We start from the raw sequence: 72,089 nt of genomic DNA, 5'->3' as shown, positions 1-72,089 counted from the left end.
TATGGGGACAGGGAAGATCAAAGAAGAAATTCAGAAGAGGACAACATTGTCAATATACCCACATCTGAAAGTTCAAAAGGAAGTATGATCTGGTCTGAAGCCCAAAAAGCCCCCTTGGAAGAGCTCAAGAATGATTTTAAAAGTCAAATAAGAGAGGTAGAAAAAAAATTGGGAAAAGAAATAGGATGTATGCAAGAGAGAGTCAATAGCTTGGAAAAAGGACAAAAATTAACTGTAGAAAACAAATCTTTAAAAATTAAATTTGGTTAAGTTCGAGGGAAAAGTACACTGAAGGAAACAAGTCCCTAAAAAATACAATTGGCCAACTAGGAAAAAGTTCACTGAAGAAAACAACTCCTTAGAAAGCAGAATTGGCCAAATGGAAAAGGAGGCACAAAAATTCACTGAGGAAGAACTCCTTAAAAAGTAAAATGAGCCAAATGGAAAAGGAGATACAAAATCTAATGAAAGAAAACAATTTGTTAAAAAATTAAAATTAGGCAAATGGAAGCTAATGACTCTATGAGAGAGTGAGAATCAGTAAAACAGAAACAAAAGAATGGAAAAAAAAAGATGAAAATGTAAAATGCCTCACTGGTAAAACAACTGACCTGGAAAATAGATCCGGGAGAGACAGTTCAAAAGTTATTGGTCTATCTGAAAAACATGATGAAAAAAAATCTAGACAATATCTTCCAGGAAATCATCAAGGAAAACTGCCCTGAGGTCCTAGAACCAGACAGTAAAATAGTACATGGAAAGAATCCACCAATCACCTCATGAAAGAGATTGCAAACTGAAAATGCCCAGCAACATAGTAGCCAAATTCCAAAAATTATCAGGTCAAAGAGAAAATACTGTAAGCAGACAGAAAAAAAAAATTTAAATATCATGGAACCACAGTCAGGATTACACAGGATCTTGTAGCTTCTACATTAAAAGACCATAGGGCATGAAATATGGTATTCCATAAAGCAAAGGAGCTTGGATTATAATCAAGGATCAACTACCCAGCAAAACTGAGCATAATCTTTCAGGGGGGGGGGAGATGGACATTCAACAATATAGGGGACTTCCAAACTTCCTGATGAGAAGACCAGAGCTCAATGAAAAATTTGATCTTCAATACAATACTCAAGACAGGCATAAAAAGGAAAACAGGACAGAAAAAAAGTTATTAATAAAGTCAAACTGTTTATATCCTTACAAGGGAATATGACACTTGTAACTCTTAAGAACTGTATCTTTATTACAACATTTTTTGTTTTGTTTTGATGAGGCAATTAGAGTTAAGTGACTTTCACAGAGTCACACAGCTAGTAAGTGTTATGTGTCTGAGGACAGATTTGAACTCAGGTCCTCCTGACTCCAGGGCCAGTTCCTAGCTGCCCCTATTATGGCATTTAGAAGGGGTATACATGAACAGGGGGCTAATAGAAGAGAGGGACCAAGGGAGGTTGTGGTCAAACAAAAACACTACTGAGGGAAAAGGAGAAAGGAGGAAGAAAATCATAAATGAGGTGGGGGAAGACAGGATGAAGAAAAAGACACAGATAGTAATCATAACTGTGAATGTGAATGGGATGAACTCTCCCATAAAATGGAAACTGATATCAGAATGAATTAAAAACCATAATCCTACAATATGTTGTTTACAAAAAACCCATTTGAAACAGAGGGATACACACAGGTTAAAAGTAAAAGGAGTCTTTTTTTTGATACAAATAAGGTACTGATACCTATACTGGGAAGAGTCAAAACAGAGAAGGACAATTATAGACCAATTTCTCTAATGAATATAGGTGCAAAAATTTTAAATAAAATATTGGCAAATAGATTCCAGTAACTTATCATGAAAATAATACACTATGACCAAGCAGGATTTATACCAGAAATGCAGGGATGGTTCAATATTAGGAAAGCTATCAACATAGTTGATCATATCCACAACAAAACTAACAAAAACCACATGATTCTCTCAATAGATGCAGAAAAAGCTTTTCACAAAATAAAACCCTCATTCCTATTTAAAAAGATCAGAGAGCATAGGAATAAATGGAGCCTTCCTTAAAATGATAAGTAGCATCTACCTGAAAAATTCAACAAGCTTTGGATGTAAGGGGAAAAGCTAGAAGCATTTCCAATAAGATCAGGGGTGAAACAGAGATGTCCATTATCATCACTGTTGTTCAATACCATATTGGAAAAGTTAGCTTCAGCAATAAGAAAAGAAAAAGAGATTGAAAGTGTTAGAATAGGCAAAGAAGAAACAAAGCTATCACTCTTTGCAAATGATATGATGGTATACTTAGAGAATCAAGTAAAAAACTTGAAATAATAATTTTTAAAAAGTTGCAAGTTATAAAATAAACCCACATACATCATCAGCATTTCTTTATATTACCAACAAAGCCCAATCGCATGAGACAGAAAGAGAAATTCCATTTAAATTTACCGTAGACATTATAAAATATTTAGGAGTCTGCCTGTTGAAAAAAAAACCCAGGAACTATATGAACACAATTACAAAACACTTTTCCCACAAATAAAGTCAGACCTAAATAATTGGAAAACACCAGTTGCTCTTGGGTAGGTCAAGCTTATATAATAAAAATGACAACTCTACCTAAGTTAAGTTACTTATTCTGCACCATACCAATCAAACTACCAAAAATTATTTTATATAGCTAGAAAAAATAGTAACAAGATTCATCTGGAAGAGCAAAAAGTGCACAATATTCAGGGGAACTAACAAAAAGAAATGCAGGGAAAAGTGTCCTAGCTATTTCAAGTCTTAAATTGTATTATAAAGCAGCAATCATCAAAACTACTTGGTACTGGCTAAGAAATAGAGTAGAGGATCAGCGGAATAGGTTAGGTACGCAGCACATAGTAGTTAATGACTATAGTAATCTGTTATTTGTTAACCTGGAAGACCCCAGCTTCTGGGATAAGAATTCAGTATTAGAGAAAAACTTCATGGAAAACTGGAAAATAGAATGTCAGAAAGAAGCATGGAGTAAAATCTTACACCATATACCAAAATAAAGTAAAAATGGTACATGATATGTATATAAAGGCTGATACTATAAGCAAACTGGGAGAGCAAGAAATAGTTTACCTGTCAGATTTATGGAGAACAGAAGAATTTATGACCAAATAAGAGATATAGAACGTGATAAAATGCAAAATGGATAGTTTTGACTAAATTAAATTGAAAAGTTCTAGCACAAACAAAACCAATGCAACTGAGATTAGTAGGGAAGCAGAAAAAAATGGGAAAGAATTTTTTACAACCAGTGTTTCTGGTAAGGCCTCGTTTCTAAAATACATGGAAAACTTTGTTGAATTTATAAGAATGCAAGTTATTCCCCAATTGATAGATGGTCAAAGAATATGAAAAGGCAGTTTTCAGATGAAGAAATTAAAACTATCTATAGTCTTATGAAAAAAATGCTCTAAATCACTATTGATCAGAGAAATGCAAATCAAAACAACCCTGAGATACCACATCACACCTATCAGATTGGCCAACATAACAAAACAGGAAAATTATAAATGTTGGAGAAGTCATGGGAAAATTGGAACACTAGTGGTTTGTTGATGGAGTTGTGAACTGATCCAACCATTCTGGAGAGCACTTTGGAACTATGCCCAAAGGACTGTAAAACTGTGCATAGCCTTTGATCCAACTATACCACTTCTAGGGCTGTATCCCAAAGAGATCATAAACATATGAAAAAGACCAATGTGTACAAAAATATTTATAGCACCTCTTTTTGTGGTGGCAAATAATTAGAAATTGAGAGGATGCCCATCAATTGGTGAGTGGCTGAAGAAGTTGTGGTATATGAAGGCAATGGAATACTATTGTGCTATAAGAAATGATGAGCAAGAAGACTTCAGAAAAACCTGGAAAGACTTGTATGGACTAATACTCAGTGAAGTGAGCAGAACCAGGAGAACATCGTACACAGTAACAGCCACATTGTGTGATGACTAACTTTGAAAGACAGCTCTTCTCAGCAATGCAAGGATCTAAGACATCTCCAAAAGTCTCATCATGGAAAATGCTATCCACATCCAGAGGAAGAACTATGGAGTTTGAATGCAGATCAAAGCATACTATTTGCTCTTTTTTTTTTTTTTTGGTTTCTTCTGTTTTATTTTGTTTCTTCTTTCTTCTAGTTCCTCCTGTTGGTTCTAATTCTTCTTTACAGCATGACTAATATGAAAATGTGCTTAATAGGAATGTATATGTAGAGTCTATATCATATTGTATGCCATCTTGGGGAAAGAGGCAGAGAGGGAGCGGGAGAAAATTTAAAACTCAAAAGGTTAGGGAAGTGATTGTTGGAAACTAATAATAAATTAATTAATAAAAAAAAGAATTATACTCAGCTTTACTGGGCAGTTACTCTTGGCTGTAATACCAGCTCTTTTATCTTCCAGAATATCAGATTACAAGAGCTCTGGAATTTATCTATGATATTCCTGGGAGATTTTTTTTTTTTTGGTATTTGTTGAAGGTGGGGTGTCAATAGATTCTTTCAAATTTTTTTCTTTTTTTTTTCATTTTTTCACTTTGTTTTATTATTTCTTGATGTCTCAAGAAGTCATTAACTTTTATTTAATGAATTCTAGAACTCTTTATCTCTTTTTTATTTGGTTAATTCTGCTTTCTTTAAAAAAAAAAGACTTATTTCTATCAGTGAAGTTTTGTATATTTTTTGCCATTTGGCCAATTCTGTTTTTTAAGGTGTTATTTTTTCATTACTTTTATGTCTATTCTAAAAAGCTGTTGATTGTTTTTTTCACATTTTTTCCTTTGTTTTCACCTACTAGCCTAATTTTTTTTTTATTCTACCCTTCTTATTTAATTTTGAAAATCAGATTAAGCTCTTCCAGGGATTCTTGTTGGGCTTTTATCAGATTCATTTTTTTTCCCTTTCAGGCTTTGCTTGTAGCCATTTCTTTTTTTCATTATTTTCTTTTGAGTTTGTGTCTTGATCTTCCCTGTCACTGTAGTAGATTTTTTAAATAGACAAGTTCCTTTTGTTGTTGCTGTTTGCTCATTTTTCATCACATTTCTTGATTTTCAATTTTAATTTAAAGTTGTACTCTGTTCCCCTCATTGGGGAGAAGGGATGTTGTCCAAATTTTAATGCTTTTTTTTTGTATTGCTGTTTTCTGAGCTTATTCTAAGAGTGTGGTAATTTTTGGTAACTTCAAGGTAGTGTGAGCTGTGGAGAGACGTGGTCACTGCTCTCCTGTTCTGCACTGCGATCCTTACCCAGGAAGGATCCCCAATCCCTTGGAATTGCAATGGATACTTCTCAGGTTTCCTGATCTGCTAGGATTAGAAGTAATACTGCTCTTCAGGTCCCCTCCTCCCTCTTGATTCAAAAGTGCTCCTCTCTCTCCTTAAAATGTGGCCCAAAATTGTTTATAAGCAATAGAGTTGCCAAACAATGTCCAGTCCTACAACCACTGCTAGCACAGAGATGCTCTATAATTTCTTCCTGAACAGGAGCCAGATGCCTTTATCTTCTGTGAATTGAGAGCTCCCAAAGCTGCTGCTTCTTTTGCCACCACCTAGTGCCACCACTGAAGTTTCATCAATTTAGGCTCTAAACCAGCTTCCACCCCCAACATTACAGATTCTTTTTTTGAGCTTCCTAAAGTGTTGTGGGATAAAAGAATGTCTCATCCACACCTGTTGTTTGCTCTGTCACTCTAGAATTCAAGTTGAGGTGTTCTCTTGAAGTCACATGCAGGGGAGAGTTAGGAAAACTCAGATGACTGTTGCCTCTACCACATAATTTTGGCTCTGTCACAGAGGTCAAAAGTTTTTAATCCTGTGGGACTCTACTTGGGACAGTGTTTCAGGTAATTAGACCATGGCCTCAGGAGTCATTGCTCCAGTGGCTCATTAGATTGCTATGTAATCTAAACCATTCTGTGTTGGTGTAAGTTTGCCCAACACCTTCTTTAATTTGGACTGTTTTTTTTTATTATTCTTATTATTTGTGTGTTGTTGTTGTTGCTGTTGTTTTCACTATTGAGACCTCAAGATTCTTTTCTTATATTTTTGTTCTCCATCTTTTGTTTCATAGCTTGGATTTTATTTGGATGAAGTGAATCATTTTTTATATTGATCACAGTTCTATGGAAATATAGGCCATAGTTCTATGATCAACCATAAAAGTTCCTGGCTGTGGCTTTTTAGTCCACATCCCATTAGGAGAGCTGTCTTCACTTTTGAGGAAAATAATATATGTAATAGAGAAAGAATAGAGACATTTTCAATATATCAGTGGTAAATCATTTGTCCACTATCACCCTTAATATACCTATATACACACAATGCACATACACACATATATATGTGTGTGTGATATGTGTATGTATAGTATGTGTGTGTAGACATAATATCCATATATATATATACACACATATATATATGAAATAAGGAAAGGGAAAAAGGGAAAAAAGCATTTTGTAGAGAATAATATGATCTATTACCAAACCTTAATAATTCAACAAAAATAACTAAACTATCCTCATAAAATTAACAAGACATAAAATAAACCTGTACAATCATCTTTTCTGTATGCTTCCATAACAACCCAACAAGAAGAGATAGAAAGAGAACATAAGTTTTAAAAAATCTACAGAGTATATGAAATTTGTGGAAGTCTACCTACCAAGACGTAGAGAGGAATTATTTGAATATAATTGGGGGGGGGGAACTCTTCATCTAAAAATGGTAGACCCAAAAAATTGAAGAAATATTAATAACATTTGGCTATTCATTGACAATATAAGAAAATGATATTACCTAAAATAATTCACTTAATACACATCAGTGAAAGTACCAAAGCATTACCTTATATAGCTAGTAAAAATAATTTAATTAATCAGGAGGAGTAAAACCCAGACATGTCAAGGGGAATAATACTGAAAACGTAAGGAGGAAAAAGGGATCCCACCATGACATGATTCCAATCTACAAAATAAGGCAGTTATCTTCAAAATGATTCGACACATTCAAAAATTGAAGGATTGATCACTGGAACAGATTAGGTGCATACAATGTAGAAGAAAACAAAGATGACAGAATAGCATGATTTGATAAGCCCAAAGACTGCTGAGATAATGATTTGCTGTCTGACATAAGCTATTGAGAAAACTCAAATGTTTTGTAGAAAATAGATTTAGTATAAAATCATCCATGTTATTTCACAATAAACTCGAAATGAATACATAACTTCAATTTTAAAGTACAAATGGTAAACAAATCAGAGAAGCTAGGAAGGATACACCTTTCATAACTCAATTTGGTGAAGAATCATTAACAACATAATTGAGAGAATTACATGAGATAAAATATAGAATTTTAATTACAGAAACTATTTACAGATAGAGAGGCAGAGATAGACAGACAGACAACAGACAGATAGATAGATAGATAGATAGATAGATAGATAGATAGATAGATAGAAAGAAAGATAAATAAAATCAATTCAGGTAAAATTAAAAAGAAAATAGTTAATTTAAAAATTTTTGAAGCAGTTATTTTTCATAAGTTTATTATCCAAGACATAATTTTAAGTGATTTAATGTATAAGAACAAGTATCAATTGCCTAAGAGATAAATGGTATAAAAATGCAATTCTCACATGAAATACAAGTTACAACAACCATATAAAAATGATCAAAATGCCTAATAATAAGAGAAATGAAAATTAAAATAATTCTGAGTTTGTATTTCATATGCATCATATTGGCAAAAGTAATAAAAATTAAAAAAAGAAATAGTCATTGTTAGAGGGGGTGAGAGATTACAAGTATGCTAATGTACTTTTGGTGTAGCTATGAAATTGTTCTTTCTGGTGAACTGTACCCTAAAATTCATGTAAGTATGAATACTCTTTGACCTAGGAATGCAAATATTTTAGGTTTATACCACAATGTGATTAAGGGAAAAAGATAAATAATTTTATCTACAGAATATTAATAAAAGCTCCCCTTCTGGTTGGAGCAAAGAGGACAAGCTTCAAGCAAAGGTTGGAGTGTCACAAATTAGAGATGATATATGCAAGGTGATTCTTCTTCAGTTAAAGTTTGGACTAGTTGGCCTGTACTTTCTAGTTAAGCTTAAGTAATTCAGTCTTTGACTCTATGATACACAACTTTTAAGGATATCAAAAGGGAAACAAAGGGATCATAGGTGAATTAGGAATCCATTAATTTATATTTAAATTAAGGCAAATTTTCAAAAATACTGAATTAAAATAGAAATGTGTTTCCTCGTATATTGTTTGTGATTCCAACTGAACAAGCAAGTAAATACATTTTTACTAGAAAATCCTGAGAACACTTTGACACTCCTAAGGATTTTGTCCTGATGACAAAATCAAAACAGATCTCAAAAATGATAAATGCCTTCTATATGCAAGAAAATTGTTCTCTTTTAATTTTAGCCACCCAGGCTTAAGTGGAGCCCTCATGGCACATTAATTAACAGATTTAGCTAATGATTCATTAATCAGTCATCCAACCTGTTAACTAATTAAGGGCTATGCATAGTGACAACACTTCTGACAGCTGACAAGGAAAATATAATTAGGTTTCTTAATCAGCTTTTTGTCGCATTAATTGTTATGTAACATGCCAAGAATTCCTTTAATTGGACTTTTGATATGGTAAGGTGATAAATGGGTGTGTTGCCAGTGTATTTTTTCTAAAGAGGGAAAAAAAATTCCAAGGTCATGCTGCACTTTATAAAATCATATTTTGCTTTGATTTCTATCCATTTCTTATTAATCTTTTTTGAATTCTATTGTAGCTTTAATTAATTTATAAAAAGAATGGTAATACCCCACAATGATCATCCTTCTTGTAGTAGAATAGTACTGTTCAGAGTCTGAATTATAATAAAGGAGATTTTTTTCTTTTTTCTATCCACATTCGGAGAAAGAATTGTAGAGTCTGAATGCAAATCAAAGCATACTATTTTCCTTTTCCCTTTTTCCTTTTTTTTAATTTTCTTTCTCATGGTTTTTTTCCTCTTTTGTTCTGACTGTTCTTTCACAACATGACTAAGGTGGATATATGCTTAACATGATTGTACATGTATAACCTATATCAGATTACTTGCTGTCTTGGGGAGAAGGGAGGGAGGAGAGAGAGGGAGAAAAATTTGGAACTCAAAATCTTACAAAAATAAACATTCAAAACTGTCTTTGCATTAAATTGGAAGAAATAAAATACTATTAAGAGAAAAATGAGGGAAAAAAAGATTTGATTGAACTTGGAGGCCTAGCAGGTGTGGCATGATCAGATCTGAGCTTCAAGAAATATTAATGTAGCAGCAATGAGTCCAATGGTTGTGGAGAGGGATACTTTGGAATTAGAAAGAACAACTAATAACCTTTCTTGAAGGCTAGAATAGAAGTGATAATTTGACTTGTCATGGTGGCAGTGGGAATGGGAAGGAAAAGAAGGAAGTGGGAGCTATCATACAGAGTCAACATATCAAAAATGGGGTGATATATGTAAAGGGTGAGAAAGTAGAAGTACTATTTAAATGTGTCTGGCCCCAAATTAAGTGAATGAGACTGTGGTATTCTTCAAGTATTCTGATTAATCTACATGAAGTCAGGATTATTACATACGTAGCTTCCAACAATATATTGTTAAAAGCATGTGTGTGTTCAATTAAATATTTATTAATGACTTAATCTTATCTTTAAGAAACAGAAACAAAACATTTTCCTCTGTAGTAGGTTTGCATACTGAAAGATTGTTATTAGTGTGGAAATTACATATGTAATAATCCCAATTTCATTTAATTATTTCATTTTAATTCAGTTACAATTAGGAAATGTTCAGGCTTGGTTTATCTTATATGTTGGAATACTATGGTACTATAAGAAAGCATGAGCAGGACGGCTTTCAAAAAAGCTGAGAAGACACATAAACTGATGCAAAATGAAGTATACAGAAGCAAGGGAACTTTGTATACAATGACAGCAATATTGTATGATGATCAACTGTGCATGAGAACTAATTTCATCAATACAGTGATCCAAGACAACTCCAAAGGGCTTCTGATGAAAAATATTATCCACCTCCACAAAGAACTGATTGAATCTGAATGCAGATCAAAGTATACTTTTAAAAAAACACTTTTTTCCTTTTATTATTTTTTTTAATTTTTCACAATATGACTAATATGGAGGTATGTTTTGCAGAATGTCACATATATAACTTATATCAAATTGCTTGCCCTCTCAAGGAGAAAATATGGTAAGGAGTGTATGTGAAGGAACTTGGAATTAAAAAATGAGTTTTACATTTTTCACATGTAATTGGGAAAAATAAAATATTGTGAGAGAAAAATTAATTAAATAAAAATTTCCAGTTGGGGGAAAATATGCTTTTTTTCTTTCTTTTCTTCTTTTATTGTTAAAACCAGCATTTCTATTATATCAAATAGAACTGGTGACAATGGTCACCCTTATAGAGCCATAATTTTATTGGAAATGATTCTAGTTTATTTGTGTTCAGCATAATTGTACCTCTTTTTTTATTATTTTTTTTAGCCACTAGCACTTGCCATTTTAAGGAAAGATTCGTGTATTCTTATGTCTTTTTTTTTTTAAGAGAAATTAGTGTTGGCTTAGATTCTTAAAATCTAGCCACCGTTCAGATTCTTATAATCTAGCCAATAGCTCAATAACATTCAGACTCCTTAAGAGTCTGCCCAATATGACAGATTTGGCTGAAAGAAGGCTTGGATAAAATTCTTTCAGGCAGGATCTGTGAGTTGTGATTTTGAGGCCCCAGAATGCCTAAACCTCTAAACCTCATTATTTTGGTGGCCTGAACAAGGAAACTACCTAACCCCAAGTTCTTCTCCAGCCAAGAATGGAAGGTATGTAAGACTCCCCCTTCCACTCCTTTCTTGCTCTGCAGTTGAGGTCACTCTACAAGCACCAAGGTTTGGAGGTGCTTTTTGGGTAGACAGTTACCAGGCTGTCTCACACTCAGACTGACGCTCTCAGGTTCTTGGTCCACTGGATTGGTTCGAGGCCATGGACCTGGTTACACCTTCTGCAGCATAGAGGACAAGGATGGACACCCTCTCTGGAAGCATATGCCCAATTCTGTTAATTCTCTAAGAGCTAGAGAATTGGGGAAAACTGCAGTTGCTTTTTGGTTCCCTGAGGCTTACTTACTCCCTTCCTTCTACACCCCTGAATCTCCCTTCATGGGAAGAACACCTAAAAATATCTTGGCAGATTTTGGAGGTTTTATGATTGATCATTAAGGAGTTTTGAAACTCCTCCTTACAACCCTGGTCACTCCTTTCTCCTACTCCCTTCCTTTGAGTCAAGAGGGTATGTTAACCCCTCTCAGAGGAGAAGAGAGTTTTACTCTTTACCCCTTACTTTGATTTCATCCTCCCACCTAGAAGAGGAAGGAGTGGGGAGGGGAAGCAGATACAGCCTGGGTCCCACTGACAATGGCCTTGGGTTCTGGGATAACCTTTGCCTGAAAACATCACCCAAGTGCAGCACGTCCTGCTGAAGGTAAAGAAGCTATCTTCTGAACTTGGGTAAGTATGCTCTTTTAAAGTTGTAGTTTTAACTGTTAATGAGATATTGATTCTCCATGTAAAGTAATCTGGAAATGCATTTAACAAAATTGAAGTCACTTATTGGTAATGGATTTGTTTCAACTTTTTGTATCAGTTGTGCCAAGCAACTTTTCATAATTTGGTTACCACTAAAATAATTTGGCTATCGTTGGCAGTTTTAATGTGTAATCTAGCCAAAAAAAGCTTGTTTGGGTTATGTATGGCTTGCTAAGAATTTGCTAGTGTATAGAGATCTCTAATGATTGGCTTTTTACAGCAGGAAAAATTTAAGTTTGAAATATAAATCCTGGAAAAGTTTTTTCCTAAGCTGTGATTAATGAAATTTACTGTTTGAGGTAAAATCTCCTAGGATCATGATCCTTCAATAATCAATAATCCACCATCTGAGAGAAATGCCACAAGCTACTCAGAGAATGTGATACTGGTGGGAAGTCAGCATTGGGAAAAGCTGAGAGGACAATTTTAGCTTCAGTCTAAGATGGGACCCTCCTGGTTCAGTTTCTCCATTACATTCCTTTGAAAAGGAATGATACCTACCTAGGCTATTCCTGAGTCTGGCTATGAGGTGGATTTGATACTGCATGATTGGAAAACTGAATATATGAATCCAAACTGAGATAAAGATGTTTTATCCTGCCATATCCTGGCCCTGAAGTTTTTTTCTGTCAGATTTATGTCTTCCAGACTACAAGCCTATAGTTAGTAGCAAACAGCGGGTACCAGCCAATGTCCCCCATTGTTCCCTGGATGCAGCCTGTGCTTTATTCCAATCAATCACTTTGGGACCCCCTCGAGGCAGGGACAGCTTTAAGCCCCTTCCTAGCAGAAAGTAGTTTTAGAAGCCAAGACGTTCACCCCTTACTCCAAAAGAATTTGGGACCTATTTGTTTGAGGGGGGAATGATGAGGTTGTAATCTAGACCCCAGAAAGGAAAACCCTGGACTTTCCCACATGGCCAAATCTCTGTCATTTGCCTGAGGCTATGATCCCATCAACTGGCCCTTCATTGTGGCTAAGCCAATCTCCTTTCCATAGTCTTGCCTCCCTATGGTACCCAGCCCTTTCAACCCTTAATCCTAAATCCCTTAAATTCCATTCTTCCTTGGCCATATGGTCCAGGTTCCAGGAGTTTTTTTTTTTGCTCCAGTTTACTGGCTACTCCCATCCAGATCCTCCATAGACCCCTCCTCCCATCACCCCAAACTACTTGGCCACTCCTAGATCTCTCCCACAATCTTTCTGTATATAAGGTCCATCTTGTCACCCTTAAGGTGTTTAGATTCTTAAAATCTAGCCAATAGCTCACTAACATTCAGATTCCTTAAGAATCTGCCCAATGTGATGGATGTTCTAATAAAACTTGTCTTTGGTTGAAATAAAAAAGAAATTAATGTTGTAAAGAAAAAAAATAATTTTCTGCACCTGCTAATATAATTTTGAGTTTTAATTTTTATTAATATGATTAAGTTAATAGATTTCCAAAAAGTTGAATCAACCTCAAATTCCTCATATAAATATAATGAGGTCATAGTTTATATTACCTAAAATATGTTCCTTTAACCTCTTCAGTAATTTTTATTTAAAAATTTTCATCAATGTTCATTGAGTGTATTGTTTTCTTTGTTGATATCAATTCTTGGTTTATATAGCAAGACCATATCTATGCTAAAAAAGAAATTGGTAAGATCCCTTCTTTCAGTAATCTTTCACTTTATCTAATGCTGTAATTAGTTGTACTTCATTTTATTTTGGCTAGGCAATGGGGTTAAGTGACTTGCCCAGGGTCACAAAACTAGTAAGTGTCAAGCGTCTGAGGCCAAAGTTGAACTCAGGTCCTCCTGACTCCAGTGCTGGTTCTTTATCCACTGTGCCACCTAACTTCCCCAACTGTTTATACTTTAAATACTTAGTAGAATTCAGTTGTGAATCCATCTGTTCCAGGATTTTTTCTGTTTTTTTTTTTTTGTTTTGTTTTGTTTTGTTTTAATCCTTGGGAAGTTTATTTATGACTTAATTTCTTCTTCTGAAAGTGGGTTGTTTAAATTCTCTGTTTCTTGTTCTCTTAATTAGAATACTTTATAATTTTGTAAATATTTATTCATTTCATTTAAGTCATTAGTTTTGTTGTTATACAGATACAATATTTTCTAATAATGTTTAATTTCCTCTTTTGTGAATAGTATTTTTTTCAATTTTTGAACCTAGTAAATAGGTTTTCCTTTTCTTCTTTTCAATTACATTAGCTGTCCCTGCCTCGAGGGGTTCCCAAAGTGATTGATTGGAATAAAGCACAGGCTGCATCCAGGGAACAATGGGGGACATTGGCTGGTACCCGCTGTTTGCTACTAACTATAGGCTTGTAGTCTGGAAGACATAAATCTGACAGAAAAAAACTTCAGGGCCAGGATATGGCAGGATAAAACATCTTTATCTCAGTTTGGATTCATATATTCAGTCTTCCAACCATGTAGTATCAAATCCACCTCATAGCCAGACTCATATTGTATCTCAATTGTTTTTAAACATAATGCCATTCAGCCCATGTAGATTAAACACTGCAATCAATTAATTGCAAACTTTTATCTCTTAAATTTATTTTTCTAGTTTTTGTTTTATATAAAATCCAATGCTGACCCTGCTTTCCTGTTTTCAACTAGGGCATAAAATATTTTGTTCAAGCCCTTATTTTAACTCTATATGATTTTTTAAAATTTATCATGTGTGTTTCTTTAAAAAACATACACATTATTTAATTTTACTTTCTAATCCATTCTACTATCTTCTTCCATGTTAATGTTTCAGCTAATCTCATGGGTTTTATAATTACGGTAATTAATTGTTTATTTCCTCCAGCATATTCTCTTATACATTTTTCTTCTCTATACTAATCACTCCCTCTTAATTCCTAGATATTCTCTCATGCTTTTTTTCCTTTATATTCCTCACTTCCTCTGTACATCCAGTCATTACCTTTCTTTTTCTTTTTTTTTTTGACACTTTCTTCACTAACCCTTCTGTTGACTGAAGGTTTTCTTTGCTTATCACTTATCTCTTCTATTAATATTGAGTTGAATGTGTTCCTACACAAAACTTGTTTTTATGCTTGTGTGTAGTTTCTGCCCTCATTTGATAAGTTTAGATGAAAGTGTAGTTCAAATGACAATCAGTTCTCACTCTGTTTCATTGTATATAGGGTTTTTTTGCTTGTTCATTTGTTTTTTGCTTTTGGTGAGACATTTGGGGTTGAGTGACTTGCCCAGAGTCACGCAGCTATTAAGTGTTAAGTGTCTGAGGCTGGATTTGAACTCAGGTTCTCCTGACTCCAAGGCCAGAGCTCTATTCACTGCACCCCCTAGCTGTTCCCATTATACATAGTTTTACTTGAGAAACCTGATTCTGTGTATTAACATATGCCCTCCAGTTGAATCCCTCCCCCCCTTTTTTCATCTAGTATCTTCAAAGCATAAAACAATTTATAGGTCATCTATGCCAATTGACTAACTTTTTGATCCCTCATGATATGACCATTCTAAAAGTACTGTTTTTAATAACCCCTTCCATTTGAATGCAAGAAGTTGATTCTTACTAAGTCCTTCCTGATTTTTTCATGTGTTTATTTTTCTCTTGACCACCATATTTTTATTTCACAGTTCTTTAAAGTAGCAGAATATAAAGTAACTCTACATAAATCATTAGCATTCCTACATATCACAAACAAAACTCTGCAAGAAACCACAGTGAAAAGTAACCCATTTGAAATAACTCTAGATAGTATAAAATACCTGGGAGAACACCTGTCAAAACAAAGCCAGGGACTATATAAACAAAATTATAAAAAAAATACAAATAAAATAATGTTTAAATAATTGGAGAGATAGTAATTGTTCATGGGTAAGCAGGGCCAATATAATAAAAATGACAATTTTATCCAAACCAACTTATGTATTTGAATTCATCCAAATTAAATAACCAAAAATAATTTTACTAAATAAGAAAAAATAATAACAAATTCATTTGGAAGAACAAATTTTAAAAATATCAAAAGAAATAATGAAAAAAAAAGTGTAAAGGAAGGAGATTTAGAAGTACCAGATCTTAAAATGTAACATATAATAGTAATTATCAAAACTATCTGGTACTAGCTAAGAAATAGAAAAGTAGATCAGTAGAATAGAGTAGATATACAATTACAGCAGGAAATAAACATAATAACTTTGTATTTGATAAGTATAAAGACTTAAGATTTTGGGATAAAATTGACTATTTGGTAAACATGTTTGGGAAAACTGGAAAGTGTATGGCAGAAACTGGGCATGGACCAGTATCTTACATCATTGACCAAGATACAGTCAAAATGGAAATATTACCTAGATACAGAGAGATAGTAAAAGAAAATTAGAAGAATATGGAATATATTACTTGTCAGACTTATGGATAGATGAATAATTTAAGAATAAATAAGTGATAGAAAATGATGTAAGGTGTAAAACGGATAATTTTGATTACATTAAATTTTTAAAAGTGTTTGTACAAATAAACAAATATAACCAAGATAAGAAGGAAAGCAGAAAATCAGGGAAGGGGGTGCTATATACAGTTTTATCAGGTAAAGGTTTCATATCTAAAATAAATAAAGAATTTTACCAAATCTATGATAATATGAGTCATTCCCCAATTGATAAATCATTATGAACAGGTAGTTTTCCAGTTGAGAAATTAAAATAATTAATAATCATATGAAAATGCTCTAAAGTATTATTGGCTAGAGAAATGGAGATTAAAACAAATTTGAGATATTATTTTATATCTACCAGTTTGACTAAAATGATAGAAGAGGAAAGTGACAAATGTTGGAAAGGATGTGGAAAAATTTGGACACATTTATTGTTGGTAGAATTGTGAATTGATTTGACCATTTTGGTGAATAATGTGGAATTATGCCCAAAGAGTTATTAAACTAACTCTACCCTTTGATCCAGCACTATCACTACTTGGTCTATTTCCAAAGATGATTAGGGAAAAAGAAAAAGAAACTATATGTTCTAAAATGTTTATAGCAGTTCTTTTCATGGCGGCAATGAATTGGCAATTGTAGGGATGCCTACCAATTGGGGAATGGCTGAACAAGTTGTGGCATATTATTGTGATGAAATACTAATGTGCTATAAGAAATGATGAGGTTGGGGGCAGCTAGGTGGTGCAATGGATAGAGCACTGGCCCTGGATTCAGGAGGATGTGAGTTCAAATATAGCCTCAGGCATATAACACTTACTAGCTGTGTGACCCTGCAAGTCACTTAACCCCATTGCCTAACCAAAAAGAAAAAAGAAAAAAAAAAAGAAATAATGAGCTCAATTATAGAAACACTTGCACAAAACAATTAAGAGTAAAATGAGCAGAACCAAGAGAACATTCTATAATAACATCAATATTGTTTTAAGACTTATTAAGTGAATAAGTTATTTTGACTATTACAAATACCCAAATTAACTATAAAGGACATATGAATAAAGACACTATCTGCATCCCGAGAAAGAACTGCTAAATAGAAATATGTATAAAATAATTTTACATATATGCCTATTTGTGTTTAAGGGTAATTATCTCTAAAGAAGAGGGGAGGGGAAGAAAAAAACTAAAAAAATAAATTTACATGATAATTCTGTTGCATATTTTAAAGGAATAGTGCTGTACATAGTAGATTTTCATTTACATGTACAATCATCTTTTTATTGTACTAAGTTATGGAAATGCTTGTTTTATTCCATAAAATTAAAATTAAATTTGAAAAAAGTACTTTTTTACCTTCTACAAAATTATTCAGTTTTGGGGAGGTAAGTTACTTTTTTGTTTATAGACCTCTAACTTTTGCCTTTTAGAAAATATTATTCCATGTTCTCCATGTCTTTGTATCATAGCTACTAAATCTATCCTAATCATGGTTTGATAAAAATTTAATCCTAAATCTTAATGGATATATATATATATATATATATATATATATATATATATATATATATATATATATATATATATATATATATATATAAAATATTATTCCTTTTGTCTTGAAATTGTGGATTTTGGTAATAGCATTCCTAAGACTTTTCATTTTGGGCTTTCTTTCATAAGATGATCACTGGATTCCTTCTATTTTCACATCACCTCTTTGCTTTTGAGATACCTGAGCGATTTTATTTGATGATTCCTTGAAATAATATGCCTAAAATCTTTTCACAGTAATTAATTTCTGGTAATTCTGTGATTCATAAGTTATATATTTTTTTTGTTTCCCAGGTCAAATGTGATATCTTTTCTTCTTGTTTTTCTCCTTTTGACTTTAGGAATTCTTCTTGTCTTTTGGAATAATTAATTTGTATTTGATCCACTTTGGGTTTTAGGGACTTTCTTCCAATAGAGTGAGGCTTCGTCACTCCTGAAAATAACATGAAACAAAGGCATATATAAACCAGTATCATAAATCTGCATTGGTAGATGAAGTTTCCTCCCCTGGTAGTTCTTTATGCCAGTGAATTCATAGTTAGAGTCCTTATCCCTATTCTCAAATCACCAAACACTGAGACTTCCACTTCCAGGAACCAAGATATCTGGGTAATAAGTAAGTTGCTCTTACCTTCCCTTATTAACTTCTGAAAACCCAGAAAATATAGCCCTAGGAAAAACCCTGGAACAGCTGAACCAAAAGAAAGATGTATTGCAGCACTCCAGTAGCCCAAGTAGCTTGAGGGATTAAAGAGAAAAGCCCTTCTTGCCCTGGGGGAAGAGGAGCAGTACAAAAAGGGAGGCATTTCAGCAAGCTAGCAGAAAGCCACACCTCAGCATACCAGGAGAGGATACTGAACCACAGGTGGTGGAGCACACAAACACCAACACCAGGACCCCCAGTGCTGCAGTTAAGGTAGGAAAACCAGTGGAAACCAGCTTGGAAAGCCACCAGGTGCCTTGGCATTCTACAGCAACCAGATATATCAGTGCCTCAGCAAAACTAAGGGAAGCAGAACTCCAAGGGGCCCCACTCAGATGAACATCCTGCAACATCCATCTGAAAGGAGCTGAAGAAAGTGAAAGGAAGGAAAGGCCCAGGTGAGCAGGAAATCTCCAGGGCCAGACTACCCAATCCTACCCCTAGAGTTATAGTATTTCTGATTCCAATCCAAAAGCACTTAAGCCACCAGAACCCTACAACCTCCAACTGCCAGCTTCTGAGGTCCTGGCATACAAAGCCAGTGACTAGGCCCGAGGCTCTCAACAAAAGAAGCTTGGGTCAGTGCCCTCTACTCCCCAGCAGGAAAACTCAATCTCTTTAAAGGCAAGGGAATAAGCAAACACAACGAGCAAAAAGAAACATACAATAGATTTTTATTATGGGAACAGTTAAGATCAAGGAAGAAATTTTGAAGACGACAACATTGTCAACAAACCCACATCTGGAACCTCAAAAGGAAATATGAACTGGTCTGAAGCCCAAAAAGCCTTCTTGAAAGAGCACAAGAAGGATTTTGAAAGTCAAATGAGAGAGGTAGAAAAAAATAGGAAAAGTAATGAGAGGCATGCAAGAGAGAGTAAATAACTTGGAAAAGGAAGGAAAAAAATTAACTGTAGAAAACAAGTATTTAAAAAATACAATTGGCCAACTGGAAAAAAAATATGCTGAAGAAAATATGTCCCTAAAAAATACAATTGGCCAAATGGGGAAGGAAGTACAAAATATAATACAAAAAAAAATTTGTTAAAACTTAAAATTGGTCAAATGGAGCCTAATGACTCTATAAGAGAGGAAGAATCAGTCAAACAGAAACAAAAGAATGAAAAAAAAGATCAAAATGAAAATATCTCATTGGTAAAACAACTGACCTGGAAAATTGATCAAGGAGATGCAATTTAAAAATTATTGGTCTACCTGAAAATCATGATAAAAAAAAAAAGCCTGGACAATATCTTTTAGGAAATCATCAACGAAAACTGCCCTAAGGTCCTAGAACCAGAGGGGAAAATAGTCATAGAAAGAATCCACTGATCACCTCCTTAAAGAGATCCAAAATTGAAAATGCCCAGCAATATAGTAGCCAAATTCCAAAATTATCAGGTCAAAGAGAAAATACTGGAAGCAGACAGAAAGAAACAATTTAAATATCATGGAACCACAGTCATGACAGGACCTTGCAGCTTCTACATTAAAAGACTATAGGACATGCAACAGGATATTCTGTAAGGCAAAGGAGCTTGGATTACAACCAAGATCAACTACCCAGGGAAAATGAGCATGATCTTTCAGGGGAGGAGATGCATATTCAACAAAATAGGGGACTTCAAAACTTTCCTGATAAAAACATGAGAGCTCAACAGAAAATTTGATCTTAAAATGCAAGACTCAAGAGAGACATAAAAAGAAACAACATGTTATTATTAAAGGCAAACTGTTCACATCCCTACAAGGGCAGATGACACTTGTAACTCTTGAGTACTGTGTTGTTATTACACCATGTTAAAGGGGTATACTTAAAGGGAGTGGATATAAGTTGACTTTGATGTAATGATAAAAAAAAATCTAATCAAGTAGGTTAAATGGATCCAAATAAGTGGACTAATCTGTTCTAACTAAGAAAATGTACTGAGAGAAAAGGAAAGGAGCAGGCAGACAAGGGTAAATTACATTACAGGAAAAGGCACAAAAACTTATTATAGCAAAGGGAAAGAAGGGAGTGAGATCAGCATTGTTTGAACCTTACTCTCATCAGATTTGGCTCAAGAAGGGAATAACAATCAGTTAGGTATAGAAATCTAATTTGCCCTGTAGGCAGTAGGAGGGAAAAGGGGAAAGAAAAGGAAGGGAGCATAAAAGGGAGGGAAGGAGTAGTAAAGGTAAAAGGGAAGAAAAGGAAGGGGGCTAATAGAAGGGAGGCAGGACTGAGGGAGTTGTGGCCAAAAGCAAAACACTAGTGAGGAGGGAAAAGGAGAAAGGAGAAAGAAAAGCATAAGCAGGAGGGAAAAAGGAGGGAAAAAAAGACACAGATAGTAATCATAACTGTGAATGTGAATGGGATGAACTCTCCCATAAAATGGAAGTGGATAGCAGAACGGATTAAAAATGACAATCCTTCAATATGTTGTTTACAGGAAACACATTTGAAACAGAGGGTCACACACAGGGTAAAGGTAAAAGGTTGGAGCAGAATATGTACTTCAGCTGAAGTAAAAAAAAAAAAGCAGGAGTAACAATCCCGATCTCAGACAAAGCAAAAGCAAAAATAGATCTATCAAAAGAGATGAAAAAGGAAACTACATCCTGCTAAAAGGTACCATAGAAAATGAAGTAATATTATTATGAATGTAATGAAATACTATTGTGCTATAAGATGTGATGGAGGGGCAGACTTCAGAAACACCTGGAAAAGACTTGTATGGTCTGAAGCTGAGTGAAGTGAGCAGGAGCAGGAGAATGTTTTACACAGTAACAGCCACGTTGTGTGATGATTAGCATTGATAGACTTAACCCTTCTTAGCAATTGAAGGATCTAAGACATCTTCAAAAGCCTCATGTTCAAAAATGCTATCCACATCCAAAGAAAGAATTATGGAGTTTAAATGCAGATTGAAACATACTATTTGCTATTTCTTTTCTTCTGTTGTGTTTTGTTTCCTCTTTCTGGTTGTTCCTCCTATTGGTTCTAATTGTTACAACATCACTAATGTGGAAATAGGTTTAACAGGAGTTTATATGTATAACCTATATCATATTGCATGCTTTCCTGGGGAGGGAGGTGGGAAAGGAGGAGGAGAAATATTTAAAACTCAAAAGCTTATGGAAGTGATTATTGATAAATCAAAATAAATTAATTTTTAAAAATAAAATAAAATCACCAAACATTGAGAAAGAGAATGATTATTCCTTAAAATGTTTGAATCTTGGATAAAAATATGGTGAATAATGGAATTAGCTCCACATATAAAATCATGTTATGCTAAACTCCAAAAGGATCAAATCATTTCATAAACCTTTATTAAACACATTGTACAAACATTTAAGCCCAGTTACAAACACTGGGGATGAAATGACTGAAAACAATCTGTAGATTCTAGGAACTCTTTTTGGTAAAACTTATATTTAGAGTAGTAAAAAAGACAATAATTTTAGGGGAGAGAAAACATTAGTAACTAGCAGACTGAGGTGGCATCCAAAGGGATATTTGAAGGAAACCAGAGAGGGAAGAATACTGAGGTGGGGATTAAGTATATTCTAGATATAGGGCACAGTGTGAGGGAGAGTAGAGAGATGCAATGTCAAGTTCAGGGAACATCTAAAGCATTATCTGCTAGAAAATTGAGTGGATGTTAGGGAGCAGGAAATAGAAAGGTAAGTGGGTAGAATCTAGGCTGGAGGGATTTAAATGCTAAGCTTAGGGAAGCTGTGATTTTTCTAAAGATTTTTGAGCAGGGTAGTGATATGACAACATTTGTGTCTTTACAAATCAGTTTAGTAAAAAACTGAATTAGAAAAAGGGACAAAATAGAAAGAGGGGTTTAATCTGAGGCTATTACAATAGTCTAGATAGCAGGGGAGTGAGGATTTAAATAAGGTTATTTGAACAGAAAGAAGGGGGAATATGTTTTGAAGTAGAATCCACAGGACTTGGCAAGTAATTGAATAATAGGAATGAAGTAGAAGGAAGAATCAGGAGTAACTTTTTAAATTATGAATCTGGGTGAATAGAATACTGATGTCCTTGATTAAAAAAAATGGAAATATGAGAGAGTGTATTAAGGAGTAACAATAATGAAGTCATCTTTGGAAATGGTGGGTTTGAGATGCTGATGGATCATCCAAATACAAATATCCTGCCAAAAATGGTGACATAGGATTGTTATTCTGAAGCATAGGTTCCCAAAGTGGATGATACTGCCCCCTAGGAGGCACTGAAATGATCCAGGGGGAAGCAGTAGTAGCCTTAGGTGCAATTAGAGGGTGTTGAATGAAAATAAGGGGGTGGTGGAAGCATAAGGAAAGAAAAGAAGAAAATTTTGAAAAAACGTTCATACATGTTTCATGTGTTTTGTATCAGAGTTAAAGTCATAGTGATTACATTATTTTCCAAATAAACATACAAAATGCAACTTATAATTGATCAGTGGTGAAATCCACCAACAGGTCTTAACAAGCAAGTGTTGGCAGGTGAGCATGTTGCACATTGTAGGGAAGTCCAGCATGCATCTGCAGGAATATGTACATGTAATGACTTGTTTACCATATAATACTATATAGTTACATGATGCAACAATGAGTCATCAACATTTAAATGCAGGAAAAACACACAAATTTGCAATAAATTATTAAATTTAAGATGTTTCATTAAATATATATATGTATATATATATATATATATTTTTAAAATATATATAGGCCACTAGCCTAACCATAGAGCTGGGAACAGGAGTGGAGAGAGCAGAGTTATGCGCATCTAAATCTGCTATTCCTCATTATCATGTCTTCTCCTCCCATGGCTATCATTCCTGCATGTTAGTGTCTATCTTCTTGAGTAACTCCCTCTCCTTTTGGCCTCAAATGAATTATCTAAGGAAAGTGAGAAGACAATAATCAACCAAGTGGGAGGTAAACTATCAGGGGACTGAAATGTCTTCTGAGTGATAACGTCACCCTCACATCATCTTGAACATTCAGCATAGAAAGAACAGAACACAAAAACTTTGTTGTTGTCTAAGGTTACTTGATTCTGAAGAAATCACCAACACAGAACTTAGAGACTTTCAAAATTTGAAGAAGATAAAAGGAAAAAAGAGAATGACAGAGAAAGAGACAAACACAAGTTACAGAGGGTCTGGGGCCTGAAATGCAGACTATAACTGAACACTTTTGTTATCTAAAAGGAGATAGGTATTAAACATGGCAAATCCCTCCAGCTCTGTGATCCTATAACTCTATGCTAATAAGAAAGTAAAAGGAGGTAAGGGAGATTCAGCATTTAGTGAGAGTGAAGCAGCTAGGGAAAGAGCTGGAGCTCAGTAGGAAAGGAGGAACAAGGTACCTAATTGGATCTAATTAGATTTACCTTGCTGATAAATGGATTTATGTTTGGGTGAAGCAGGAATTTGTTAATTGCCAATGAAAGGCAGAGGAGTAGATAGTGTGGCCTTATCCTGAAAAAAGGGAGGAAGTCACCATAAATGAATTAAGCCTTTCTTAGGAGTTATCATGAACTTAGTCTTAAGCACAGGGAATAGGAAGTAAGAAGTTTGGGACAATGGTAAGTCACAAAGGTTAGTCAAAAAGCTGAGAAGCTTTTGATTAAGAAACTTGTTTAAAAAAAGAAACTTGTTTAAACAAGTATGGAATTCAAAGGAAATTTTTCAGTGAGCTGAAGGAAATATTCTATGTTTATGATTCTACAATAGCGAGTAACACAGTATGCAGACATTGCAAATTGGTCTTCTTCCTATAGAAGTTAAAATGAAGTAGCTTGAGGTCATTAAGATTTACACACCAGGTTATCACTGAAAGGAAGGTCTACTTGAAAAATCAGAAGTGCTTCAAGGAGGAAATAAAAAAAATATATGAATGGGAAGGAAATATTACTTATGTCTAGAGGTTAAATGGACACAGAGGGAGAAGGGAAAGATCACTGAACATTGGGAGCTAAGTAAAAGATATGAAACTCTGCCCATTGAAAGCAGAATAAGATTATCTCAGGAAAAAGAAGCTTCTTGTTGTCCAAGAAAAAAAATAATGAATATCCACTTATACCAGCAGATGAGAAAAATTCAGCACTTGTCATCAACAGAAGAGAAAGTAATTATATTTGATGACACCAGGCTGACTGAGGGATATAGAAGTAATATTTTGTCAACCTGATGTAAATGGAAGAGAAATCTGCTGTCTTCCTGGGACACATATATTGGATATGGAAAAGAACATCCCAATAGTTGATATTAGTGGTCACTATTCCTAACAATTTATTTGGGGACAATGTAAGTGTGTGCTAGAGCTGGCTTTTGAGAATCTGTTAATGAATTTTCAGTGTGGGCATTTACACCACAGAAATTGGCAAATACTACAAATCAGAACTTGATTTCTTGTTTTGTTTGTTGTCTACACTCAAAAACATCATGTTAATGTGCAGGCTAAACTTAAAAGTGTGTCCTCCATTTTTTTTTTTTTGCATACCTCATGGTTAAACATTTACTAGCAAACTGATGGAAATGACAATGCTCGAAGGAATTTCAAAAATATCACTAAGAATTATAAATTATGGGGCAGAGCCAAGATGGAAGAGTAAAAGCAGTGACTTGCTTGAGATCTCCCCCAAACCCTCCAAATACCTGTCTAAGAAGGCTGTACACAAATTCTAGAGCAGAACCCACAAAAAGACAGAGTGAAACAAATTTACAGCCCAAGACAACCTGAATGGTTAATTGGAAAGGTCTATTCCACTAGGCTGGGAGAGGAGCGCAATTCATCATAGGTCACACAGGCTGCACAGGCAAAGATTATGGTTCAGGGAACCTGGAACAATCCTCAGGAGATTGAATGAAGGGGAGCTGTGGCAGTTTCCAGACTTCTCAACCCACAAACACCAAAGACAACTTAGAAGGTTAGTAGGAAAGTTCTGTCTGATAGCGGTAAGATAGACAAAAGCTTAGTGTGGCCCCAGTCCCAGCACAGCCCCAGTGTGGTGGCTGCTTCCAGAGTTCCATCGCACAGACTAAGGAAGAATAGAGTGACTAATCAGAGGGGGATTGCAGGGATCTCTTTGCTGGTACTGAGGCAGGACTCTCTTGCTTTGCTCATGTTTGGATCTGGGTCACAGTTCTGGGTGGCAGTCTTGGGGTGAGGAGGAGTATTGGCATAGTGGAACTTCCAGTGGCAATGGAGAGAAAATCCTCCTCATACTTCCAAGATAGAAAAGAGCATTTGTGGTCACTCATAGACCACCAGAGCACAGGTCAGAAAAGGAGTAAACAACTTGCCCTTGATTGTCTTCTTCTGGTTGTATATTTTGATCTTTTTCACCAAAGTAAGATTCTATGGTTTGACTCATTTTGTGCCAATTACTTGTGTTTTAAACTCTTTGTTAAGGTATGAATCTGCTTCCAATGTGGAGAATGTACTGTCCGAAGCTTTGAGGGGTTTGTACAGCTGTTTTCAGAGATACTTGTAGGGACCTGTAAATTTTCAGTTCTTCCAAGGTGGTATGATAAGGGGCAGGGTGTTTACTCCTTTCCTGGCTGTGACTACAAGTACTCCTTTCTGTCCTGTAACTGTGAGGAGGGGTTCATCTTCACAGCCACTACAAGCTCCACCAAGCCAGTGCTCCTTCTCACCCCAAGACTGCCACCCAGAACTGTGGCCCAGATCCAAACATGGGCAAAGCAAGAGATTCCTGCCTCAGCACTGGCAAAGAGATCCCTGCAATCCCTCTCTGATTAGCCACTGGATACCCACTCAGTCTATGGGCCAGAAGCTTGGGAAGCAGCTGCTGCCCCCAGGGCCACGCTTTTGGGGAATGAAGCTGAAAACCTGCCTTCCTCTCTGAGCACCACAGAAACAGACTTTTATCACTGACATTTTATGTTGTCTTTGGCATTACTGGATTGAGGAGTCTGGAAACCACCACAGCTGCCACAATTCAGTCCTCTGAGGCCTGTTCCAGTTTTGCTGTGGCCTGCACTGCCAGCCAGTGTGATACATCTTTCTGATCAATCATCCAGGTTGTCTTGGGCTGGAAATTTGTTTTACTCTGTCTTTTTGTGGGTTCTGCTGCTTCAGAATTTGTTTAGAGCCATTTTTTATGAGTATTTGGAGGGTTTTGGAGGAGAGCTCAAGCAAGTCACTGCTTTCACTCTGCCATCTTGGCTATGCCTCTTTTGTAAGCAATATTATTTATAATTATAAAAACTTTTAATTAGACTAGATGTCCAACAGTAAGAGAATAGTGAACTAATTGCAGCATATTTATGTATTGGGACACTGATAGAATACAGATCATAAAGTATGATAAATATAAAGAATTCTGGATTGAGTTTTATGAAAAAAGGAAAAGAAAAATTTGAACCAACATTAATTTTAATCTAACAAGTAGAAAAATGTGAAATGAATTGAAAGAACCAAAAATCACAATGAAGACCTTGTGGGAGCATCTGACAAGTTGTTATGGCATTTTATGACTTAAAATGTTTTCATTGAAATGAATGTTAAAATTTCTATTTGTTAAGTTTTAGTAATGCATATTATTTTCACATCACATATTCCCAAATATATTCCTCTCTCTTACCCTGAAAAATGATTTTCCCTTATTATAAAAATATAACTAAAAGAGTTCAATCAATGAATCAAGGTAGTTTAGTGGCCCCCACTTCCATTTGAGTTTGATGCCACTGCTATAGTCCAGCATGTCTGGATCATCAAGTTATGCATAAGTTGAGAAAAGTAAAATGTGACTTTGTTGTAAAGAGATTTAAATTTCAAAAAATAAAAATAAAAAGAGTTCATATTTGATCCTGGAGGTAATGAGGATCAGTGAGATTACTTAAGAAAGGGAGGCGCATGACTTTGTCAGACCTACCCTTTGGGAAAATCACTTTGACATCTCTGGACAGGATGGATCTGAATGGGGAGAAATCATATAAGGGGACCAAACAGAATGCCAATGCAATACTATAGGTGAGAAGAGATTAGAATATGAACTAAATAGTGGCTGCATGAGTAGATAATGAGTAAATGATGGGGGGAAATATTGGGAAAGTTTAGACAGGAAGATTAGCAGTATATTGGATATGTAGGTAGAATGAGGCTGAGGAGTTGAAGGTGACAATAATGCTGCCAACCTGGCTAAGTGTGAGAATGGAGATTCATACAACAGTAATACAGAAGTTCAGAAGAGGGAAAGGCTTAGGGGAAAAGATAAGAAAGTTGGTTTGGGGCATATTGAGCTTGAGTTGTCCATGGAGCATCCTTGGGAGGTAATGAGATTAATTGAAAAGTGAAATAATATAGAGATAAAAGAAAAAAAAATCCAAGCAGAGAACATTGGGGGATACCTACAGTAAAGTAGAAATTATATGGATAAAAATTTGCAAAGGAAAGAGAAGCAATAGGCAGAAAGAAGGAATGGTCAGAAAGGTAATAGTGAAACCAAGGCGTAAGAATATCACAGAAAAGCAGAGAGAAGAATATATCTAAAAAAGAAAAAAAAGAAAAAAAAGGTGATCAAGAAGCCATTTACTCCAGAAATGTTCAAGATAGTAAGGATTAAGAAAAGGCTATGAGATTTTGGGGATTAATAGATCATAAATAATTTTGAAGAGAGAAGTTTTCCTTCAATGATATATATTGTCTAAATATGAATTAGACATAGTTTAGAAGAAGAGTAAAGGGAAGTGGGGACACTGAATAGAGATAGGTTATTGAATGAGTTGATATAAAGAATGGGCAGCTAGGTAGTGCAGTAGAGAGAGTGTCAGGGCTGGAATCAGGAAGATTCCTCTTTCTGAGTTCAAATCTGGCCTCAAACAGTTTCTAGCTGTGTGACCCTCACAAGTCACTTAAACCTATTCACCTCCATTTCCTCATCTGTAAAATGAGCTGGAAAAGGAAATGGAAAATCACTTCAGCATCTTTGCCAAGAAAGCCCCAAATAAGGCCACAAATAGTTGGACTGACTGAAAAGTGACTAAACAGCAAAAAATAGAATGGACAAGAAAGGAGGTGAAGTTGTTAAATGATAGTGGTAGAGGAAAAATCTCAAAGTAGGAATTAAGAGAAATGAGTATTCCAAATTTTTCACCATGACCACTGAATCAGAGTCAAGATAACAAAATATAGCTAATCCTGGAATGGGTGCTAGGGCAGCACTGTCATCATTAATGGTGAGGTTTCAGTGAGTTTCTCAACATGTAAAGACTTACTGGGAAGAGAGGAAGGAGTTTAAAATGATATGAAAGTTTTTTTTTTAATTATGGAGTAGGTTTTCCAGAGAGCTGTATGAAATGAATAGGCAGTCAGGAAAGGGGCTTTGAGAGAGAGGTGTAGGTTTGAAGTGGATAGGAATCAAAGATCAAACACCTAGGTTTGAGAAAGGAGGTTTTTTTTTCCAGTTAGATATTTAATATCATTGAGATGAAGAGATTAAAAAGGGGTCAGAGTAAAATAACCACTGAGGAATGAATCTAGGTAGACCAGGGAATAAATATTTGTTGAGCAAAATAAACCAACCCATTCTCTATATCTGGTAATACACAGCACTTCAATAAAAGAATTAGGATTCAGGATCTCACCTCTTCACCAAGGCAAAGCTTAAACATTATAATTACATAATCATAGAATTTCAGGCATAGAGGGGAGCTTAGTAATACTACAATCCAAACCAGACCTGAAATAAATCCTCACTATAGCATATTTAGCAAGTGTCATCTAGTTTCTTCTTGAAGGAGTCTAAGAAAGGGGAACCCATTACCTTCACAGGTAACACATTCCAATGCTAACAGCTCTGTTAGGAATTTTTCCTTACAAGTCAATATTTATCTCTCTGAAACTACTACCCATTATTCCTGACAGCCTGCTAGGGCAAAACAAATCAATTCTAACCCGTCTGACACAACTTTTAGTACTTGGAGACAGTCATTATATCCCTTCTGTCTTCTCTTCCCCAGGATAAACTTCTCTAGTCCTTTAAACTTATGCTTACATGACATCAAAGATTATAATCAACTTGATTGTGATACTCTTCATTTTCTTCAGCTTAAAAATATCCTTCTTAATCTATGGCAATAAAAATTAGTCAACCAATATGGCATTTATTAAGTAACTACTATATGTCAGGAGGTGTATCGAGTGTTCGGGGAGGACTAATATCTCTTCTGTGAGGGCTTGCTGAGCCCTTTACGTGACTGCTCATCCACCTTTGTTGTTTATCTTTCACCTAATTCTCACCTATGACAGGCATCAAACCCATGGGTGAATTAGGAGGATCTCTACCCCAAATATGTGAAGACTTCCCCTGATGGATAATAATGGATAGAAGTGGGAAAAAGAAGTTTCTAGATATACCAGATCTCACACTATAATATAAAGTGATGATGATTTAAATAGTTTGGTATTGGCTAAAACAGAGAGAGCTTAATCTGTAGAACAATGTACAGAAATAAAGACAGTAATATAGCATTCAATAAATACAGACACCAATCCCTGTGGGTGGGGGGTGACTTACTATTTGACAAGAACTGTTGGGAAAACTGGAAAGATGTCTGGCAGAAATTATGCTAAATCTCACATTCATGCCATGTCCCAAGATAGGCCAAAAATGGATACATTATCTATATATAAAAGGTCATATCAGTAAAAAATAAAAATAAAGGACAAAGGAAGAAATTGTCTTTTCGGATCTATGGGTCAGGAAAGAGCTCATGAATAAGCAAATGATAGAGGGATTTCCAGAAGGTAAACTGGACAAATGTCACTATATGAAATTCAAAAGATCCTTCAGACTAACAATGGAAGACATTTTTGCCTCAATTTTCTCTTCTAAAGTTTTCATATCCAATACATATTTGAATAACTTTTTTTCCCAAATCTGTAAGACCAAGATCCATTCCTAATTGATAAATGATCTGAGATACATAAGCAGGCATCTTTTACAAGAAGAAATCCAATGCTCCAAAATCATGTAAATTGTTCTGAATCACTAATAATTAAAGAAATCAAATTAAAACATCTTTAGAGATCCACCCATCAAGAAGTCTGTCAATAAACACCTCACATGTATCATATTAACAAAGATAATAAAAGAGGAAAATGACAGATGTTGGAGGGGCTATTACAGAGGAAATTGGGAAGACTTATATGAACTGATACAGAATGAAGTAGGCAGAACTAGTAGAACAAATTATACAATAGTAGAAAAATAGATAAAACAACTTTGAAGTCCTTCATAACTTTGAAATGATATACCATGAGATTTAAAAAAATGATGGAATATGGCACTCATTTCCTTAAAGAGAGGTGATGAGCTTAAAATGAAGAAAGAGATATGCATGTTCTCACATGGCTAATATAGAGATTTGTTTTTTTGGACTATGTGGCCAAATATTCAGGGATTTTAAAATAGGCTTAATGAAAGAGATACATTAATCAAAATAGTTAATGGTAGAAAAATCTTTAAAATTAAGCAAATTGACTCAATCTGCATTACCAAATTATATATCCTCCATGCCCTTGCATAAGGATCAGTGAAAAAGATGGACTTTCAAATGGAAGTATTTGATAAATTTGTATCAAAATGAAAAGAAGAGGAAATTGAGTAGAATATTAGATTTACAAAAACCCCAAGCAACAGAAACACAGGAAAGGGGCATTAGTAAATTACCAAGGAGAGAATAAGTAATGGAATGCATTTCTCCACATTTAAAGGTTATTTTAAGAAGTAACAGAAAAAAAGAGAAAAATGGATATATGGAGAGAGTCAAGGGATGGCCCCTTTAACTAAAAAAACAAAAATCAAACCATTCTATACATACTTCTATTCATCAATTCTTTGTCTGGATGCAAATAGCATCTTGCTTCCTATGTCCTTTATAGTTAATTTGGTTATTTGTCATAGTCAAAATGATTTAGTCACTCAAAGTTATTCTTAAAACAACATAGTTCCTGTATACAGTGTTCTCTTTGTTCTACTCATTTCACTCTTTATTATTTTGTGCAAGTCTATACGTGTTTTTTTTTATCTAAGGTCATTGAGATCATCATTTCTCATAGAACAGTAGTATTCTATCACATTCATATACCACAACTTGTTCAGCCATTCCCCCATTGACAGACATCCCTGCAAATTCCATTTCTTTTCCACCACAAAGGAAGATGCTATGAATATTTTAGAAAATATAAGTTCTTTTCCTTTTCCTGTACTCATCTTGGGAAGCAGACCTAGTAGTAGTATTGCTAGATCAAAGGGAAAAGTCAATTTAATAAGGTTTTTTTTTCATTCACAGAATGACTTGTGCCACTCAATTGAGTAAGAAAAGCCAATTATGCTGTTGATGTGTACTTTAGGAAAGCCATCTGAGTCAGTGAGCCCAAAGTTCCTAAGGCTCCCCAACTTCCAAAACAACCTGATGTTCAGGAGTTGCAGTTCTTTCCTCTATGTTAATTAGAATTAATGGAAAAAGAAATTTTGCATTACAGAAAAACAATTGGGTATTGGTTACCTCATAATCCTGACCTACCAATGCAGCCCAATTACAAAAAGAACACATACAAATGATAAAGCAGAGCCCCTCAGTGATAAAGAGCTGGAAGAAAAAAAGAAACTTCTGACCCAAGGATTTACCAACTGGAGCAAGAGATCCTTTAATCAATTCATCGAAGCTAATGAGAAGTGGGGCCATCACAATATTGAGAGCACAGCTAAAGAAGTAAAAAGGAAAATGCCAGAAAGAGTCATTGACTTTTCAGCTGTGTTCTGGCAATGATGCAAAGAAATTCTGGACTCTGACTGAAAGAGAAAACACAGAGACAGAAGAAAAAGGAAAGGTAGAGAAAAAGAAACAAGGACCAAAGCCTTCAGCACAGAAGTATAAAATGGATGGAGCACCTGATACTCAAGGAAGGAAAAAGAAGATAACACTATGAATGCTTAACTTTTGTAATCACTAAAAAAAAAAATAGTTCCCTAATTTCTGAGCCTTCATAAGATGTACTGTACAATACTGAACTATTATGCCATTAAGAAGATTGGGGTCATCTATTTTCTGAACCAGACACACAGTATGTAGCTATGTATTTTTAATGCGACTGCTGTGGTGATTTTTTTTAACCATTAACACTTGAAGTAATAAAATAGACTTCATTTATTTAAACAATGATATGAATAAACAAGAGATAGAGAGCAGTGTGAGGTATCAAATGGATAATTTTGATTACATTAAATTAAAATAAGATTTTGTACAAATTAAACAAATGTAGACAAGATCAGGAGAAAAGCAGAAAATTGGGGAAAATAATGGAAAGATTCTCAGATATATATATATATATATATATATATACATATGTATATGTATATATATACACACATATACATATATACATACATATATACATACATATATACATAGATAGATATAGATATAGATATAGATATAGACATAGATATAGATATAGATATAGATATAGATATAGATATAGATAGATACAGATATAGATATAGATATAGATATAGATATAGATATAGATATAGATATAGATATAGATATAGATATAGATATAGATATAGATATAGATATAGATATAGATATAGATATAGATATAGATATAGATATAGATACTCCCAGGAATTCCTAGCCTCAGGAATTGCTGTTGGATGGATGGTGGGTACCTTAATTAACTACCAGGCAATGATGGCCTAAAGGCTGCCTTATTGCTCCAGGTGCTCTTTAGGAGAAGCCTTTAAGGAGTTTAACATCCTTATGACTACTGCTTTAATGACTGCTGAAAATCCTGTCCTTTCTAGTTTGGTAACAGTGCCTACTTAATCTACTTGGAGGGATTAACCCTGATCTTAAAAAATTAGCAGTTCCTAAAATTATAGATATGGAGCAGAAAAGGACCTTAGTTGCTATCTAGTTCAACGCTTTCATTTTATAAATGAGAAAATTGAGGTGCAGAGAAGACAAATTACTTGTGCAATGTCCCAAAGGTAGTATTTGAAACCAGGGCCTCTAACTACAAATCCAGCTCATTGAGTACCTCATTACTTCCTTCATTCTCCGTCTCTTCAACAAGGTGAAATTGCTATTACTTCAGTGATTCTGTCATTTGCTTGCTAATCTATCTATGCCTTTCTATCAGTATGCATTTCATTTTCATTGATATGTTAGGTTTTTATTTTACACACATTAACAAATTACCCTAAATACTTGAGAAATATCTTGTAACAAAGTAAATCAAGAAAAACCAAAAGTACAGTGATCTCATATGAAAAGTGTATGTGACATTCAACATCTCTTGCAACCCTCCACCACTCTAGTTCTTAAAATATTTTAAGCAGGAATCTATTTTTTCTCCACACCACCCCACCTCATTGAAAAAGAAAGAAAAAAGAAAAAAAAACCAAATTCCTATGAGAAATATTCATAGCAAGCAAAGCAAATCCCATCATTGGCTGTATTCAAAAACATTGATGTCTAATTAATTCTGCACCCTAAATCTGTCACTTCTCTGTCAGGAGATGGATACTGTGCTTCATTGGCGTTAGTCTAGAATCATAGGTGTTTATTGAATTAATCATCATTTTTATAGCTTTCAAAGTTGTTTGTTTTTATGGTGTCTTTGTTATTGCATAAATCGTTCTTTGTTCTCATTTCATTCTGTATCAGTTTGTCAAAAATCTTCAAAATTGTTCATTTTAAAATATTGACTTTACAATAGCATTTATTCTGGCTCTGCTTACTTCACTGTGCCTCAGTTCATATAAGTCTTTCCATGTCTTTTAGAAATCATCTATTTCCTCATTTTTAGAGCACAATAATATTTCATCACATTCATATACACAACTTATTCCAACCATTCTTCAGTTTATGGGTATCCCTTTGTTTTCTAGTTTTTTGCCTCTACAAAAGATTTGCTATAAATAGTTTCATATACAGGGGACTTTTCACTATTTCTTTGTGTATAGAACTAGCAGTGATATAGCTGGATCAGTGCATATGCTTCTAGTTTATATTCATACCCTCCACAAAAGTGTCCCTATACAAGTTCAGGGACAATTTATTCCCTAGATCCCTGTTTGTCCACATACAGCAGTGTAGCTAGGATGTTGCTGCATATTTTAAAAGAATTTATCTCAAGTTGAATTTTTGTGTGAGACAATTGGTCTTTGGAAAATATGTCATGCATTCCCTTTTCTTAGGTGTTTCCCTGACTTTGGTCCATATGGGCTTCCCCCCTGCTTTTGAACATCAAACTAATAGATTTCATTTCTAGAGATGTCTCATAGGGCAGACTAAGGTGGTATATCATTCTCTTAATGTCTGGCCTCTGACCCTGATTGTTCAAATACATAGTGTATATGTCTCTCATACCTGTTGAATCTCCATGACACTGACTCACATGGTTAATTGGACATTTACACACTGTCTGATTCGGAGACTTTTGTTAATTCATTTTAACCATTCTACATCTTTGATTAGAAGCCATCTTTCTAATGTAAGATCTTTCATTAGATTCAGGTCCCTATCAAGAGTGTCCCCTTTTCCTAACAAAAGTTTCTCTTTAAAATATCATGACCAATGGCTTTCCCTACTTTAGGGGTTGCCCCAAAAACATTAATGCATTTGACCCTTGGGTATTGACACTTGGATGGAAAATTGGCATAACCAAAGTTTAGTCAGAAGAAATATGAATCAAAATAATGAAAGAAAGAGTTCAGATATCTAGCTGGCCTGTGGAGTTAGGAACAGGAATAGAAACATGGCCAGGAGGCATGGGAAGTTAATCTAAAGAGAAATAGGGAGGGATATTCACCTGGGGAAAAGATCTGAGAGTAATATGAGTTTGAGGGGAAACAACAGACAGGAGGCAAGTACTGCTTTAGGTAGAAATGATCAGAGACATGTCAATGGAGTCAAGTGCAATCAGCTGAGATCCAGGCATACTGGAAGTTGCTGGAGTTCTAAAAAAGTCAGTCAGTCAGTGAAGGTCCAAGAGATCTAGTTTCCAAAGGAACCCCTGAAATCACTGAAATGATGCTGATTTGGACACAAGGATTTTATGGTCTGTTAATCAATTTCCTCTAGTCTAAGGTAACTCTTGAATAAAGCAGTATGTTCAATAAACATTTATTGAGTAAATGAATGAAGGAATAAGGACATTTGATTAGCAATCTATGGGTGGTGAGCAAAAACTTTACTTGTAGAAGTGAAAAGCAAATAATTCAAGGAATTTGATAGGATAAAGGGGAATGGTGGGAATTTCCTGACATAGACCATACATACATAGAAAAAAAATCAATAATGATGTTGAATATATGAATGAAGAATAAGAGAAGTGTGTTCAGTTGAATTCCATGTATGAAAGAGGAAAAGTGGGTAAGAAAGTGAAATGATGGAGACATAGAGTGGTTTTAAAGTCTTTTGGAAGAGAATGAAGACATTAAAACATTCTAATACCACTAAGCTTGAAAGTGGAATTTAGTCAAAGCAATATAAAGTGATTGAAATAGAGGGAGATGACCCACAAGTTGACCACTAAAAACATTGCCATAACCCTTAGACTCATAGTAGTTTCTCCTAGGAGAAAAGAAATGGCTCCAGTGAATAATCACAGATTTAATTTGCTTATACTTTTTTATTATCAATTTCTTCTTTCAAGAGGCTCTGAATCAAAGTATGTGTGAATCTCTCAAAGATGCATATTGTCACTTATGAAAATTGGACATGCTTTTAAATTCTGACTGGCTGAATGTTTTTTTAAACTTTGAAGGGACTGACACCTGCAATTCATTGTAGCCCATTAGTTCAATTGTCTTTGAAATGGTGTAAGGATGTTTTATCATATCTCTTCTTTGGGGGTCATACTTGTTATTTGTAATTTTTCAACACTCATTTTTCCTCTATTGTGTGTGTGGGGGGGGAAAGGAGGGTTGTTATTTCATTTCCTTTCTTGTAGTCACTGTGTATATTGCTTTCTTGGTGCTGCTTCACTTCACATAAATTCATGTAAGTTTTTCCATATCCCTCCTTATTTATCATATTTTCTTTCATTTCTTAAAGTATTTCATTCTTAAAATTTTCCATTATACTAACAGAAGGCAATTTGTTTAGCTATTTCCAAAGTGATGGGCAGCTACTTTGTTATTTTTTTCCTTGATACTACAAGTACTAATATAATTATTTTGGAGCACATGATGGTTTTGTTCTTATAAATGAGCACCTTGTATACGCCTAAAAGTAGAATTTATTAAAGGTGTGGGCATTGGAGTAATTTTATTTAGATTTTTAGATATTTAATATTTTATATTTTAAGTACATGTAAAAATAATTTTAACATTCATTTAAAAACATTATCCAAGTTCTTTCTTTCCCTTCCTGCACTGCACCTTCCTGAGATGGCAAGCAATTTGATATAGGTAATACATGTGAAGTCATGCAAAACATATTTCAGTATTAATCTTGTGAAAGAAAACAGTCAAAAAGTTACAAATTAAAAAATTTGGTATGCTTCAATCTGCATTCATATTCCATCAATTCTTTTTCTGGAGGTGGATAACATTTTTCACCATAAGTCCTTTAAAATTGTCTTGGGTCTTTGTATTGCTTTGTATTGTGCTGCTGAAAATAGCAAAGTCATTCACAGTTAATCATCATACAATATTGCTGTTACTATGTACAATGTTCTCCTGCTTCTCCTCACTTCACTTTGCATGAGATTTCATGCATTTTCAGATTTTTCTAATATCATCCTGCTCATCATTTCTTATAGCAAAATAGTATCCTATCAATCAATTCTTTTCCTTTTTTTATCTCTTTGAGATACAAACTTAGTAATGGTATTTCTGGGTCAAAGAATAATCAGAGTTTTATAGCCCTTTGGGCATAGTTCAAAATAGTTCTCCAGATCTGAGAGGGGCAAGTTGAGGTCCCCCACAAGTATGGTTTTACTTTCTATTTCCCCCTGTAACTCATTTATTTATTTTTCCTTTAAGAATTTGGATGCTGTCTTTATTTTTAACTTCAACTGAAGCATAAAAGATTTTGTTCCAGCCACTTACCTTTGTGCTGAGTGTGCCTCTCTGCTCAAGTGTGTTTCTTGTAAACAGCACATTGTAGGATTCTGTTTTTTTTTCTTTTAATCCACTCTGCCATCCACTTCTGTTTAATGGGTGAGTTCATTCCATTTATATTCACAGGTATTATTACTGTGCATTTCCCACCCTTTCATTTCCCCCTGATTATCCTCTTTTCTCTTTCTCCTTTCACCCTATTCCCCCCTCAAAAGTGTTTTGGTTCTGACCACTGCCTCTCTAAATACACTCTCCCTTCTCTTAGCAACCTTACACTTCATTTTCTTATCTCTCTCACCTCCTACTTCTTTCTAGGGTAAGCTAGATTTCTATACCTAGATGAGTGTGTATGTTATTCCCTCTTTGAGCCAATTCTGATGAAAGTAAGGTTCAAGCATTGTCTACAATTCCCCATCTTCCCCTCCACCTTAAAAGCTCTTTTAAGCCTCTTTTATGTGAGATAATACTTTATTCTATCACTCCCTTTCCCTTTTCCCAGTGCATCCCTCTTTTTCACATCTTAATTTTGTCTTCTTGTAAATCATCCCATCATAGCCAACTCACATATGTACCCTCTCTCTCTCTCTCTCTCTCTCTCCTCTCTCTCTCTCTCTCTCTCTCTCTTCTCTCTCTCTCTCCTCTCTCTCTCTATATATATATATATATATATATATATATACACATATATATATGTGTATATATATATATATATATATATATATATATACACATATATATATGTATATATATATATATATATATATATATATATATACATACATAACATTTCTAACTTCCCTTAATAATAATAAAGTTCTTAGGAGTTTAGAAGTATCATCTTCCCATGTAGGAATCTAAACAGTTTAATCTTATTGATACTTTATGATTTATCTTTCTGCTTACCTTATGCTTCTTTTCAGTCTTATTTGAAGATCATATTTTCTATTCAGTGCTAATGTTTTGGTTTTTTGTTTGTTTGTTTTTGTGAAGCAATTGGGGTTAAGTGACTTGCCTAGAGTCACACAGCTAATGAGTGTTGTGTGTCTGAGGCTATATTTGAACTCAAGGTCTCCTGACTCCAGGGCCAGTGCTCTATTGACTGTGCCACCTAGCTGCCCCAGTGCTAGTGTTTTTATCTGAAATACCTGAAAGTCTTCTATTTATGTAAATGTCAGTGCTTTTCCTCTTGAAGAACAGTACACAGTTTTGCTGGGTAGACAATTCTTGGTTGTAATCCTAACTGCTTTGCCGTCCATCATATAATTTTCTAAGCTCTATGATTCTTTGACGTAGAAGCTGCCAAATTTTGTATTATCTTGACTGGGGCTGCAGGATATTTTCATTATTCCTTTGTGGCTCCTTGACTTGTGAGCTCTGGAATTTGGCTATAATATCTCTGGGAGTTTGCATTTTGGAATCTCTTTCAGGAGGTGTTTTATGGATTCTTATCATTTCTCTTTTACTTTCTGCTTCTAAAATATAAGGGCAGTTTATTTTTTTCTTAATTTTTAAAAATATGATATCTAAGCTCTTTCTTGAGCTTTCAGGTAGTTCAATGTTTTTTAAATTATCTCTCAGGTCTATTTTACAACAGAATCATAAAAAAAAATAGATTCAACAATTTGGTAAAGGAAATTCAAAAAATGGGAAAAGATGTAAAAAAATTCATGAAAAAAAAAACTCCTTAAAAAGTAGAATTGCCTAAATGGAAAAGGAGGTATAAAAGCTCACTGAAGAAAATAATTACTTAAAAATTAGAATTGGGCCAAGTGGAATCTAATGACTTCATGAGACATTAAGAAATAATAAAACAAAATAAAAAATCAAAACAGAAGAAAATGCGAAATATATCATAAATTCATTTCAGTCATATTTTCACTTTTTATGATATTGGCATGGCTCAGGCATGAGCACTGAACTTTTGATATTTAAGGGATTTTTTGTTTTTAATTTATTTAAAACATTCTATAATTGAATCCATATAATTTGTTTTTGTAATTGGGTTATTTGATACCCAAATAGTTCAGCATTTTGCAGTTATTTGTATTAGAGTTCCACTTTATGTGATTTTCTCTTTGATTTATTATTATTATTATTATTATTATTATTATTATTATTATTAAAATGCTTTAACTTCACTAGGGCTATTGTCTCAAGTAATAGGTTAGCTGATCCCCTAAGATTTTCTAAGTAAACCTAATAATATCAACAAATATGGAAAGTTTCATCACTTCTATCTTTATACCTTTACTATTTCTTTTAAATCTGAGCATCTTGCTGTATTCATTGGGAAAGCTTCTAGGATATTCCCTACTTCATAAGACAATTTATTTTAATATTGTATGTTGGCATATTTTAATAAAAGCTCCCTTTATGCTATTACTTTGCAGGAGCTTTAGAATGAGAGCTTTACTTTCTCAGAGTTTTTTTCAGCATATTTTGAGAGTATTTGGGATTTTAGTGTGACTTTTAAGTTTGTTTCTTTACTGGTTTTGAGTCATCCTTATCTCCTTGGTAAAAGTACAACTTTTAAAATAAAGAATACATTTTCATATTAATTGCTTTGGTCACTTTAAGAAGATTTTATTTAAAGTAGTTGAATCAATATTCATTAAAGTTGATCATTCTTTCCTTTTTTGCTATTTATTGCATATGTGTATATATATATACACATATACACACACACACACACACACACACACATACACACATATATATATATATATATATATATATATATATATATATATATATATATATATATATATATGTATACATAGTGTGTTTTTCAAATTTTGGAAATAGTTTGTATCAAATTGGTACTAATTGTCCTCTAAAAGTTTTATAGAATTCTCCATCAGGAATAAGAATGTTTTCCCCTTTGGCAGTCCGTGTGTAACTTGGCCTTTTTCCTTTTTTGAAACTGGATTATTAATATTCCTTTTTGGTCTTCTGTTAGTTTGGATATTCTGTATTTTTGAAGCTTTCTGCTATTTCTTTTGTGTTCTCAGTTTTGTTACATAACTATGCATAGTAGATACAATAAATTATTTTTATTTCTTCTGTTTCATTTTACTGTAATTGTGCTTGTAAATTTATGATTTTTTTGAATTGATTTTTGACCCTATTCTTTGTTATCAGGTTGGCTAAAGGCTTATCATTGTAGTTAGTCTTTTGAAAGACCCTAGCTTTGTCATTTCTATAGCTTGTATTTTTAATTATGCATTTCTCCTTTAATTTTCAAAACATCCTTTCTGTACATATTTGGGACTTGATTATTTGTTAGCTTCTTATTTAAAAAAAAGACAACTCTAGTTCATTAATACGACCCTTTTCAATTTTGTTAATGTATGTTTTCAGGGAAATATATTTTCTCCAGAGAACTGTCTTAGTTGAAACTCAGAAATTTTGTATAGTGTTTCATCATTATAATTTCTGTATAATTATTGTTTCTATGATTCTTTCTTTGACCCACCCTTTATTTAAGATTCCATCATTGCCTCCATTTCTGTCCATCTTTTGTTTTTGTACCTTGATCTGATTATTATTTTATTATAAAATGCAGTGTATTGTAAAGAATGTATTTATTAATTTTTAATTTTATTCATAAAATTTCTGTGACCTAATAATTAATCTCTTTTTTAAAGTACCATGTGATACTTAAAAATGTATATATTCTTTAGGAAAACTATTTAAAAGTTCTTATAATTTACTAATTATTATTTGGAGGGAGGACTAGATTTTCCTGTCTTTCATATGGAAGTGCCATGGCCATTTGTGACTTTCATCTCTGTAATGATTAGAAGAGAACTTTAATTTTTTTTTATTCCTCGAGTTCAAGCTAGTTCACCCATTGTCAGGGATCCTGATGAGCCTCTGCTCCCACAGCTTCAAAATATCAGTACCAAAAGAAAATGCTGACACCTAATCAGCTTTTGCCTTAATATTGCTCTCAACTCACAGCTTACCAGCCTGAGCTTCCTCAGCAGTGGAGATTATAGTCATGTGTCACCACACCTGACTTTTTATGATATCTTAATTAGCTCTCATTTTCTTTTTAGATATATTTATTCAGGTTTCTTGTATTTTTGTTCTCTTGAATGTCTGTAAATTTTGCTCACACATTTATTAAAGCTTCATACTCTTTTGTTGAAGATCCACATTTTTTTTTCATTGATTAGGCTCATATTTCCAAGATATGTGATATTAGATTACGTCTTGAGCTCCTTTTCTCTTCAAAATGTATAATTCCATTATGTTTTTCAGTTTATGGTAAACACAAAATAATTTTGGATTGTTCAAATTTTATTGTGTTTTATTTTTGAAAGTCTTTGTCATGCTTGATTGCAGAAATTTTTTCACATTGGAATTCTTAAATTTAACTGTGTGTTTTGGAGTTTGCAGCATAGATTTTTATTTGGTTTTGTATTTTTTTACCAGACATAACATATGGATTTTTCTATTGTAATTTGGTTTTCTTTGTCCAGAAATTTAGGTCAATTTTCTTATATTTTTCCCACATTATGATAGATTGGTTTCTTGACCCATAATATTCTTCTGGAAGACCAATGATCATTAAGTTATCTCTACTCATGCTGTTTTTGAGGTAAATTATTTTTTGCTTGTATAGACACTATGTATCCTTTTAATGTTATTTGGCTCTTTTTGTTTCTCTTATTTTAAAGGATCAGTCATTTCTAGATATTTGTATTCTCAGTTACTTCTTTTTTATTTCTGTGGAAAGACTAACCACCATGAATAAAATTTTTTTTCTATCCCATTTCTCCTTTGGTTCCATGTACTCTTGAAAATACAGAACCGCCTCCCTCATCCAGTATTGTTTTACTTTATTTTCTCTTGCAGATATTTAGACTTGTTTAGACATCCCTCAGGTCATCTTCATTTATGTTTTAATGTCTTTTTTGTAGAATTCTCTGAATGTGCTAAATATTTTAATCTGACTTTTCTTTCTCCTGAAATCCTTGGAAATTTTTCTCTTGCCACTCTTGTTTCTCTTAATATTCATATTCTAACCCTTCCCTTTTTGATGGCAGATATCCATGTGCAGCACACATTGGAGAGTTCACTTTTATTTGCCTCAAATCCCTGCCCAAAGTGACTTCTGATTGGACAAAACTGACCTGTCAGGATGTTAGTACTTTTTCTTTTAGACTTTGTGAATCATCCTGCTATCCCCCACATACTGGTGTCCTGCCCTAACTTCTGTTCTTTAAATTTGTGGCTAAATTACAATGCTGTACAGCACAATGTCTTCCAAAGCAGAGCACGCTTTGTTTTCTTATACTTTCACCTCCTCCACATGGGACCAAAAGAAGGCAGTAAAAATTTCATTGTACTCATGATCACTATAGAAATAGTAAGTTGAGGGCAATGATAAGGTATACTAGCAACAAATAAGTTGCTGATTGAATCCAACAGCAGATGCAATAGGTCCCATTGTGCCACAATGACAGATGAGAGGGCTGATGGGAGGTGAGGTGCTTAGTTAGCCCATTAGATATTACACATTAACCTTCTTTCCTGTTCATTCAAAAGTTGTTGCTGTATTAGACCTCTTGGTTTCTGCAACTGCTGAGGCACATATAATTAATGTATTTATTACTCATAATTCTCATTTAGACAGGTTTCAGGGATCATGAGGATTAGAGCACATTTCTACTCCTCCCTCCTTATGATCACCTCACCTGGAAGTCTTTGACATGTGACCATCTCTTTTTCACAGTAGTGTAAGTATTATTAGCTAAAGGCATCCTAACAATAATTCAAGGAAGACACTCATGGAAGTCTAGACTTGCAGAGAAATCTTAGTGATCATCTAGTCTAGTCTCACTTTGTGTGTAAAACATATACTACATGTAAAATATGCTCAGTTTTTCAGATCTAGTGCCTATCAACAAATTTGTAAACTACATCATATTTGAGAGCCTAGTGAAAATACTAAGTACTCAAGCCACAGAGTAGAGTTTTGGTAGAAAGAACACTAGAATCTGACTCATAATAGTTTACATTCAATTCCTAGCTTTCCACGTGCTAACTGGGTTATTTCAGGTTTTTTATTCAACATTTAAATGTCTAATTCATCTTCTTTAAAATAGCTATAATAGCACTTTTGAGTAATGCAAAAGATTTTTAAAAATGCAAATAATATAATGTATATAAAACTATACAATTATATTTCTTATAAACTAAAGAAAAAGGCAAAGTCAATGTCAGATACTTTTTCAGTGAAAAACATATTTAGAATATTTTCAAACAGTAAGGAATAAAGGAGGAAACTTACTTTGAGACATAAAGAGCTATGTAAACTTCAGATGCTATTAATAAAATATAATTTGGAAACTGTCTTGGAGATTCCATATGGTTCCCTATCTAATTTTTTTTTTTAGTTCATAGGATCATAATCTTGCAGACCTCAGACAACATTCAGTCAAATCTATTTATCTAACAGTTGAGATAAATAAGACCCAGGGAGGTTAAATCTCTTTATCAAGGTTGCATATAATTAGTCAGTGGTTGTATTTGACCCAAAGTCCTCTGGTTTCACAGCAAGAACATTTTCCATTTTCTTGTACATGTAGCACTACCTAGCCCAAGCTTAATTACTGGATGACTCTTGATTCCTATTGGCATCTCATTTTGCCACCAGCATTTCTGAAGCCTGTAACTAATGGACTGGCGGTACATTCCAATAGATACTATAATAATCCTAGTGTTTGTTATCTGTGGCCCATGCCCCACAAGCTCTGGGTTTAACTCTGACTCTGCAAGCCCCAAATCAGATTTGCTCTGGATGAATCTCAGAATATAGCTTTTATGTGATTCTCCATACATGTGGTTAAAAGGGTCCATAGACACTAACTATATTCTCAAGGTAGCAATGCATTTATTGGATACAAGAGAGCTTTTATTGTACTTAATAGAAAGTCTAATAAAAATAAAAGACTCAAAGAATCCATAAATCAATGTCAATTAAAAGTAGGGATAAAATACTAACAACATTCTATTAAAAAAAATACAATTCTTTCTTCCTGGTGAATCTTAGTTTTCTCCACAGTCCTAAATACTCTTTTCATTAGTAGTGTTGCCATGCCAGGTGCACTTCCTTCAAAAGGGAATATAATTTTAATTTTTTCAGAGAGGCAATCTCTTAACATTCCAGTAAGTTCTGCTCTCTAGAAATACATACATAATGCCAGACTCACAGCACCATCTTAAGTAAATCAGACTTCATTGAAGGGAAATACACTTGGGATTTATAGACTTTCCCATCAAATTTGAACCTTCTCGATAGCTTGCGGTCTTAAGAAAGGGCAAAGTCCAGATTTCTTGCTTCTTTAGTGATTCTTGTCCTTTGCTGTTCCTCTTCCTTTTGCTAGGAACTAAATGTAATTTTGTTTTGTTTGTTTTCCCCTTTGCTTGCCAAGCAAGGTTTTGCAGAGGATGTTCATTCCCCTTCTCTCAATAGAATGTGGATCCCCAAAACTTCAAATGTAAAGTTACTCACAAGTAAACTCTAAAGACTTGTGCTGCCTAATAGTCTCCCCTTCACCTGAAAAAGACAAAATTTTAAGATTGTATTGCCTAAAAGATTTTTCTTTACTTTGCTAGAATCTTGAATTCTGGGACTATAGAAGTGAAGGCTACTAGAGGGATACCTTTAGGAATTTTCATGACTTGGCCATGTGGCTTTCTTCTCTATAGCTACCATATGATTGTCAAATACAAACACACAATATATAATATATATACACATATGCGCATATTTGTATGTGTGTATGTTTATAAATACACATATGTATGTGTGTATATATTTATACACACATACATATACATATATATAGACATAACCCTTCACTGTGATCGTTTTTTCTCTTTTTATAAATTGCATAAAAATTGGGTATTATTTACATAACAGTCTGTCCCCAAACTTTAGATGCTAACTATTAGTGGGGATAGCTCTAATCAGGAAAATCTAACATATAGGAAGCATCAACATGTCCTCCCATGGAAGATACATTTAAAAATCCCAAATAAATACTTAACACCTTGTAAGCATATCATTGATCATTTGCCAACAGCAACTCTGCTTGTGTTTTACTCCAATTTCATCACCATCCTCTGCACAAACCCCACCTCTGGAAGAGAGAGAAAGAGAGAGAGAAAAAGAGAGAGAGAGAGAGAGAGAGAGAGAGAGAGAGAGAGAGAGAGAGAGAGAGAGAGAGAGAGAGAGAGAGAGAGAGAGAGAGAGAGAGAGAGAGAGAGAGAGAGAGAGAGAGAGAGAGAGCTCATTACCAGAAAACTCATTATCTTAAAGATTGTTTAAGCTTTGGTACTTCATCATTGTTGTTTAGTCAAATAGTCATATCTGACTCTTCATGAGCCCATTTGGGGTTTTCTTGGTAAAGATTCTGGAGTGGCTTGCCATTTCTTGTTCTAGCTCATTTTACAGATGAGGAAACTAAGGCAAACAGATATTAAGTGACTTGACCAGGTTCACAGAGCTAGTTAAGTGTCTGAGGCTGGATTTGAAACCAAGTCCTCCTGAATTCAGGGTTGTCACTGTATCCACTATGCCACCTGGCTACCCCATCATACCTCATTACTACTTTCAATTTCTTCTGCTTCTCTGATTGAAGGGCTAGAGGGTGGGGCAAATAAAAAAAAAACTCCTTTCTTAGTAGTTCCTTTATAAAAGGCTCAAAATCTCAACCACCAGCTGCTTTGCTTGGTTTCAAGTCTACTTTCATCATTGAGCTCTCAAACAAGCTACCCTCCACACCAACCCCTTTACAGTGTCCTTTTATGTATTGTCTTCCCCCATTATATTGTAAATTCCTTAAGGTCAGGAACTGTCTTTCTTAATGCATATCCCTATTATTTAGTGATATGTGCCTTACAACCATTTATCATTTTATATCATATTCAGGAAATAACTTGATCAAACCCTTCATTACCTGCCCCCACCACAGTTAAATATTTGGAGTCCCTAAAATTAAAATATGGTGGTCCTCGGTCTTATGCTCTGTTTTAGATAGCTTTCTGACTACCTGGGAAAATACATTCCTGGGCCACTCACTCAATGTAGCAATTACTTTCTCCAATGTTTTGCCATCTCCCGGAGGGGTCCATGTCAGTGTCCAAGAGGCACAATTCTTAGAAATTCCTACATTAGCAACCTTTTTTTGAGGGTCCCATCCTCCATAGCTTGGTGGGCTTAATTCACTCTCATCATTCACTCTTATCATCTAATTAAGTACTCTTTACTCTGGGAGATGTTCTTGCATTGATGCTTGCAAGAGTTTCTCACAAACCTCCTATTCAAAGAAAAAAATGTAAAACAAGAAAAGGAAAGGAAAATAAAATGACCAACATCAAATAGTAATGAGATAAAAGGAGAAAAAAAAGCCTCTTCATCAAAAAGGGAAGTACTTGGGATTACTATGCCATTAGAAAAACACTTTTATTTTGATATACAGTGCCTAGGAAAAAATGGGCTAGTTCCATCCCCCACCGCAATATGTATTCAAGTAGTATAGTCTTAAGAAGTCTTTCCTGGAATGTTCTGACTCATGCCAGTCTTGGGGAAATAGTCCAGTTCCAAAAAAGTAAAATTCTAAATGCTAGATAAACTGTTCTAACAGAAATCATTCTAAGTCCCAGAAGAGCTTTCTTAATGGAGACCATTCTGAGGCACAGAGTCTATATTCAAAAGAATAAAATAATATTGCATGAGCCCCCAAAATAGATGGGCTCACTTAAAATAAAATTAAAAATTGGTGCCAATTGGAAGTAAACACTTCTCATTTTAGTTAAATTATAAAGCAAACAGCCTTTCATCTTGGTACTATGACACAATTTACATTTAAAAATCATTATCACAATATATAGTATTACAATTCAAGAAAAGAAAAAATGGGAGAAATTGCTTTCTTTACGCATATATTTTGTTGCTTTTTATCTATTTTCCAAATCCTATCCTCTAAGCATTAAAACCAGTCTTTTCTCTTTTTGTCCTAAAAATATCCTCCAATTTACCTTATTTTCTGTAACTGAAAACTGAAGAGTCACTTTCCCCCCACCATTTCTCTTCTTCATTTCAAAGCCAGAACCATTTTGGAGCTGCTTTTCAACTCACTAGTCTTCTGCCATCTCTAAGTGATGGCTTTTCTCACACTATTACTTATTATTTTTTTATTGTCTAAGAAAAAAAGAATGAGTTAATCTCTTTCCTTTCCTTTAGCTTGTACAAAAGCAGTACATGACAGTACAACTGAAGTATGTTAAGAAGTGGTAGAGTAGACAGAATCAAGTGGTCATTAATAGTTGAAGTCAATTGGGAAGGAGATTACCAGTGGAGAATCCTAAGTATCTATGCTTGGCCCTATGCCATTTAATATTTTTATCATTGGTTTTAATAAAAATACATATAAATAAATTTAAATAAATAAAATAAATTGTACTTTTATCAGATTTTGAGTTAACATAAAACTGGGAAGAATAGTTATTAGGCTGAGTGAGAATCAGTATTCAAAATTATCCTGAGAGGTTAGAATTTGGGATTGAATTAAATGAGATACCCTTTAATATACAGAAATGTAAATTCTCCACGTGGGTTCGAAAAATTAACTTCAGTAATACGACATGAGAGAAGAATGTCTAGAAAGCAAGTAATTTATAAAAGACACAGAGGTTTTATTAGACTACATGGGAGAGAATTTTGCATGGTTAATAGAGAGAGGGAAGTAAGTAATTTTCTTTTCACTGTACTATAACTGAAATCATCTGGGAAGAAAGAGGAAATAAATGAAGATTATAGGAAACAGATCAGTAATGAAATATGATAGACTAATAATGAAGGATTTCAATAATATACACACCTTCTGGAGCTCTGAGACAATAACAGTACAGGGAAAATTGTATAATTTACCATTTAATAATTTGTTGAGTTTTCTTAGTGGTATTTTATCCTTAAAAGGACAGAGAGCAAAAAGAATGAATTGAATTTTAGACCTGATTCTCACCAATTGGAAGGAACTTATTACTGAAATGCACATGATGGGGAGATGGTAAGGGCAAAGGGAAAGGGGAAATGTGACCCCTCATTCTAGAGTTTGAGATAAAGGAAAGGAAAAGTGGGTATAGCCTGATATACAACCTAGTTTTGGTAAACAAATTTAGAAAGTCCAGAAGAAGTATACTATTCCATATATTAAAAATCTGCTGACAAGTCTATTGAAGAGCAATGAGAAATACTCAAGAATGAAAATTTGAATTTGTAAAAAACAAACAAATACTATGAAAATGGAAACTGCATACACTGGTGGATATATTTGCTTATGGAGTCTGTCCATCTTAGATTTAAAGATTCATATATATGTGTGCATTTTGTGTGTGTGTGTGTGTGTGTGTGTGTGTGTGTGTGTGTGTGTGTGTATGGAGAAAGAGGGAGAGAGAGAGAGAGAGAGAGAGAGAGAGAGAGAGAGAGAGAGAGAGAGAGGGAGAGGGAGAGAGAGAGAGAGAGAGAAGAGTTGCTGTAAGGAAGGGCATATAACATGCAACACATATGAATATGTGGTATGATGCTGCCACATAAAAACATATCATGTGAATAGTTCTAAATTTTATAATGAACTGAGGCTAGCAGGAAAGAATAGGCTAGATGACAGGTAAGAACAATCAAAATAATGGATTTGTTTATTTCTTTTTCCTATTTAGCAGCTTCAGAGAAAGAAGAATATCAAGGTAGGGAAGGCCTATTTTGACAGAAGTTTATCTGAAAACACTGTGGCTTGAACCATAAGTTCATTATAAGTCATCAATGGTATATGGCAGTCAAAAAGCCAACAAACCTTTCCAAAAATAAAAAAAAAGTCATAGTTCACACTGTATTTTTACCTGGTCAGGGCACATTTGTAGTATTGCATTTATTTATGGATATCACCTTCTAAGGAGGACATTGATAAGTTGAAGAATATCCACAGGATCATAATCTGGACAAGGAAAAGCCCTTAAATCAATGACTTGAGATCCAGTGAAGGAATTGGAGATGTTTATCTTGGAGGAGATTTAATGAATAGGCAGAAGATTTGAGGGCTGACTTCATATCTGTTGGATACTAGATTGAAGAAGTGGTGGCAATTGGTAAAAGTTGCAAGCAAGTCCATTTATATTTAATAGAAGAGAAAACTCAATAATTAGTACCATTCCAAAATGGCATAGCATGCTGACGTAGGTTGTACATTCCTCCTCACTGGAGGTCTTCAAGAAAAAGTTGTAGGTCACTTCTCCAGAGGACTGAAGCAAGGGTCATTTTGAGGGGTATGGATCAAACCAGTACCTTGCAAAGTGTCTGTCACATGATAAACATTAATAATTACATATTGGTCAATTGATCAATAGGTAATTAAATAACCACTTATATTCTTCCAAATCTGAAATGTTGTGACTCTGATTATGAGAACAGGCATTTCACATATTTTTTTTTTTCTTACATGAAGCTGTGCTAACTCTTGTGGGTGACTTTGTCTCTTATGAGGAGCCTGTACAATATTCTGTCAGTCATTGATAAGTCTATACCCTGTAACCTATAAATAGGAATATTGCGAGTATATCACCATTTAGGAGTCTCTCTCCAACTTGCTTTAATCATCTTTCAATGGAAAAGAGTTTTGGTGAGCATATTTCTTTCTCTTTGTGGCAACACTTATTGGTTATATGAGTATAAAAGATAAATCTCTTGTGTCTTTCAAGATATCTTATATGATCTGTTCAAAATGTATCTAGGTAGTCTGGTGAATAGAGCCTTGTATTTATGTCAGGAATATCTGAATTTGAATCCCATCTAAAACGTTCACTAGTTGTATAACCCTGAATGAATCACTTAAATTCAATATTTCAATTTCTCCATCTGAAAAATGGGGTTAATGGTAGCACTTATTTCTCAAGGTTCTTGTGAGGATCTGGGCTAATATATGTAAAGCTAAAGTGTTAGATGAATAATAGTTATTATTGTTGTTCTTGTTGCTGTTGTTACATGCATAGTAATCATCTTGTTGGTAAAAAAACTTTAAGTATTTTTTTAGTTTTATTGAATCATTTTTAATAGTCAACAAATTATAATTACGGTGGAATACTGTGTTTTACTCTTTATCAGCTTCTTTGAACATTTTAATCTTATGAATATAATAATATCACTTATAAGAACATACCATTTACATTATTTTTAATGTCATGATAAATTATGCCCTCACTGTATGTGATTATTATTCTTACAACTTTTGCATAAATGGGAAAATAATACATAAGTCTATATTTTTTAAGATTCTGTTGGTTGGCTTTTTTGGTAATGATGTCTAATATATATTTTTCCTTCAAATTTTATGTAATACCCATTGAAAGAACCTATCATTTAGCATGTTCAAAACTGTGCTTTCTCAAATGCTCTAAATCACTATTGATTAGAGAAATTCAAATCAAACAACTCTGAGGTACTGCATCACACCTATCAGACTGGCCAACATGACAAAACAGGAAAATGATAAATGTTGGAGAAGATATGGGAAAATTGGAACACTAGTGCATTGTTGGTGGAGTTGTGAAATGACCCAACCATTTTGGAGAGCAATTTGGAACTGTGCCCAAAGGGCTCTAAAAATGTGCATATGCTTTGACCCAGCAATAGCATTTCTAGGGCTGTATCCCAAAGAGAACATACAAATGGGAAAGGTACCCACACACATAAAAATATTTATAGCAGCTCTTTTTGTGGTGGCAAAGAATTGGAAATTGAGGGAATGCCCATCAATTGGGGGAATAGCTGAACAAGTTGTGGTATATGAATGTAATGGAAGACTATTGTGCTACAAGAAATGATGAACAGGCAGTCTTCAGAAAAACCTGGAAAGACTTGTATGGTCTGATGCTGAGTGAAGTGAGCAGAACCAGAAGAACGTTGTACACAGTAACAGGTACATTGTGTGATGACTAATATTGATAGACTTAACCCTTCTCAGCAATACAAGGATCTAATACATCTCCAAAGGCCTCATGATGGAAAATGGTATCCATATCCAAAGAATGAACTATGCAGTTAGAATGCAGATTGAAGCATACTATTTGCTATTTTTTTCTTCTGCTGTGCTTTGTTTCCTCTTTCTGGTGGTTCCTCCTATCGGTTCTCATTCTTACTTACATCATTAATGTGAAAATATGTTTAATAGAATGTATACATCAAACTGCGTGCAGTCTTGGGGAGAGAGGTGGGGAGGAAGGAGGAGAAAAATCTAAAACTCAAAAGCTTATGGAAGTGATTGTTGATAAATCAAAATAAATTAATTTTAAAAATCGGAAAAAAAACCTCTTTTCTCTGGAACATGTTTCCTCTATGTGTAATTAGTATAATCCAGGTGCTTTGTGAGTCATTGAGTAAATTATAAAGCATTTATTAAGGATTTATCAACAGAAGGAAGACAGTCCCTTATCTCAAGGATTATACATTGTAATGGGGGAAGAAAGCACATACAAGGAAACTAAAAGGGCAGGGTGAGGAGAAGACACCTATAATGTTGTCATAGCAGAAAAAGTCCTGTGGAGATGTTGTTATTGTTCTTCAGTCATTTCTGTCCTGTCCAACTCTTTGTGACCCCATTTGGGGTTTTCTTAGCAAAGATATTGGAATGGTTTGCCATCTCCTTCTCTAGCTCATTTGATAGGTAAGGAAACTGAGGCAAAGAGGATTAAGTGACTTGCCTAAGGTAACATAGCTAGTGTTTGAGGCTGGATTTGAATTCAATTCTCTCTGTCTCCAGGCCTGGCATTCTATTCACTGTGCCACCTACCTTCCTGGAAAAGGACTAAAGAAATGTTTGGCCTAGGCCTCAGTGGTTATGGGAGGAACTGGCCAATCAAAAGTTGGATACTTAGGGGCAGTCCCATTTCCAATAGCACTAATGCAAGGAAGGAGCTGACTTCAGGAGAGAAGAGGCCTCCATGGTATGATAAAAAGATTCCTGTGGAGATGAGTATCTGCTTTCTTCAGTAGCATTTCCACTTCTCATAACACATTTGAAATGTTATACTCCAAATACTATGCCTCTCCTGACCTTGATAATGAAAAGTGTATTGTAGAAATAGTTTCAATTTTTCATTGCATTGTTGTCTTTCTAGTTTTATTCACAGGTAACATTGGCATGAATACGTTTAGTTAGATCTCTCATAAAGATTTCTTTAAAGTTTTTTTTCTTTCTTTGTTCCTGACACTTCCTATTTTATGAGTCAATACTAGTCACAATGCTAGTCAATACTTCACTTTCCTTCACAAGATTTTGTAGGTAAATTTGTATTCTAAACTCATGTTAACACTATTTACCATTTACCTCATGCTTAGTAAGGAGAGTGCTACATCAGACAGTTTCTTGGTTTTTCTGGTGTCTTTGTTATGGCAATTGTCTTCCATCAGTTAAACTCCTGCAAGAAATTGTTACAATTACATGTATGTCCTTTCCTCCATCTATTTCACATTCTTCTTCTTCTGTAATTAGTTTAAATAAATTAGGGTAGAGTTAATTTAATATTATCAATTTTTTCTCATTTTTATTTTCTAAGCTTTGTATTAATTTTGATCTTTGCTCTAATAAGCTTCAAATGTTACTGCAAACAGAGAGCTGATTTGGAAATGACTCCTGAATCAGTAATCATTCATTTCTAGCTTGTCAAAATATATTTAAATGATTTTGTTATATTATTTAGTGCATTCCAGGTACAGCATTTCACAACTCTTTTCTCAAATAAATTGTTAATCATAAAAATGTGAGCCTTCTATATATTCTACAAATATTTACTCTCTTTCTTTACTCCAAAACCTTATTTTCTAACATTTTTCATTATTTCCTTTACTACATTTGTACATTGAAGTCTCTAGGTATCAAAGTGTGCATGTGTGTCTGTTATCTTTCTGCTTAATTTTGAGGTTCTTATAAAATTCTTCATGGCATTTCTCTTTCTCCTCACCTTCTGCAAATAATATTCATACATAGGCTTTGATTATTTTGTGGGAAGTCTTTTTGTAAATATTTATAATGAATAGTGCACTATGAGATGACCAAATGTTCCATGAAATGATATTTTCCCTTTCAAAACTTAGTAAGACCAATTCTGTGAAGTCTTTATCTTCTTCTACAAGGAAAAACTATGTATCATCTTTCCATTCAGCTAGACGTATGTTTTCTTCTGGTTTCATTTATAGTGAGAATATCAAGATTTGTAAACAACTTCTTTTATAATATTTGTCAGAGTTGTCCCATTTAAAGGACCAGAATCTAAACTAAGATTTGTAAATAGTTTAAAAGCTATGTGATTACTAATAGTCTCTGCTAACTTCCACCGTTTTGTCTCCATTACCACACAAACAGTAAGGGAAAATATAAAACAGAGGACTGTTTTGAATTGTTCTTTGTGTCATGGTTTACCATGCCCAAGTATTCATCTCCAAGTGATTAGCCCACATGTGGTGATTCTCTCTACAATTCACTCTAGAGTGGTTTTCAGAAAATGGTCATAAACCATGGTTTGAACCATAGTTGAAGCCTCTCAAGTACCTGAAATTATTTATTATTCTGTTTTGGACACAGAGAGAAAGAGATCTAGAAAATATTTTTATAATTGAGTTCTCCAATCATTATTATATCATGTCTCTGTATCAGATTTCTGTATACTTCCAGAGATCATCTATTTCTTCTTTCTGATCAGATTGGCTTTGACATGCTACAGTGGTAATGTTGCTTCTATCTTTCTTTTTGTTGATTTATATCCAAATACCTTTAATGATATTTCACCTCTATGGTTTCCTAATTTCTTTACATCTTTCTATTTAAAAAACAAAATTGTAGTATACGAGAAACTCCCTCTATTTACCAGTATCACATAGTCAGTATGTGTCATAAGGGAGAATCAAATCCTGGTGTTCCTGATTTAGAATGTAGTTTCTACAATAACCCATTACCTCTTAGCATGCCTTCTTAATATTCAATGCTCCTTCCCCCTCAATTTTACCCACACTCTTCTTTTTGAATAAATAATACTCTCTCTAGCCATATCAATAATACCTATAAGATCTAATTTACTTTTTTTACTTTAGCTCAACTGGATTGTTCCACATTTTGTGCATTTTTGTGGAACATATCTATGATGACATCTATCTAGGATTATTGTCTCTTGTTCATTTCTTGGCACATCTATTGCTATCTTTGACTTCATTTTATATACTTCAGAGTATCAAAATTAGTATACAGACGATTTCCCCCCTCATACTACTTTTTTACCTCAAAAAAGGATATATACATACATATGTATATGTATACATGTATATGTGTGTTTGCTTGATTTAATGAGTGACTGACTGAACTTCTTTCTGCCTCTAATGGTTCCACTCAAAATCAGACCTTCATTATTTGTCTTTTGGATTGTAACACTTAAATTAGTTTTCCTACATCAATCTCTCCTACATAAAAATGTCGAATCTTCCTTGCTCTGTACTGTTTGCAGAATATAGCCCAAGCTCCTTATCCATGAATATCTCTATAACCTCCCTTTCTAGATTTTGTTCACCATTTTAATTTCTAGTCGTACTCACCTACTCATTGTTCCCTAAACTTCAATAATTTTCCCATCTTTGTATTTTACTCACATCTTTACTAATGTTAGGAACTTTCACTGACTTTCCCCTCCTCCATTTCCAAATCCTGGAATGTTAAAACACTAACATACAATTTTGCTTCAAGGTCTGTCTCATTTTCCATCTCCTGATCTACACAAAGGAAAATGCCCTGTCCTTTCTCAGACATCTCATGGAACTTTATTTGAGTTTTAGGTCTATTATAACTTGTTTTATAGTAATTTCTGTAATTGTCTTATTTCCCCAAGTAGATTATAAGCTATTTGAAAGCAGGGACTATTTCTTGTTGGTCTGTGTGTCCTCTAGTGCAGTGTCTAGCACAGGGGTGGGAAACCTGTAGCCTCTAGACCACGTGTGGCCTTCTAGGTCCTTAGGTGTGGTCTTTTGACTGATTCCAAGTTTTACAGAAAAAATCCTTTTCTTAAGGGGATTTGTTCTGTGAAGTTTGGATTCAAAGGGTTGCACTTGAGGACCTAGAGAGCCACATGTGGTCTCAAGGCCATAGGTTCCCTACCCCTGGTCTAGCACATAGAGGACCCTTAATATCTCCAGAATTAATTTGAACTCCTGAGATTCTGACCATCAGGGCAGTTTATATGGGGAATTCACAATGAATAAAGTTATTATTTTGCTAATGTATAGACATCAAGGTGCCAACATTCTCAATAGCCATGAGCCTTTTATTAAAAAGGTGAAAAATAGATGTAGTGAATCTATGATTTCACAGCTATGTACCCTGCTCTGAGTTAGCTCCAAAGCATTGAGACTATCACATATTCCTTATTTAAGATCGTTGAGGATTTCTGACAGGGTATCATTTTTTATTAAAGACATTGACTTTAAAGAGAATTGCTAGCTGTTTACTTGAGTGCTCTGAAATGACTTAATAACCTGCCAAGCTATATTTCCTGGGGATTCTCTTTTTCTTTTAACACACCATAGTATGGTTGATGGTCTTATAGTTTTGAATAGTCTCCAATTTTCTTTGTAATATGAGTTTTCTTTTTTTTCTGGAAAAATGTCTTAGCACTATAACCTCTGAGAAACTAATGCTCCCAAACTTTTTTTTTATGTCTGATGCCTAGATTCTGTCTTCCTCTTACCTCAACATTATGCAAACTACGTGAAAAGATGTCTTAATTGATGGTTAAAATATTTGGTACTGCCTTATCATTATGCCACATTCTTTTTTACTTTTGTTTTGAATCTTCATATTTTTCTTTCTTTTTAAAATTCCTTCTCATCTCTTTTTATTGGGAACCTTAGCTCTGGGCAGCTAGATTATGCAGTAGATAGAGTGCTGGACCACAAATCAGGAATACTTGAGTTCAGATCCAACCTCAGACACTGTGTGTGACCCTAAAGAAGTCACTTAACTGCTGCTTGCTTCATTTTCATCATTTTTAAAATGGGGAAAATAGTAAGACCTACCTCCCAGGGATCTTGTGAGTATCACATGAGATAATATTTAAATAGCACTTAGCACAATGCCTGGCACAGAGTAAGCATTATACAAATGTTAGCTATTATTTGTCTCTTTAAAGTTCAGCCCTCATTGGAGGGTTTGGAATAGGATATTCTGCAAGGCAAAGAAGCTTGAATTAAAACCAAGGATTAATTACCCAGTGAAATTGAGCATAATCTTTCAGGGGAGGAGATGGACATGCAATGAAATAGGGGGCTTCCAAACATTCTTGATGAAAAGACCAGAGCTCAATAGAAAATTTGATCTCCAGAGAGGCATAAAAAGGTAAACAGGAAGGAAAAAAACAACATGTTATTCAATAAGGAAAAACTATTTACATCACTACAAGGAACAATGATACTTGTAACTCTTAAGAACTCTGTCTTTATAATGACATTTAGAAGGAGTATACATAAACAGAGGACATGAGTATAAGTTAATTTTCATGTGATGATAAAAAATTCTAACAGCTCATTCCCCCATCTTGCAGCACTGCCACCATGGTGCGCATGAACGACCTGGCAGATGCTCTCAGAAGCATCAACAATGCAGAAAAGTGGGGAAAAAGCCAGGTTTTCATTAGGCCATGCTCTAAAGTAATTGTCCAGTTCTTAACTGTGATGATGAAGCATGGTTACATTGGCAAATTTGAGATCATTGATGATCACAGAGCAGGAAAAATTGTTGTGAACCTCACGAGCAGATTAAACAAATATGGTGTAATCAGCCCCAAATTTGATGTTCAATTGAAAGATCTGGAAAAGTGGCAGAATAATCTGCTACCATCCCGTCAGTTTGAGTTCATTGTGCTTACAACCTCAGCTGGCATCATGGACCATGAGGAAGCAAGACAAAAACACACAGGAGGAAAAATCCTGGCATTCTTTTTCTAAGGGTGTAAAACATACATACAAGTAAAAATGCTCCAATGGAAAAAAAAATTCTAACAAAGTGTTGAAAAGGGATTGTACTGGGAGAAGAGGAAACTGGAGACAGAAAAGGGTAAATTGTACCAAAAGAAAAGGTGCAAAGACCTTTTACAGTAAAGGAAAAAAAGGAGGGAGATGAGCATTGTTCAAACCTTGCTCTAATCGGATTTACTCAAAGAGAGAATAGCATGTTCAGGTATAGAAATCTAATTTACCCTACAGAAAATAGAAGGGGAAATTGGAAAGAAAAGGAAGGGGGTAGATGAAAGAGAAGGAAGAAGTAGTAAGGAAAAAAGGAAAGAAAGGAGAGCGGCTGATGGAAGGGAGGGCAGATTGGGGTGGCAGTGGTCAAAAGGAAAACTCTAGTGAGGAGGGAAAGGGAGAAAGGAGAGAGAAAAGCATGACCAGGGGGAAAATAGGATGAAGACAAAGACACAGACAGTAATCATAACTGTGAATGTGAATGGGATGAAATCTCCCATAAGTTGCAAATGGATTGCAGAATGGATTAAAAAATCATAATCCTACAATATGTTGGTTACAAGAAACACATTGGAAGCAGAGAGATACACACAGAGTAAAGGTAAAAGGCTAGAATAAAACATATTATGCTTCAGCTGAAGTAAAAAGAAAAAAGCAGGAGTAGCAATCCTGATCTCAGACAAAGCTGAGCAAAAATAGATCTATTTAAAAGAGATAAGGAAGGAAACTACATTTTTCTAAAAGGTATTACATACAATTAAGTAATATCATTACTAAACATATATGTACCAAGTGGCATAGCATCTAAATTCTCAGAGAAGTTAAGGGAGTTACAGTAAGAAATAGACAACAAAACTATACTACTGAGGGACCTCAACTTCCCCTCTCAAAACTAGATAAATATAACCACAAAATAAACAAGAAAGAAGTTAAGGAGGTGAATAGAATTTGAGAAAAGTTAGATATGTTAGACTTCTGGAGAAAGTTGAATGGGAATAGAAAGGAATATACCTTTTTTATTTTAAATATAAATTTATTTATTTTTAGTTTTCAAAATTCACTTCCACAAGTTTTTCAGCTCCAAATTTTCACCCCATCTCCCCCCTCCCCCAACCCAAAATGGCATGCATTCTGAATATCCCTTCCCCTAGTCTCTCCTCTCTTCTATCTCTTCCCCCCCTCATCTTATCCCCTTCCCCTTCTATTTTCCTGTAAGGCAGGATAGACTTCTGTACCCCATTTCCTGTATTTCTTATTTCCCAGTACCATGTGAAAACATTTTTTTAAACATATGTTTTTAAAACTTTAGGTTTCAGATTTTCTCTCTCCCTCCCTCTGCACCCACACTCACTGAAAAGGCAAGCAACTCAATATAGGTTGTACATGTGTAGTTATGCAAAACACTTCCATAGTAAACACGTTGTGAAAAACTAACTCTCTTTCCATTAATCCTATCCTGCCTCCCCCATTTATTTTATTCTTTCTTTTGACCCTGTCCCTCCTCAGAAGTATGTACTTTTAATTGCCCCTTTCCAATCTGCCCTCCTCTCTATTATCCCCCTGTTCTCTTGTCCCCTTCTCCCCCTATTTTCCTGTAGGGTAAGAAGATTTCCATACCCAATTGAATGTGTATGTTATTCCCTCCTTAAGCCAAATCATATGAGAATAAGATTCATTCATTTCCTCTTACCTTCCCCTGTTTCCCTTCCACTGTAAGAGCCTTTTCTTTTCTGTTTTGTTTTGTTTTTTTTTGTTTTGGTGAGATATTTTACCCCATTCTACTTCTCCCTTTCTTCTTCTCTGAGTATAATCCTCTCTCACCCCTTAATTTTATTCTCCACATATGACCCCTTAATCTTCAGCTCACCCTGTGCCCTCTATCTATCTATCTACATATAATTTTTTTTTTCCCTCCAACTACCCTAATACTGACAAAGGTCTCATGAGTTATAAATATCATCTTTCCATGCAGGAATGTAAACAGTTCAATCTTAATAAGTCTCTTATGATTTCTCTTTCCTGTTTACCTCTTCATGTTCCAATGGAGTCCTGTAACTTAAAGTCAAATTTTCTATTCAGCTCTGGTCTTTTCATCAAGAATGCTTGAAAGTCCTCTATTTCACTGAATGACCATTTTTTCCCCTGAAGAATTATACTCAGTTTTGGTGGGTAGGTGATTCTTGGTTGTAATCCTATCTCCTTTGCCCTCCAGAACATTATATTCCATGCCCTGCGGTCCTTTAATGCAGAAGCTGCTAAATCTTGTGATATCCTGATTATGTTTCCACAGTACTTGAATTATTTCCTTCTGGCAGCTTGTAATATTTTCTCCTTGACCTGGAACTCTGGAATTTGCTATAATATTCCTAGGAGTTTTCCTTTGGGGATCTCTTTCAGGAGGAGATCTGTGGATTCTTTTAAATTCTATTTTGCCCTCTGGTTCTAATATATCAGGGCAGTTTTCCTTGATAATTTCTTGAAAGATGATGTCTAGGCTTTTTTTTTATCATGGCTTTCAGATAGTCCAATAATTTTTAAATTCTCTCTCCTGGATCTATTTTCCAGGTCAGTTGTTTTTCCAATGAGATATTTCACATTGTTTTCTAATTTTTCATTCTTTTGGATGTTTTACAGTGTCTTAATTTCTTATACAGTCACTAGCTTCCAATTGCTCTATTCTAATTTTTAAGGAAGTATTTTCTTCAGTAATCTTTTGGACTTCTTTTTCCATTTGGAAAATTTTTCTTTTTAGGGTATTTTTCTCCTCATTGGCTTTTTGGATCTCTTTTGCCATTTGGGTTAGGCTTTTCTTTTAAGGTGTTATTTTCTTCAGTATTTTGGGGGGTCTCCTTTAGCAAGCTGTTGACTTGTTTTTCATGATTTTCTTGCATCACTCTCTTTTCCCTTCCCAGTTTTTCCTCTGCTTCCTTTATGTGCTTCTCAAAAACCCTTCTGAGCTCTTCCAAGGCCTGGGCATGATTCATATTTTTCTTGGAGGCTTTGGATGTAGGAGCTTTGACTTTGTTACCTTCTTCTGGTTGTATATTTTCATCTTCTTTGCCACCAAAGTAAGATAATATAGTCTGACCCTTTTTGCACTACTTGCTCATGATCCCAGACAATTACTTGAGTTTTAAAATCTTTGCTGAGGTAAGCGTCTGCTTCCAATGTGAAGAATGTGCTGTCCCAAGTTTCTGGGGTTTGTACAGCTGTTTTCAGAGATATTTGTAGGGACCTGTAAATTTTCAGTTCTTCCAAGATGGTATGATAAGGGGCAGGGTGTTTACTCCTTTCCTGGCCTGTGACCACAAGTATTCCTTTCTGTTCTGTAACTGTGAGGAGGGGTTTCTCTCCACAGCCACTACAAGCTCCACCAAGCCAGCACTCCTACTCACCCCAGGACCCCCATCCAGAACTATGACCAAGATCCAATCATGGGCAAAAGAAGAGATTCCTGCCTCAGTACTGGCAATGAGATCCCTGCAATCCCTCTCTGATCAGCCACTGGATTCCCCCTCAGTCTGTGGGCTGGAAGCTCAGGAAGCAGCTGCACCCCCCAGGGCCATGCTCTTGGGGAATGGAGCTGAGACCCCACCTTCCTGTCTCAGCACCGACAGAAACAGACTTTTCCCACTGACCTTCTGAGTTGTCTTTGGCATTCATGGATTGAGGAGTTTGGAAACCTCCACAGCTGCCCATGATTTAGTCCTCTGAGGCTTGCTCCTGGTTCATTGTGGCCTGCACATCCACACTGTGCTGCTGTGCACTCCCAGCCCTGCCTGATACACCTTTCTGATCAATCATCCAGGTTGTCTTGGGCTGGAAATTTGTTTCACTCTGTCTTTTTGTGGGTTCTGCTGCTTCAGAATTTGTTTAGAGCCATTTTTATGAGTATTTGGAGGAGTTTGGGGGAGAGCTCAAGCAAGTCACTGCTTTCACTCTGCCATCTTGGCTGCACCCCAGAATATACTTTTTTCTCAGTGGTGGATTGCACGTACACAAAAATTGACCATGTATTATTGCATAAAAAGCTCATAATCCAATGCAAAAAAAGGGAGAAATATTAAATGCAACCTTTTCAGACCAGTATACAATAAAATTACATGTAATAAAGAGCCATGGAAAGATAGGCTAAAAATTAAATGCAAACTAAATAATCTAATACTAAAGAATGAGTAGATCAAACAACAAATCATAGAAATAATCAATAACTTCATCCAAGAGAATGACAATAATGAAACAACATAATAAAACTTACAGGATGTAGATAAAGTGATTCTGAGAGAAGTTTTACATTTCTCAAAGCTTACATGAGTCAATTAGAGAAAGAGGAGATCAATGAATTGGACATGGAACTAAAGAAGTTAGAAAAACAACAAATTAAAAATACCCAATTAAATACCAAATTAGAAATTCTGAAAACCAAAAGAGATATTAATACAATCAAAATTAGCAAATTATTTAATAAATAAAACTGAGAGCTGGTTTTATGAAAAAAAAACAATAAAACAGATAAACCTTGGGTTAATTTGATTTAAAAAAAAAATCAAACTGCCAGCATCAAAAATGAAAAAGGTGAATTTACCACCAATGAAGAGTAAATTTAAACCATAATTAGGAAGTATTTTGCCCAACTCTATGCCAATACAGTTGAAAATCTTAATGAAATGTATGAATATTTACAAAAATGTAAACTGCTAAGATTAACAGGAGATGAAATAAAATACTTAAATAACCCCATTTCAGAAAAAGAAATTTTAAAAAGCCATCAATAAACTACCTAGGAAAAAATCTCCAGAGCCAGATGGATTTACAAGTGAATTCTGTCAAACATTTAAAGAACAATTAATTCCAATAATATATGAACTATTTGGGTAAATAGGCAAAGAAGGAGTCCTACAAATTTATTTTTGTGGTACAAATATGGTGCTGATCACTAAACCTGGAAGAGCTAAAACAAAGAAATAAAAGTATAGACCAATTTACCCAATGAATACTGATGCAAAAAATGTAAATGAAATATTAGCAAAGAGATTACAGTAACTTATCTTGAGGATAATATACTATGACCAGGCAGGATTTATACCAGGAATGCAGGGCTGGTTCAATATTATGAAAACTATCAGCATAATGACCATATCAAAAACAAAACTAACATAAATCATATGATTATCTCAGTACCTACAGAAAAAAGCTTTTTGACAAAATACAACACCCATTTCTATTAAAATCACTAGACAGCATAGAAATAAATGGAGTCTTAAATGGTAAGTAACATCTATCTGAAACCATTAGCAAGTTTATATATAATGGGGATAAGCTAGAAGTGTTTCCAGTAAGATTGGGGGTAAAAGAGAGATGTCCATTATCTACCCTGTTATTCAATATTGTATTAGAAATGTTAGCTTTGACAATAAGAGAAGAAAAAGAAATTGAAAAAAATTAGAATAGGGAAAAAGAAACAAAGCTATCACTCTACAGATTATATGATAGTATACTTGGAGAATCCTAGAGAATCAAGTAAAAAACTACTTGAAGTAATAAACAACTTTAGCAAAGTTGCAGGATATAAAATAAACCCACATAAATCATCAACATTTCAACATATTAATAACAAAGCCCAACATCAAGAGATAGAAATGGAAATTCCATTTAAATTTGCTGTAGACATTATTAAATATTTAGGAGTCTACCTGCCAGATACAAACCTAAGAACCAAATGAACACAATTGCAAAACATTTCTCACACAAATAAAGTTAGATCTAAATATGTGGAAAAATATTAGTTGCTCATGGGAAGGCTGAGCTAATATAAGATAACTGACAATTCTACTAAATTAATTTACTTGGAAAAAATAATAACAAACAAAATTCATAAGCAAGAACAAACGGTCCAGAACATCAAAGGAATTAATGAAACGAAATGCAAGGGAAAGCGGCCTAGCCAAACCAGATCTTAAATTGTATTATGAGGCAGCAATTACCAAAACTACTTAGCACTGGCCAAAAAATAAAGAGGTGGATCAGTGGAATAAGTTAGGTACACAAGACACAATAGTCAATGACTGTAGTAATCTGTTTGATAAACCCAAAGACTCCAGTTTCTTGGATAACAATTCACTATTTAACAAAAACTTCATCATCTTCAAAATGAGAATAGTGATGCTTGCCCTTCTTATTTCAAGGGATTACTATGGGAAAAAAGTGTTTTGGGGGAAATGTAAGGAATTCTTTCTGTGTGGGTTGCTATTGTTATTTATTCTCTGTTGTAAATTTCTTTGAGCTCTTGAAGTTCTCAAATGTGTTATAACAGAGACAGATTGGAAAATCAAATGGTTGCCTCTCTCTTGTTCTAAACTTACCTAGCTATATATTTTTCCTGTCAACTATAGAAAACTTCCTATTAGTTGATGGACTTCCTTCATCCTGTTATGATTGCTAAATGTAATTTTTTTTCTGAAATATACTAACCTTGCACGATAATTAAAATCATCCCCAAATAATTCCTTGCCTAGGCTGAAAAAAGTCACTAAATGATAGTTTTATGTTGTTTATTTCCAAAGGGAATGAGCCTTGAAGAGAGGGTAATAAGCATCTATATAGTGATGTTTTATATACTAGGCACTGTGCTAAATGCTTTATAAATATTATCTCCTTTGGTCCTCACAATAATTACATGAGATAAATGGCACTATTATCTCTATTTTACAATTGATAAACCTCAGACAAGCAGAGTGACTTGCCCAGGATCAAACAGCTAATACGTTTCTGCTGCTGAATTTGAACTCAACCTTTTTTTTTTTTACTATAGTTCCATTGTTCTGGGCAGTATGCCATCTACCTGCCTAAGGGTAATGACAATGGAATACAACGGAATACCTACTAGTTTTTAGAGGATGTGGGTCCAAATTCTTCCTTTAATACTTACTATCTGTATGACCTTGGATAAGTCACTATAGCTCCCCGAGTATCAGTTTTCTCATCTGTAAAAAATGAAAAGATAGGACTAGATGACCTCTGAAGTATAATAATATGACCCTAATATGTGAGTATCTCTTGAAATTTCCCTTAGGCATTTGCCTACTTTGGGAAGCTGCATTCATTCTCTGATTCTCATTCATTCAATTCTCTAAGATATCATTTACTAATTCCTTGAAACATATAAGTCATCCTTTAATAAATTCAATGCAACACAGAAATGCAACAGAGAGAGATTTGGAAGTCAGGTAAACCTGAGATCTTATCCTGATACACCCATTAACAAATTGTGTGACCTTTGACTTGTTTCTTCTTCTCCAATGTTTCAATATCCACATCTATTAATGACAGGGTTAAAATAGATGGTTCTTAAAGTGATTCTGTTCCCAATACTTTAACATTTGTTGAGTCTGAGTCTCTAGGATTATTTGAAATAGTTTTCCCAAATATTTGAATTTAGGCTTCCAGAGATAATCCAACTTTCAGTGTTACTCAAAAATCTTAAGTTAGAAACAACTTCACACACACAGAGTCCAACCCTTTAATTTTACATACGAGGTAAATCAGGTTCAGAGAACTTAAGTGACTTGCTTAAGGGCACACAGGTAATAAATAATAAAACCAAGATTTAAACTCTTCCTATTACATAAGATCCAGTGGTCTTTCCTTTATTCAAAATATTGCTTCCTGGCTTTTACTTTTACTGTCTAGCTAAAAATGACAATTATTTAGGAAGTATTGATGTGAAAACATATAGATTTGCTCCTTAGGGACTACATTTCCTTTTCTTTTGCTTTGTCATAAGTCTACACGATTTAGTGATATTCCTTTTGTCATACACACTTTTAACTCCTTCCAATTTATAGTCATTGTTTTGAGTGTTTGTATTCTACTAGTTATTTTTCTGTGCAGAACATACATTCTCCTCTCATAGTTATTATTTCTCTTAAACCGTTCTGGAACAGCATGATGTGGTTCTGTGCTCTCTTCTAAATTTACAATTCTCTCTGTCTCATCATGCAGTGAATCAATTTCCTTTGCTTTGCAATATTTATTCATAGATGCCTCGACTATTTTACAAAGTCTGGAGGCCATATTTTCTCCTGTTATTAACATCATCCCTATTTGTTTATTTGATTATGCTCTGTTTGAGGTTTCGTTGTTTTTATTTTACTCCTGATATCCTTGGTAGTCTTTAAAAAAAATTCCCTATCACTCATTTTATAACTCTTTCTCCTCTGACGTCAGTTTCCCAGAGGACTGAGTCTCATAGGAAGTCAGCTTCTTTCCATGCTGGGCAATTCATCATTCATCATCCTAGCACTCTGCCTCAAGTGACTTCTGAGAGGACAGATCTAGCTGCCATTGGATGCTGAGATGTTTCCCTCAGGCTTAGGGGAGTGTCAAACAGCCCCCTCACAAAAGTGTTCTTCCTAGTCCCTCTGTTTGGATGCTTTGATTAAGGTCTCTTCCAGCATAAAACATCAGCATAAGGATTAGGGATTTTAAGGCCAAAGCAAATACCTGCCATTTACATTTTGGATCTCCTTGGCACTCAATATAGGGGATTGGGGACAGGACAAAGAATACAGCTCTATTGCAAGCCATAGGTTGACTTATGAACTCCTGCTGCCAGGAGTTTAGAACTCCATGGGGAAAGGGTGCTGAGTGAAGACTTGTTATGGGATATTAAACATTTATTTTTTTCTGGTGTTAGTTCACCTAAGGTTTTCTTAGCTAGCATTCTTGTTGTTCTGAGACTGTGGGAAGAGTTAAAAATTGCTTTATCTCTGACATAGAATTGCTCTTTTTGAGATGTTTGAGAAATTGTGAGGATTGCAGAAAATGTCTAGTCTTTCATGTTACTTGTCATGGGAAGTCCTTTCCAATTTGATATTAATGACAAATTTAACATTCTGTCTCTCCATACACACACACACACACACACACACACACACATATATAAACATTCTCTCCATACACTCATATATACATACATACATATACATATATACATACACACACATATATATGAAATCGTTCATGCTTGATACAAATCCCATAGAAAACTTCTATGTCCCTGTACCTCAATTTAATTTTCTTAAAGGATAACCTTCTAATCTCTTTGTTCATTCAAATGAAATACTGACACCAAAAGAGAGCTGAAGACAGGGTTTTCTTGAAGATGGAGGAGAGCTAGTATTGGGGGAAAAAATTACAATAAATATATAGATATTACAATAGAACATGGTATTGTAGTCCCAGATCTATCAGGAATAAAGCTTTTAGTTCCCTGCCTCACTAATCTGTATTTTCCAGTGACTGTGTGCTGGTTGGCACTTACTTTTCTCCTTTTAATCACAGTAACTTTTGTATCCATAGATATGGTTTTGTGAAAAAATAGTAAAGGCCCAAGTAAAAATGGCCACTTCAGTTAGCTTTGGGGACATGTCTAATCAAAATAAGTTTCAATTAGGCCATTTTTCACTCTTTGCTCCAAATCATTCCAGTTAACTGGATCTGATGATTTTTTCTCCTCTTTTTTTTTTCATTCATGGCTGATTAAGTCTGTCAGATTGAATTGACCAGTTTTGCTTCTTACCTCTTCTCTCATACGTTATATATGATTACACTTTACTTTTGCCCTCTCTGATGGTACCACAGCTGGGTTTTTTGTTTGATGTCCACTTACTCTGTTTTTGTTTGGGCCTGTCCTATTAGGGGGAGGATTGTCTGTTCTAGGTCTAAGGATTTTTTTCTTTTCTTTTTTGATTAATTTGAAGCTAAAGCTTCAAAGAGAGTCAAAATTAATCATTCCTCAGTAATATGCCAGATGTAGGCTTAGAGAATCATTGAATTCTGAGAGCTAGAGGGGACTTTAGACATCAAATAATCCAGTCCTATTCAGATGAAGAAAATGAGATCCACGAAGAGAAGACATTTCCTAATGTCACATAGCTAGTTGGCAGTAGACAGCCTGCATTTCTGGCCCCCACTATCCTTTATCATTCTAAAGGCAGCTATTGATCAATGTTACTATGGTGAGGCAGGGGCATTTGGAGAAGATAGGCACCATAACTGAATATATATTTGTAGCATACTCTAGTACTATCAAAACCACAATGAATCTTCTAGTTTAAGAAAGCTGACCGACTGGGGTTAATTGATGTCCCGATTAGAGAGCCAGAATTTCAACAACATCCTTCCTTTTAATGATTATTTGAAAGAACAAAAGATGGTTAGTTTTGACACAAGAAAACTTTTTTTTCTCATTTTTGGGAGCAGGTAAATAGAATATTTTTCTTCAATTGTGTGAAATATTTTCATAAGGAACAGATTTTACATAGTGGAAAGAAATAAGGAGTAATGAGTAGAAATGAAAGAGAAAGAGATTTAGGCTTCAAATAAGTGGGGGTAGGGAGGGGGATGTTCCAATAATTAAATCTATCTCTAAGTAAAATACACTGCTTCAGCAGTTAGCAGATTCCTTCTTACTAGAGGTCTCCAAACAGTGATGGGATAATCACTTTTGCAGACCTCTTTCAGAAGGAATGCTTGTTCAAGAATATAATGAACCATGCGGCCTATGAGGTCCCTTCTCATATTGAGATTATGTGATCCTAACATCTGTATTTTGAATCCAGTCCCTATTCTACATCTGGCTTCATGGGGTAAAGATAATGAGTTTCTTTTTAAATTATCCAAGTGAGATTCATGTCTTATTTTGGTTCCTCCTGTCCATTTGTTAGTATAGTCCTGGCTAATCTCTAATTATGCTTAGAATGAAATGCAAAGAAATAAAAATCTGAACTATCCTAATGATCCATAAATGCTAGACAGAGGAAAGCTTACTTGAAGAATTTCCCTAAATGAAATGGATAGTGTCATGAATATATAAAATGCTATAGCTGAAATGGATCTTAGAGAATATCTAATCCAATCCCTTCATTTAAAAAAGAATGAAATTGAGACTTACAAAAACAAAATAGCTGTATTAATGACACCATTATTTAGTGGAGGATCTGGGATTAGAATTCAGAACTCCTTGTTTCAAATACAATACACTTTTTCTGAGCTTATGGCAAGTTTTAAGACAGGGTTGCCAATAAACGCTAAAGAGGATATCAGTGTCATTGCCACTTTTTTTTTTAGCTCTGTATAACGTCTAGCTTCTGAGTTTCAATTCCACTTCTGGATCAAGTCCAATGGAGTTACAATGACTTTAGTTTCTGTGTCCTGTTTCTTGGATATCTTCCATTTTCAGTGTCTTTTATGGATCTGGTAGACAGAAATTAGGGTACCTGGGCCTTTGTTGCATAGCCCATATTTTTGACCCTTAGAAACTTAGAAACTACTTCCTAGAATATTCTGAGTGAAAAGTCACAAAAAAGACTACCACATCAGTATCCTACCAAAAGACTGCAATGTAAATAGCAAATATAAGAAACTCCCCTCAAAATGAGCACAAAATACTCCCCTCAAAATAAATATATTCCATCCCTATGGTTAAAAACCATTAAGAAAAATATTATACACAAAGAATCCCCTTTAGGGGGAAAAATATGGATTAAAAGACATAAAAATCATAAAAAAACATAATATACTCAAAATTAGCAATTATAGTAGAAGTAAAGATAGAAACTTCTTGGGACATGAAAAATCATAAACACAATAAAGAAAATAAAAAGAAGTATAATTAGTAAAAATCTTAGAATAAGTGGTAAAAGAAAATAAGAAGGAATCTCAGGACAAGATGAGGAAAAGTGCAAGTACTTTCGATGGTATATGACTTTATGTTACCTAATCTCAAGTGGGTCTTCACTGTATAAAGATAATACGTTTAATCTTGTCTAACTGATTCCCAACCCCACTCTTTAGAGAAGCTATTCCAAAGATTCTCTTCTCACATGAATTTTCTTATACCTTTTCCCCTACCCAACCCCAATACCTTTTCATTTGTAATTTCATTTAATTTTCATTTTAATTTACTAAGACCTTTGAGACCATTCATTGTGAGTTCCTCTCCCCCCTTTCTCTTCAATTCTAAATCTCTTGGCATCATTCCTCCTCTCTACTTTCCTCCAGCCTCTGATTATGAGATGACCCTTCTCTATGCCAACTCCAACCCTATACATGTATTTTAAGTCAGATCCAGTCCTATTGATAACACCTCAAATGTTACTCACCACCCTCATTTAATCTTCAATCTCTTCTTATACACTGGTTACTTTCTTAACGCCTTCAAATATTCTCAAATCTCTACAATGCATAAAATAAAATAAAACCTTCACTAGACTTTATTATAGCATCAGACTATCACCATGTATTAATCCTCGATTTCTCCATCAGACTGCTAGAAAAAGTTCTCTATACTCAGTACCTCTACTTCTCCTCTCATTTACTCTTCAGTCCTTTAAATCTAATTTCCAACATCATTACATAAGTGAGGTTTCTGCCTTAAAATTGCTAATTATATCCTAATTGCTAAATCTGATAGTCTTTTCTCAATTATCAGTTTTAATCTCATACACCCCTCCTTTAGATTTAATTATCATCTCTATTTAAATGACTAACAAATGCACAAAATTATCTAAGTCTCTCTCTTGAGCTCCAGTTCTGCATTACCCACTGCTTGCTGGAAATTTCAAACTGGGTGTCATGGAGCCGCCTCAAGTTCAGCTGTCCAAAACAGAGTTATTTTTTTCACATGAACCAATTAATCTACCAAACTTCCTCATTTCTTGAGATGATTAATATTCCTCCAGTGTCTCTTGTATGTAACCTTAATATCATCCTTAAATCTCCACTCTTCTTCTACTCCTACATTTAATAAATTACCAAATCTTGCTGTTTCTATCTGAACAACCTTTCTTCTAGCCAAACCTTTCACTCTACAGATATGACCTTATTTCTGATTTTCATCACCTGTTATCTAAACTATTTCAACAGCTCCCTGGCCTCTACTCTCTTTTCATTCCAATAAAAGTACCTCTTCATACTTGCTGAAACAATATCAACTTGATTCAATAAACAGTACTGGTACCCTATTACCTCTAGAATAAAATATTAACTTCTCTGACTTTTAAAGCATTTCACAATATGTACCCAACCTATTTACCCAGCCTTCTTAGAAATCATTCCCCTCAGGGGGCAGCTTGGTGGCACAATGGATAGAGCACTGGCCCTAAAGTCAGGAGGATCTAAGTTCAAATTCAGCATCAGACCAAGCACTTGTCACTTATTAGCTTGTGACCCTGGACAAGTCACTTAACCCTGATTGCCTAAAAAAAAAATCATTCACCTTCCTGAACTGCATTTTATAACCATACTTTCCTAGTCTCTATTCCTTACTAACATGATACTCCATCTCTCATCTTTTTTCTTTGGTTGACTCTCTCCCTTGCCTAAAATGACACAGCTTCTCACCTCTGAACCGTGGAATACCTCATTTCCTTCAAAATGCAGCCCAAACACTACCTTCCACACAAAACATTTTTGCATTCCTCAACTATTAGTGCCACCTCACTCATGACATTTTTTTTTTGCATTTATTCTATATGAACTTGTACAAGTAGGTGCTATCTCCAGTCAAATAAACAAGCATTTATTAAGTGGTTACTATCTTACAAGGAATGCAGCTGAGCCTGGAATCAGGAAGACCTCAGTTCAAATCCAATCTTAGATACTTACTAGCTATATGATCCTGAACAAATCACTTAACCCTATTTGCCTCAGTTTCCTATTTTGTAAAATGAGCTGAAGAAGGAAATGGCAAACCACTTCAGTATCTTTGCCAAGAAAACCCTAAATGGTATCATGAAGAGCCAGACACAACTGGAACAACTGAACAGGAACAATTCTGAGTGGTGCTCAGCACTGAAAATACAACTATATCCAGAAAGAAAGAGAGTTCCTACCTCAAGGAACTTACACTCTCCTGGGAAAATACAACATACAAAAAGAAGTAAAAAGCAGGAACGGAATTGGTGGGGGAGAACTTAGAAAAATCTAGTAAAAACCTTCAGAGGCTACCTGTAGGATACAACATAATATATTAAAAAGACATTCAAAGTCCTCCATAATTTGACTTGAATCTCTTTTTCTGACTTTATTAATCATTATTCTCCTTCATGAAATGTATGTCCAGTAACATCGTGCTACTAGGTATTTTCTAAATTCAACACTCCTATCCTATCTCTCTGTGTTAACCCAGGTAATCTACAGTTTCTGGAATTCATTCCTTAATCAACTTTGCTTACAGAAAGAAGTCTTTATTTTTTTTCAAGGCCCAGCACAGTTGCCTTCTCCTGAAGTTGATGTTCTTTTCTTTTCAAAATTACCTTCTATTAGCTTTCTGCCTAATATTCTATTTACCTAGCAGAATTTTCACTTAACGTGAAAGTTAAGTTTTAATTTGGAACCAGGAATTTGTATTTTGTGCAAGCATTACCACTAAAAGCTGGGCTGCTCATTTTCACTATTGCTTTAGATATTAGTTTTAGAAATGCTAATTATAGCAATAGGACAAAAAAGAGAAATTAAGGAAAAAATATTGATGAAAAGGAGGCAAAA

At 34.5% G+C, this 72,089-nt stretch overlaps 1 pseudogene; it reads left to right on the top strand.

Moving 5' to 3' along the window:
- Nucleotides 1-57,128: 57,128 nt before the first annotated feature.
- On the top strand, nt 57,129-57,546 carry LOC110212682 (small ribosomal subunit protein uS8 pseudogene; annotated as a pseudogene).
- Nucleotides 57,547-72,089: the final 14,543 nt, after the last annotated feature.

This window comes from Phascolarctos cinereus, unplaced genomic scaffold, assembly GCF_003287225.1.
Source record: "Phascolarctos cinereus isolate Bilbo 61053 unplaced genomic scaffold, phaCin_HiC Scaffold_2;HRSCAF=192, whole genome shotgun sequence".
In the NCBI taxonomy this organism is placed as follows: domain Eukaryota; kingdom Metazoa; phylum Chordata; class Mammalia; order Diprotodontia; family Phascolarctidae; genus Phascolarctos; species Phascolarctos cinereus.
Note: the sequence above shows the minus strand (reverse complement) of the source record. Positions and strands in the feature narration are given on the sequence as shown.